The 68,121-nt window shown below is 43.0% G+C and overlaps 2 protein-coding genes across 3 annotated transcripts; one reads left to right on the forward strand and one right to left on the reverse strand.

Moving 5' to 3' along the window:
- The first annotated feature begins 13,161 nt into the window (after window positions 1-13,161).
- LOC139417294 (transmembrane protein 240-like) lies at window positions 13,162-29,394 on the forward strand. The gene is made up of 4 exons (XM_071166556.1): window positions 13,162-14,540; window positions 14,898-15,004; window positions 24,185-24,393; window positions 28,254-29,394. The coding sequence occupies exons 1-4, from the start codon at window positions 14,484-14,486 to the stop codon at window positions 28,406-28,408; spliced, it is 528 nt and encodes a 175-aa protein (XP_071022657.1). The 5' UTR covers window positions 13,162-14,483; the 3' UTR covers window positions 28,409-29,394.
- Window positions 29,395-31,038: 1,644 nt separating this feature from the next.
- LOC139417295 (ATPase family AAA domain-containing protein 3-like) lies at window positions 31,039-45,098 on the reverse strand. Of its 2 annotated transcripts, none has more exons than XM_071166558.1 (16): window positions 44,774-45,098; window positions 43,845-43,921; window positions 43,269-43,370; window positions 43,001-43,060; window positions 42,781-42,850; window positions 42,204-42,369; window positions 41,826-41,895; window positions 41,534-41,689; window positions 38,813-38,869; window positions 38,511-38,636; window positions 38,159-38,283; window positions 33,152-33,203; window positions 32,993-33,063; window positions 32,668-32,835; window positions 32,385-32,493; window positions 31,039-32,303 (listed from the first exon to the last, which is right to left on the reverse strand). In XM_071166558.1, the coding sequence occupies exons 1-16, from the start codon at window positions 44,958-44,960 to the stop codon at window positions 31,203-31,205; spliced, it is 2,697 nt and encodes an 898-aa protein (XP_071022659.1). In that variant the 5' UTR covers window positions 44,961-45,098; the 3' UTR covers window positions 31,039-31,202. The 2 variants fall into 2 exon arrangements, with proteins under 2 accessions (XP_071022659.1, XP_071022660.1); XM_071166559.1 differs by lacking the exon at window positions 44,774-45,098 and adding an exon at window positions 44,408-44,463 and having other exon boundaries at window positions 31,047-32,303.
- Window positions 45,099-68,121: the final 23,023 nt, after the last annotated feature.

Below are 68,121 nucleotides of genomic sequence, written 5' to 3' on the forward strand. Positions count from 1 at the left end.
GGATAGGAAACACTGTCACCACTGATAAATCTACGATAATCGATCATTTCAATAAGCATTTTTCTACGGCTGGCCATACTTTCCAGCTGGCTACCCCTACCCTGGCCAACATCTCAGCACCCCCTGCAGCAACTTGCCCAAGCCCCCCCGCTTCTCCTTCACCCAAATCCAGACAGCTGATGTTCTGAAAGAGCTGCAAAATCTTGATCCCTACAAATCAGCTGGGCTAGACAATCTGGACCCTCTCTTTCTAAAATGATCTGCCGAAAATGTTGCAACCCCTATTACTAGCCTATTCAACCTCTCTTTCGTATTGTCTGAGATTCCCAAAGATTGGAAAGCTGCCGCGTTCATCCACCTCTTCAAAGAGGGAGACACTCTAGACGCAAACTGTTATAGACCTATATCCATCCTGCCCTGCCTTTCTAAAATCTTCGAAAGCCAAGTTAACAATCAGATCACCGTACCTTCTATGCAATCTGGATTCCGAGCTGGTCATGGGTGCACCTCAGCCACGCTCAAGGTCCTAAACGATATCATAACCGCCATCGACAAAAGACAGTACTGTGCAGCCGTCTTCATCGACCTGGCCAAGGCTTTCGACTCTGTCAATCACAGTACTGTGCAGCCGTCTTCATCGACCTGGCCAAGGCTTTTGACTCTGTCAAACCAGGCATCCTGTCAATCGCCGCATTCTAATCGACAGACTCAATAGCCTTGGCTTCTCAAATGACTGCCTCGCCTGGTTCACCAACTATTTCTCAGATAGAGTTCAGTGTGTCAAATCGGAGGGCCTGTTGCCCGGACCTCTGGCAGTCTATGGGGGTGCCACAGGGTTCAAATCTCGGGCCGACTCTTTTCTCTGTATATAGCAATGATGTCGCTCTTGCTGCTGGTGATTCTCTGATCCACCTCTACGCATACGACACCAAACCTCCAAATGAGCTTCAACGTCATACAACACTCCTTCTGTGGCCTCCAACTGCTTTTAAATGCTAGTAAAACTAAGTGCAAGCTCTTCAGCCGATTGCTGCCTGCACCTTCCCGCCCAACTAGCATCACTACTCTGGACGGTTCTGACCTAGAGTATGTGGACAACTACAAATACCTAGGTGCCTGTTTAGACTGTAAACTCTCCTTCCAGACTCACATTAAGCATCTCCAATCCAAAATTAAATCTAGAATTGGCTTCCTATTTCGCAACAAAGCCTTCTTCACTCTTGCTGTCTAACATACCCTCCTAAAACTGACTATCCTACCGATCTTTGACTTCGGCGATGTAATTTACAAAATACCCCCAACACTCTACTCAGCAAACTGGATGTAGTCTATCACAGTGCCATCCGTTTTGTCACGAAAGCCCCATATACTACCCACCGCTGCGACCTGTATGCTCTCGTTGGCTGGCCCTCACTACATATCCGGGGCCCTGAACAGGCAGTTAACCCACTGTTCCTAGGCCGTCATTGAAAATAAGAATTTGTTCTTAACTGACTTGCCTAGTAAAATAAAGGTAAAAAAATAAATAAATAAATAAAAAATCCGTCGCCAAACCCACTGACTCCAGGTCATCTATAAGTCTTTGCTAGGTAAAGCCCTGCCTTATCTCAGGTCACTGGTCACCATAGCAACACTCACCCGTAGCAGGTGCTCCAGCAGGTATATTGCACTGGTCATCCCCAAACCCAACACTACCTTTCCTTCCAGTTCTCTGCTGCCAATGACTGGAATGAATTGCAATAATCACTGAAGCTGGAGTCTTATATCTCCCTCTCTAACTTTAAGCATCAGCTGTCTGAGCAGCTTGCCGATCTCTGTACCAGTACACAGCCATCTGTAAATAGCACACCCGACTACCTCATCCCCATATTATTATTTATCCTCTTGCTCTTTGGCACCCTGGTATCTCTACTTGCACATCATCATCTGCACATCTATTACCCCAGTATTAATGCTAAATTGTAATTATTTTGCCTCTATGGCCTATTTATTGTCTACCTCGACTACTCTTCTACATTTGCACACACTGTACATACTTTTTATTTTCTATTGTGTTATTGACTGTAACTCTGTGTTGTTGTTTTTGTCGCACTGCTTTGCTTTATCTTGGCCAGGTCACAGTTGTAAATGAGAACTTGTTCTCAACTGGCCTACCTGGTTAAATTAAGGTGAAATAATATTTTTTTTAAATGGTTCATTTAAAACCCTCATCTCAGCAAATAGTGTACATTACTGAAGAAGACACAAGTACAAGCATTAGTTAAGTCAACTTAAGTCAAGTCACAATTTATTTAAAGTCCATTTCATAAAGTCTCAATACACTTTGCAGAGAGTCCATTGAAGCAGGCAGGCGGTTAGGAGGGTGGGTCTGACATTGGATCCTGGACCGTGTGAAGGAGGCTCACAGGCTCCTAGCAGAGGATAGTGCGAAAAGCAGGGAGTTAGGGAAGCAGGGAGTTGGTTGAATGAATAGGGGATGAACAGATACATATCATTGAGGAAAAGTGTTAGATTGTGTTGTTCTTCTTAAGTACATAGGCCACTATTTATTATTGTGGCCTAGAGGAACAGCAAAGTCAATCTACACATTTTCGAACAGGAAAGTTGGTCCAACACAAAAAGCAAAGAGAGAAAGAGGGAGAAATCCGTTGGATGTGGTGCTTTCCGTGGTGCTTTCCATGGTACTGAACTAGTTAACCTCTGCGGGATTGGTGTCCCTAAACCGGGACAGCTGTTGCTCAATATGTGATAATGTGACAAGAATGAAGTAAACATCAGCCAACTTTCCGGGACATAGTGTCACGCACTGGCCATAGAGAGGCTTTTATTCTCTATTTTGGTTAGGCCAGGGTGTGACTAGGGTGGGCATTCTAGTTTCTTTATTTCTGTGTTTTCTATTTCTTTGTGTTTGGCGGGGTGTGGTTCTCAATCAGAGGCAGCTGTCTTATCGTTGTCTCTGATTGAGAATCATACTTAGGCAGCTTTTTCCCACCTGTGTTTTGTGGGTAGTTATTTTCTGTTTTGTGTTTCTGCACCTGACAGAACTGTTTGTTGTCGTTTTGCTCTTTGTTATTTTGTTCAAGTGTTTGGAAAATAAATCTTGAACACTTACCGCGCGTTGGTCCACTCCTTCTTCATCAGACAAGCGTTACACATAGACATATTTTATATGTGCAGAAAGCTTAAATTCTTGTTAATCTAACTGCATTGTCCAATTTACAGTAGCTATTACAGTAGCTAAAAAATATTATTTGCTTGAGGCTAGTGCACAATGACAAAACACATTTATCACAGCAACTGGTTTGATACAAAGGTTCTACAGCTGCAATATCGAAAACACATTGGAATTGGTAACATATCATATGTTTTGCAAATTTGTAAGATATTATACGAATTGTATTTCGTAACATATCATACAAAATGGATGAAGGACATCCACAAATTAATGTATACCATGCGAAATATAACATATCATACAAATTGTTATGTTTGGTTAGGTCAGGTTGTGACTCGGGTGGGAAAATCTGTTTTCTATTTCTTTGTGTTTTTGGCTGAGTATGGTTCCCAATCAGAGGCAGCTGTCTTTTGTTGTCTCTGATTGGGGATCATATATAGTTTGTCATTTTCCTTTTGGGTTTTGTGGGATCTTGTTTTCTGTATAGTTTATTTTGCCTTACAGAACTGTGCTTTTGTTTTTGTCGTTGTTATTTTGCTTTTGGTGTCATCAATAAAAAGAACGATGTACGCCTACCACCTTGGTCCGGTCATTCCACAAACGAGAGCCGTAACAATATTACCTCAATTACCTCGACTAACCGGTAGACTTTGCACTTGTACACCCTGTATATAGTCTCTCTATTGTTATTTTACTGCTGCTCTTTAATTATTTGTTTTGAGTTGATTTTTATCCCGGATTTACATTTACTATGTTACGCTTACCCCTGAGTCCAGGTTGTTCATTCAGACCCAACTGGTTGTGCAACACAACCCAAAGACAAATCTCACAAGATGTAAACTAGATCACAAATGTATTTAGCCCTACTTGGCAGGCTGCTTCTATAGTCTAAACATCAAAATTAAAATAGGCTACGCATTAGTCCAGAGGACATCCCCTGTTAGGCTACCTATTAGTAGATAAACTGTAATGTAATTACACTCTACTTTGTTACCTTCAATATTCCTGGCTGTATGTTATTTAACTAGTTAGCTAGTAGCCCAACACAGAGAAAGAGGGAGAAATCCATTGGCAGTGGTGCTCTCCATGATCCGGAACTGATAGCAAGCAGCCTAACAGCCCAACACAAAGGGAGAGTGGCAGGCTGCTTTCCATGGTCTGGAATTAGTAGATTAGCCTCGTGGCTTATTTTGATTGAACCTCTTTTTTTTCAATTTCCGCCTAAAATGACATACCCAAATGTAACTGCCTGAAGCTCAGAACCTGAAGCAAGGATAAGCATATTCTTGATACCATTTGAAAGGAAACACGTTGAAGTTTGTGGAAATGGGAAATTAATGTAGGAGAATATTACACATTAGATTTGGTAAAAGATAATACAACAACAAAAAACATGAGTTTTCTATTTTTCAAAAAATCATCTTTGAAATGCAAGAGAAAGACCATACATTTAGATAGAATTATAGGTGTAATTTTGATGTTGTCCACAAGATGGCAGCAGTGCGTGTGCAAAGTTTCAGACCAATTCAGTGAAGAATTACATCATGACACAATATTATGCATATTAAAGTTTGCCAGGAGTTTGCTCAAATGTGCCAAATTGGTCAATTTATACATGTTCGAGTACATAACTATAGAGAACATACAAAAATGCTATAGTAATAACAGTGCACCCAATGCAGATAGTCCGGGTAACCATTTGGTTACCTGTTCAGGAGTCTTATGGCTTGGGGGTAAAAACTGTTGAGAAGCCTTTTTGTCCTAGACTTGGCACTCCGGTACCGCTTGCCATGCGGTAGTAGCGAGAACAGTCTATGACGGGGGTGGCTGGGGTCTTCGACAATTTTCAGAGCCTTCCTCTGGCACCGCCTGGTGTAGAGGTCCTGGATGGCAGGCAGCTTTGTCCCAGTGATGTACTGTGCCCTACGCACTACCCTCTGAAGTGCCTTGCGGTCGGAGGCCGAGCAATTGCTGTACCAGTCAGTGATGCAACCGGTACGTTAGCTAAGTGGCTAGGTGGCTAATGCCAATGCTAACTAGGTGGCTAATGTTAGCATTTGCCACACAAATTACAACAAATTACCCTTCACTACAGGTTGTTCATAAGGCTAGGCTAGGGGTTAGTGCTTAGGTATACGTTAGGGTTAGTTTAAAGGGTTAATGTTAGGGTTAGGGGAAGGGTTAGCCAACAAGCTAAGTAGTTGCAAAGTTCTAATTAGCTAAACTGCTAAAGTTGTCTGTAGCTAGGTTTTCATGTGAATATTTTAAAATCCACACAAAGAAAATATACGCATTTTCCCACGCAATAGACTTCAGTGCGTGATGACGTAATGCACACAAAATGTATTTTTTGCTTAAGTTTTCATGTACTGAATAAAAATAATAATAATAAAAAACTGTTGTGTTGAATAGCAACAGACATACTCTGGTCTTGGCACATGCGTTCTAGCCAACAGCTTGCAGATACAGTGCAGGTAAACTGTGCTGGTAGGCTAGGCTAGTCTACATTATGAGATTATTATGGATAAGTGCAAGAATATTTATTTGTCAAACGGCAGTCAAGCATCGATCATCATGTCACCAGAATAAGACCCTCAATATTTACTGAAAAGGAGCATCAAGATTACAGTGCACTTTCACCACCCTGTAGCCTAATAAACTGCATGGTTTCCCGATTCATGGTGGGAGGACCACAGACCATATCATTGTGTGACTCCAAGTTTACTTCAATATTTATTTTTTATTTATTTAACATTTATTTACAAGGCAAGTCAGTTAAGAACAAATTCTTATTTACAATGACGGCCCACCAAAAGGCCTACTGTGGGGACAGTGGCTTGGGATTAAAATAAATAAATAAATACAATATAAATATAGGACAAAACACACATCACAACAACAGAGACAACACAACACTACATAAAGAGAGACCTAAGACAGCAACATAGCAAGGCAGCAACACATGACAACACAGCATGGTAGCAACACAACATAACAACAACATGGTAGCAACACAACATGGTAGCAGCACAAAACATGGTACAAACATTATTGGGCACAGACAACAGCACAAAGGGCAAGAAGGTAGACAACAATACATCACACAAAGCAACCACAACTGTCAATAAGAGTGTCCATGATTGAGTCTTTGAATGAAGAGATTGAGATAAAACTGTCCAGTTTGAGTGTTTGTTGCAACTCGTTCCAGTCGCTAGCTGCAGCGAACAGAAAAGAGGAGGGACCCAGGGATGTGTGTGCTTTGGGGACCTTGAACAGAATGTGACAGGCAGAACGGGCTAAAGTAAGCGTTGGCTTTGGGGATGACCAGTGCAATCAAATCAAATTAAATTTTATTTGTTACATACACATGGTTAGCAGATGTTAATGCGAGTGTAGCGAAATGCTTGTGCTTCTAGTTCCGACAATGCAGTAATAACCAACGAGTAATCCAAACTAACAATTCCACAACTACTACCTTATACACACAAGTGTAAAGGGATAAAGAATATGTACATAAAGATATATGAATGAGTGATGGTACAGAACGGCATAGGCAAGATGCAGTAGATGGTATAGAGTACAGTATATACATATGAGATGAGTAATGTAGGGTATATAAACATAAAGTGGCAAAGTTTAAAGTGGCTAGTGATACATGTATTACATAAAGATGGCAAGATGCAGTAGATGATATAGAGTACAGTATATACATATACATATGAGATGAGTAATGTAGGGTATGTAAACATTATATTAAGTGGTATTGTTTAAAGTGCCTAGTGATACATTTTTTACATCAATTTCCATTATTAAAGTGGCTGGAGTTGAGTCAGTATGTTGGCAGCAGCCACTCAATGTTAGTGGTGGCTGTTTAACAGTCTGATGGCCTTAAGATGGAATCTGTTTTTCAGTCTCTCGGTCCCTGCTTTGATGCACCTGTACTGACCTCGCCTTCTGGATGATAGCGGGGTGAACAGGCAGTGGCTCGGGTTGTTGTCCTTGATGATCTTTATGGCTTTCCTGTGACATTGGGTGGTGTAGGTCTCCTGGAGGGCAGATAGTTTGCCCCCGGTGATGCGTTGTGCAGACCTCACTACCCTCTGGAGAGCCTTACGGTTGTGGGCGGAGCAGTTGCCGTACCAGGCGGTGATACAGCCCGACAGGATGCTCTCGATCGTGCATCTGTAGAAGTTTGTGAGTGCTTTTGGTGACAAGCCGAATTTCTTCAGCCACCTGAGGTTGAAGAGGCGCTGCTGCGCCTTCTTCACAATGCTGTCTGTGTGGGTGGACCAATTCAGTTTGTCCGTGATGTGTACGCCGAGGAACTTAAAACTTACTACCCTCTCCACTACTGTCCCGTCGATGTGGATAGGGGGGTGCTCCCTCTGCTGTTTCCTGAAGTCCACAATCATCTCCTTTGTTTGTTGACGTTGAGTGTGAGGTTATTTTCCTGACACCACACTCCAAGGGCCCTCATCTCCTCCCTGTAGGCCATCTCGTCGTTGTTGGTAATCAAGCCTACCACTGTAGTGTCGTCCGCAAACTTGATGATTGAGTTGGAGGCGTGCATGGCCACGCTGTCGTGGGTGAACATGGAGTACAGGAGAGGGTTCAGAACGCACCCTTGTGGGGCCCCAGTGTTGAGGATCAGCGGGGTGGAGATGTTGTTACCTTCCCTCACCACCTGGGGGCGGCCCGTCAGGAAGTCCAGTACCCAGTTGCACAGGGCGGGGTCGAGACCCAGGGTACTATGGAGGGTACAATGGTGTTATGCTGAGCTGTAGTCGATGAACAGCATTCTCACATAGGTATTCCTCTTGTCCAGATGGGTTAGGGCAGTGTGGTTGCGATTGCGTCGTCTGTGGACCTGTTGGGGCGGTAAGCAAATTGGAGTGGGTCTAGGGTGTCAGGTAGGGTGGAGGTGATATGGTCCTTCACTAGTCTCTCAAAGCACTTCATGATGACGTAAGTGAGTGCTACGGTAGTCATTTAGCTCAGTTACCTTAGCTTTCTTGGGAACAGGAACAATGGTGGCCCTCTTGAAGCATGTGGGAACATCAGACTGGGATAAGGATTGATTGAATATGTCCGTAAACACACCAGCCAGCTGGTCTGCGCATGTTCTGAGGACGCGGCTGGGGATGCCATCTGGGCCTGCAGCCTTGCGAGGGTTAACACGTTTAAATGTTTTACTCACGTCAGCTGCAGTGAAGGAGAGTCCGCAGGTTTTGGTAGCGGCCATGTTAGTGGCACTGTATTGTCCTCAAAGCGGGCAAAAAAGTTATTTAGTCTGTCTGGGAGCAAGACATCCTGGTCCGCGACAGGGCTGGTTTTCTTCATGTAATCCGTGATTGACTGTAGACCCTGCCACATACCTCGTGTCTGGGCCATTGAATTGTGACTCTACTTTGTCTCTATACTGACACTTAGCTTGTTTGATTGCCTTGCGTTAGGAATAGCTACACTGTTTGTATTCGGTCATGTTTCCGGTCACCTTGCCCTGGTTAAAAGCAGTGGTTCATGCTTTCAGTTTTGTGCGAATGCTGCCATCAATCCACGGTTTCTGGTTTGGGAATGTTTTAATCGTTGCTATGGGTACGACATCGTCAATGCACTTTCTATTGAACTCGCTCATCGAATCAGCGTATTCGTCAATGTTGTTGTTGGACGCAATGCGGAATATATCCCAATCCACGTGATCGAAGCAGTTTTGAAGCGTGGAATCAGATTGGTCGGACCAGCGTTGAACAGAACTGAGCATGGGAGCTTCTTGTTTTAGTCTCTGTCTGTCGGCTGGAAGCAACAAAATGGAGTCGTGGTCAGCTTTTCCGAAAGGAGGGTGGGGGAGGGTCTTATATGCGTCGCGGAAGTTAGAATAACAATGATCCAGGGTTTTACCAGCCCTGGTTGTGCAATCGATATGCTGATAGAATTTAGGGAGTCTTGTTTTCAGATTAGCCTTGTTCAAATCCCCAGCTACAATGAATGCAGCCTCAGGATATGTGGTTTCCAGTTTACATAGAGTCAAATAAAGTTTGTTCAGGGCCATCGCTGTGTCTGCTTGGGCGGGAATATATACGGCTGTGATTATAATCGAAGAGAATTCCCTTGGTAGATAATGCGGTCGACATTTGATTTTGAGGAATTCTAAGTCAGGTGAACAAAAGGACTTGAGTTCCTGTATGTTGTTATGATCACACCACGTCTCAGCTGCACCGACTCTCGAGTGAGCCATGTTTCCGTGAAACAAAGAACGTTACAGTCTCTGATGTCTCTCTCCAATGCTACCCTTGCTCGGATTTCATCAACCTTGTTGTCAAGAGACTGGACATTGGCGAGTAATATGCTAGGGAGTGGTGCGCGATGTGCCTGTCTCCGGAGCCTGACCAGAAGACCACCTCGTTTGCCCCTTTTACAGCGTTGTTGTTTAGGGACGCCGGCTGGGATCCGATCCAATGTCCTGGGTGGAAGGCAAAACACAGGATCCGCTTCGGGAGAGTCATATTCCTGGTCGTAATGATGGTGAGTTGACGTTGCTCTTATATTCAGTAGTTCCTCCCGACTGTATGTAATGAAACCTAAGATTACCTGGGGTACCAATGTAAGAAATAACAGGTAAAAAAACTAAATACTGCATAGTTTCCTAGGAACGCAAAGCTGGAGCGCGTGCTATGGGTGGGTGTTGCTATGGTGACCAGTGAGCTGAGATAAGGCGGGGCTTTACCTAGCAAAGACTTATAGATGACCTGGAGCCAGTGGGTTTGGCAACGGATATGTTGTGTGGGCCAGCCAACGAGAGCATACAATTCGCAGTGGTGGGTAGTATATGGGGCTTTGGTGACAAAACGGATGGCACTGTGATAGTTTGCTTGTAAATGACATAGTCGAAGTCAAAGATCAGTAGGACAGTCAGTTTTACGAGGGTATGTTTGGTGGCATGAGTGAAGGAGGCTTTGTTGCGAAATAGGAAGCCAATTCTAGATTTAATTTTGGATTGGAGATGCTTTTTTATTTTGTTTATTTATTTTTTACCAGAGCGCATCCAACCCGGAAGCCAGCCGCACCAATGTGCCGGAGGAAACACCGTGTACCTGGCAACCAATCGTGAGTCGCCCCATGGACCTCCCGGTCGCGGCCGGTTACAACAGAGCCTGGGCGCGAACCCAGAGTCTCTGATGGCACAGCTGCAGTACAGCGCCCTTAACCACTGCGCCACCCGGGAGGCAGATTGGAGATGCTTAATGTGAGTCTGGAAGGAGAGTTTACAGTCTAACCAGACACCTAGGTATTTTTAGTTGTCCACATATTTTAGGTCAGAACTGTCCAGAGTAGTGATGCTAGTTGGGCGGGAGGGTGCGGGCAAAAATCGGTTGAAGAGAATGCACTTAGTTTTACTAGCATTTAAAAGTAGTTGGAGGCCACGGAAGGAGTGTTGTAAGGCGTTGAAGCTCGTTTGGAGGTTTGTTAGCACAGTGTCCAAAGAAGGGCCAGATGTACACATAATGGTGTCGTCTGCTTAGAGGTGGATCAAAGAATCATCAGCAGCAAGAGCGACATCATTGATGTATACAGAGAAAAGAGTCGGCCCGAGATTTGAACCCTGTGGCACCCCCATAGAGACTGCCAGAGGGCCAGACAACCAGGTGAGGCAGTCATTTGCGAAGACAAGGCTATTGAGTTCTGCCGATAACAATGCAGTGATTGACAGAGTCGAAAGCCTTGGCCAGGTCAATGAAGAAGGCTGCACAGTACTGTCTTTTATCGATGGCGGTTATGATATCCTTTAGGACCTTGAGCGTGGATGAAGTGCACCCATGACCAGCTCTGAATCCAGATTGCATAGTGGAGAAGGTACGGTGGGATTCGAAATGGTCAGTGATCTGTTTGTTAACTTGGCTTTCGAAGATTTTAGAAAGGCAGGGCAGGATGGATATAGGTCTATAACAGTTTGGGTCTAGAGGTGCTCCCCCTCTTCAGTGTCCCAAAACTGTTTGGAATTAGAGCTCCTGGAAGCAAATTTCTGTTTGAAAAGGCTAGCCTCAGCTTTCCTAACTGACTGAGTATATTGGTTCTTGACTTCCATGAAAAGTTGCATATTGCGGGGGCTATTCGATGCTAATGCAGAATGCCACAGGATGTTTTTCTGCTTGTCAAGGGCAGTCAAGTCTGGGGTGAAGCAAGGGCTATATCTGTTTTTAATTCTACATTTTTTTGAATGGGGCATGCTTATTTAAGATGGAGAGGAAAGCACTTTTGAAGAGCAACCAGGCATCCTCTACTGACGGGATGAGGTCAATATCCTTCCAGGATACCCGGGCCAGGTCAATTAGAAAGGCCTGCTCGCTGAAGTGTTTTAGCGAGCGTTTGACAGTGATGAGGGGTGGTGGTTTGAACGCGGACCCAGTACGCACGCAGGCACTGATCGCTGAGATCCTGGTTGAAGACAGCAGAAGTGTATTTAGAGGGCAGGTTGATCAGGATGATATCTAAGAGGGTTACGGATTTAGGGTTGTACCTGGTAGGTTCCTTGATGACTTGTGTGAGATTGAGGGCATCTAGCTTAGATTGTAGGACGGCCAGGGTGTTAAGCATTTCCCAGTTTAGGTCACCTAACAGTACGAACTCTGAAGGTAGATGGGGAGCGATCAATTCACATATGTGTCCAGGGCACAACTGGGGGCCGAGGGGGGTCTATAACAAGCGGCAACAGTGAGAGACTTGTTTTTGGAAAGGTGGATTTTTAAAAGCAGAAGCTCGAATTGTTTGGGCACAGACCTGGATAGTATAACAGAATTCTGCAGGCTATATCCGCTGTTAAGGGTTGAGGGTAGAGAAAGCTTGTTGGTTAAGGTTAAGGGTAGAGAAAGCTTGTTGGACACTAAGAAAGCTTGTAGAGCATTTAACACAAAATCCGAGGAGGGGCCAGCTGAATATAAGACTGTATCATCTGCATATAAATGGATGAGAGAGCTTCCTACTGCCTGAGCTATGTTGTTGATGTAAATTGAGAAGAGCGTGGGGCCTAGAATTGAGCCTTGGGGTACACCCTTGGTGACAGGCAGTGGCCGAGACAGCAAATTTTCGGACTTTATCCACTGCACTCTTTGAGAGAGGTAGTTAGCAAACTTGGCCAAAGTTTGCTAACTACTAAGACACTAATACTCGCCGGCCCACAAGAATGAAATGGTCTACCGTATCAAAAGCTTTGGTCAAGTCAATAATAATAGCAGCACAATATTGCTTAGAATCAAGGGCAATGGTGACATCATTGAGAACCTTTAAGGTTGCAGTGACACATCCATAACCTGAGCGGAAACCAGATTGCATACCTGAGACAATACTATAGACATCAAGAAAGCCAGTCAGTTGATTATTGACAAGTTTTTCCAAGACTTTTGATGGTTATATCAGTGTTTATGCATAAAGGTGTTTCCACCACCATTTGTTGTATAATTAATTTTACCAACACACATAGATCCCACCATGTCAAAAGAACAAATTATAAATCGGCATTTACAGTATGACTTCACTCACATCAAAACTGTCGATGGAAACATGGTTTGAGATGAGATTCGAACTTGCAATTTTTGTGTTGCTAGAAGTTCGCGTTTTTGCCTTGAAGATCCACAGAACATGCTGATTGACACGTGTTTTTAGTGTTTTTATGTTGCTCATTAGAAAAACGAGATTCAAGTCTTGGAGGTGTGTATCTTGACCAATTCCGGGTTTGGTTAATGATGTTTGTCCCCCGTGAGAAGTTGAAGCCTATTTCATTTCCTCAAAATCTCAGAAATGAATCAAAGATAATTTAAGAAATCTGTAATTAATTTCGACTTTTTTGCCAAGTATGTTTTAGTTGTTCCGTTTCACATCTAACTAAGGTGTTTGGTGCCGTATTTATCAAGTAAAAAAATGTGCGACGTGTTGTCTTATGTAAACAGTTGGAGCTACTGGGTAGGTCTGTCTCACTGTCTGTGATATTGGATAGAGAGCAATGACCGCAGTCGTTCACCCCCTTAGTGGGCAAATGGACATCACCAATCAAAACCCAACCTTCATTTATTTACCCGTTGTAATGCGGGTAAATTTTAAAAAAGCAGTCGTTTTTTAAAGGCTGGTTCAAAAAGCGCATAAGGTGCAATCTTGTATCACATAGTGCCAGCCAATGAGAAGTTGGCCGCAATCAGGAATTCAGCGAAGCGAAATGGCACAGAATCCGAAAATGAACTGCAACGTCGAGGGGGGAGAGACTATAGAGCGAGAGACCGGTATGACGAAGGGGAGGGGGTGATCAGTAAAGCGGGTGAAATATATATGTTAAACCATAGCGCATATTCTTGGAATTATTTGCTTGAATGTCTGGGTGTTTCACAGAGAAATGCAATCCGGACACAGAACCCCCCCCCCCCCCCCCCTCTCTCTCTCTCTCTCTCTCTCTCTCTCTCTCTCTCTCTCTCTCTCTCTCTCTCTCTCTCTCTCTCTCTCTCTCACACACACACACACACACACACACACACACACACACGAAAAGGGATGGTGGATGCTCCTGACTCGATGGCTAAGACGAGGTGGGATAATCATGCGTGTCTGGCCCCGGGCGTTGATGCAGCTGCGGTTGCCTGATCTTTACTGGGCTGAGGGTAGGGTTGTTCCGGTTCCGACTGGATCTTCATCTCGATTCGGCTTGACATCGATGTTATCAAGCTATTACATGTAAGAAGACAACGACTGATGTAGCCTAAAAAGCGCAACCGCAATTATTGAACAAATCTGAATGGAGTAATTAAATGCTACCATCGATGGAGGAGGATCTTATTTATAATAACTAATGAAGTGCTGTCTTGGAGGAAGGGAAATAACCAGGGACATCCCCGTGAGACGACCGGCTCACCCGTTCTCCTGTTTGCTGCGATTTTTAAAAAATGAGATCGGTACGTAGGCTGCCGTGAAAATAACATAATTGCATTAGTAATCAGGCTAGGACACCCTCTCCACCAGCACCCTATTTTCGCCGTTCCAGGGGCAGCAAACGCGGCACCGAACGCAAACCCGTCCACGACCCGGTCCGCGCCATCAAATCGACGCATTACTGGATGGGGAGTAGCATAGACTGTGAAGACCGTGAGTGCGTGTGTCAAAAGGGGGTCAGAGGGAGACCGAGACTCAACCCCCTGCACCGGTTAATTGCGCTCTAATCTGGCAAGTTTGGAGGGACGGAGAGTCCGGTGCAGTAAGGGCGCCTCAATGACCGTCTCATCCCGGGACAGGTAGAGAAGGCTAGAGAACGGCGGCGTGTTTGGAAGTTTTGATGCATATGATCACAACCACCATGATTTTTATGATTCTTGGCGCTTCAGTTGTAATGGTAAGATATTTGCTTTTTATTGTGCCCCCTATCGTGTGTATTAAACGCCTACAACATGTTTTTTTACGTATGTAGTCTATAGACTAATAATGTAGCTATAGCTATTACAAATAGCATACAGATCACATTTGATATCACTGAAAATAATGATGACTTGAGACAGTAGCCTACATACATACCTTGGCTATCATAAATAAACAATCTAAAGAACATTTTAGAACGAGGGTTGTAAAGTGGGTTTCCAAATGTATTTTTCGATTTCTCTTATATGGACTGTAGCCTAATGCCAGGTCATATAACGGTGCTGTGTTGGAAATGGTGCTTGTCATGTGAGTTGACTCGAATGGTTATTTGCAGGCGATTGCCTGTTTAATGGACATGAACGCACTACTGGATCGCTTTCACAACTACATCTTACCGCATCTACGAGGGGAAGACCGCGTCTGTCATTGCAACTGTGGAAGGTAAAAAAAAAATAGCATACAGCGATTCGTTTGGATGTATACAAACATCTGAAATGAAAGCGTAGCCTATAGATAGCTGCTATGTTACCCGTCTAATCATAGGCTCATACTCGATCAATAGGCCTCTCGAATGATTTCTCCTGCTGAACTGTTCGTTTTAATAAGCCTCTAAACATGCTCCATGCATAGGCCTAATCTCTTGAAAATGTACCTAATGGATGTCGACTATGGTTTCATTCGAGTATGCGTGTGTCTAACCGAAGGATAGCCTTATTTTTGCGATGCCTAGCTTGTGACGGTGTTTTTAAGCTTTATTCAGTTATTTGGCTTTTACTGCATACGTGAGCCATAAATATGTTATGAATTATGAGGAATGGGCTAAGGAATCATTTTAAATATTTAGATATGAGGAAATGTTGTTGGAGAGAGGACATTAGGGCTAGCCTATACCTATATTGAACCAGTTGTGAGAATGTGCCTATATATACATTGATCTATTACTTATAACCCGTATTATGAAGGCTGAAAATTGAATGAAACATAAAACAACTAGGCCTAGTTTAATGATAATTAGGCCAGGTTTTCTATTACTGTTGTGATTAGGCCTATACAAGTTATATGTAGCCTCATATTTTGTCGATTGGTGGTCTAGGCTCCTTACTACTTCAATTAGTGTGTTTTAAAACATTAAATAATGGCAATGAGATTGGTACAGGTTTTACATAACTGACTCACATACAGGAACTGTAAACCAAAATTGGGCCCTTGGTCTTGGAAGTTTTATTTTATTTTATTTCTGTTAAGTGCTGTAGCTTGCCCAAGGGTATGGCAACAGTGTTGTGCCAGGTTTTAAAATAAGAGCCCTCTGATCCAATAGATACACACCTATCGACTTCATTAGGATATTACGCCCTGGATAAAGGCAAGTTGAGGCCTGAGTCTGAACACATACATATTGCAACATTTTGTAAGTGCTGGGTTATTCTTGGTCAGTGCAGAATCTTAGTCAAATTAATTCCTAACTTGCTTGGATCTAATATATTCACTGAGAACAGGAAAATCTGTTCTGAGTTGCCCCGCTGATGTGATATCACTGCATAGTCACATTGTAGCAGGTTTTGGCCCTGTATGAATACTGTTCTTTTGACTGCCTACAGTTCAACAACCTGAAATATGGGTCATGAAGTGTCACTAAGATCAGGATTGTCATCATAAAATAATATTGGCCAAAATTTGGAGAAGGGCCTCTCTCACCCCCTCTAATTTCAAGAAATTCTCATAGTAATGCTACATTAGGCCTATATATGCCTTTAGAAGAATTGTAGAGACACATTTGTAAAAAATATATGCCAATTATGTCTAGTGACATAATTTATGCCGTTTATCATTGCAATATTTTTTGTGTGGTTTATTTGAAGTCATTTTTAAATATTGATACATCCTCTGCTACTCAATATTCAATGTGCAATGCATATAATATTCTTAGCTTTAAATTAATTATATATTTTCATACTTGTGCTTGTTACCTTTCTGTACCCGGGGACATACAGTACATCTAGTCCTAAACTAGACCCCAACAATTGCACTTTTGTTTCCAACACACTTCTGCTTGTCATTGTCTTTAATTAAGCCAGAGGCGTCATGCCCATAGGGGGAACAGGGGTACTTGACCCCTAAGATTTGTCCTATACATTTTTTTACAGTATCAGTCAAAAGTTTGACACACCTACTCATTCAAGGGTTTTTCTTTATTTTTACTATTTTTTACATTGTAGAATAATAGTGAAGACAGCAAAACTATGAAATAATGCATATGGAATCATGTAGTAACCAAAAATGTGTTAAACAAATCCAAATATATTTTATATTTGAGATTCTTCAAAGGAGCCACCCTTTGCCTTGATGACAGCTTTGCACACTCTTGGCATTCTCTCAACCAGCTTCATGAGGTAGTCACCTGGAATGCGTTTCAGTTAACAGGTGTGCCTTGGTAAAAGTTAATTTGTGGAATTTCTTTCCGTCTTCATGTGTTTGAGCCAGTCAGTTGTGTTGTGACAAGGTAGGGGTGGTATACAGAAGATATCCCTATTTGTCCATATAATGGCAAGAACAGCTCAAATAAGCAGTGAAACAACAGTCCATCATTACTTGAAGACATGAGTAACAGTGTCACGTCCTGACCATAGAAAGCTTTTATTTTCTATGGTAGAATAGGTCAGGGCATGACTGGGGGGTTGTTCTAGTTTATATTTTCTATGTGGGGTTCTAGGTTTATTTTCTATGTTGGTGATTTGTATGATTCCCAATTAGAGGCAGCTAGCTATCGTTGTCTCTAATTGGGGATCATACTTAAGTAGCATTTTTTCCACCTGTGGGTTATGGGATATTGTTTATGTTTAGTTGCCTGTTTGCACTGCATTGTCGTCACGTTTAGTTTATTCTTTATTGTTTTGTTTTTTCTAAGTTTCACTGTCTAATAAATATGTGGAACTCTACGTACCTTGGTCCATCTAATTCATTAGATGAACGTGACAAACAGACATATCTCAACATCAACTGTTCAGAGGAGACTGTGAATCAGACCTTCATGGTCAAATTGCTGCACAGAATCCACTGCTAAAGGACGCCAATAATAAGAAGAGACTTGCTTGGGCCAAGGAACATGAGCAATGGACATTAGACTGGTGGATATCTGTCCTTTGGTCTGATGAGTCCAAATGTGAGATTTTTGGTTCCAACCTCTGTGTCTTTGTGAGACGCAGAGTAGGTGAACTGATGATCTCTGCATGTGTGGTTCCCACTGTGATGCACGGAGGAGGAGGTGTGATGGTGTGGGGGTGCTTTGCTGGTGACACTGTCAGTGATTCATTTAGAATTCAAGGCACACTTAACCATCATGGCTACCACAGCATTCTGCAACAATACACCATTCCATTTGCATTTAGTGGGACTATCATTTGTAATTCAACAGGATGACCCAACACACCTCCAGGCTGTGTAAGGGCTATTTGACCAAGAAGGAGAGTGATCAAGTGCTGCATCAGATGACCTGGACTCCACATTCACCTGACTTCAACCCAATTGAGATAGTTGGACCGAAGAGTGAAGGAAAAGCAGCCAACAAGTGCTCAGCATGTGTGGGAACTCCAGGTGAAGCTGGTTGAGAGAATGCCAAGTGTGCAAAGCTGTCATCAAGGCAAAGGGTGGCTACTTTGAAGAATCTCAAATATAAATATATTTTGATTTGTTTAACCCTTTTTTGGTTATTACTGTACATGATTCCATATGTGTTATTTCGTAGTTTTGATGTCTTCACTATTATTCTACAATGTAGAAAATAGTAAAAATAAAGACAAACCCTTGAGTGAGTAGGTGTCAAGTTCAAATCAAATCAAGTTGATTTGTCACGTGCGCCGAATACAACAGGTATTCCTTGCAGTGAAATGCTTACTTACAGGCTCTAACCAATAGTGTGGAGAAAGTAAAGAAATAAAACAACAGTAAAAATACATTTGAAAATAAGAGTAGCAAGGCTTTATACAGACACAGGTTAGTCAGGCTTATTGAGGTAGAATGTACATGTAGGTATGGTTAAAGTGACTATGCATATATGATGAACAGAGAGAGTAGCAGTAGCGTAAAAATAGGGGTTGGAAGGTGGTGGGACACAATGCAGATAGCCTGGTTAGCCAATGTGCGGGAGCACTAGTTGGTCGGGCCAATTGAGGTAGTATGTACATGAATGTATAGTTAAAGTGATTATGCATATTAGATAAACAGAGAGTAGCAGCAGCGTAAAAGAGGGGTTGGGGGGGTGCACACAATGCAAATAGTCCAGATAACCATTTGGTTACCTGTTCAGGAGTCTTATGGCTTGGGGGTAAAAACTGTTTGAGAAGGCTTTTTGTTCTAGACTTGGCACTCCGGTACCGCTTGCCATGCGGTAGTAGCGAGAACAGTCTATGACTGGGGTGGCTGGGGTCTTTGACAATTTTCAGGGCCTTCCTCTGACACCGCCTGGTGTAGAGGTCCTGGATGGCAGGCAGCTTTGCCCCAGTAATGTACTGGGCCGTACGCACTTCCCTCTGAAGTGCCTTGCGGTCGGAGACCGAGCAATTGCCGTACCAGGCAGTGATGTAACCGATCAGGATGCTCTCGATGTTGCAGCTGTAGAACCTTTTGAGGATCTCAGGACCCATTCCAAATCTTTTTAGTTTCCTGAGGGGGAATAGGCTTTGTCGTGCCCTCTTCATGACTGTCTTGGTGTGTTTGGATCATTTGAAGCTCTCAACCTGCTCCACTACAGCCCCGTCGATGAGAATGGGGATGTGCTCGGTGCTCCTTTTCCTGTAGTCCACAATTATCTCCTTGGTCTTGGTTACGTTGAGGGATAGGTTGTTATTCTGGCACCACCCAGCCAGGTCTCTGACCTCCTCCCAATAGGCTGTCTCGTTGTTGTCGGTGATCAGGCCTACCACTGTTGTGTCGTCAGCAAACTTAATGATGGAGTTGGAGTCGTGCCTGGCCATGCAGTCGTGGGTGAACAGGGAGTACAGGGGGGGACTGAAAACGCACCCCTGGGGAAGTGTTGAGGATCAGCGTGGCAGATGTGTTGCTACCTACCCTCACCACCTGGGGGCGGCCCGTCAGGAAGTCCAGGATCCATTTGCAGAGGGAGGTGTTAAGTCCCAGGTTCCTTAGCTTAGTGATGAGCTTTGAGGGTACTATGGTGTTGAACGCTGAGCTGTAGTCAATGAATAGCATTCTCACATAGGTGTTCCTTTTGTCCAGGAGGGAAAGGGCAGTGTGGAGTGCAATAGAGATTGCATCATCTCTGGATCTGTTTGGGCGGTATGCAAATTGGAGTGGGTCTAGGGTTTCTGGGATAATGGTGTTGATGCAAACTTTTGACTGGTACTGTATATGCTGAACAAAAAATATAAATGCAACATGTAAAGTGTTGGTCCCATGTTTCATGAGCTGAAATATAAGATCCCATAAATGTTCAATATGCACAAAAAGCTTATTTCTTTCCTATTTTGTGCACAAATTTGTTTACATTCCTGTTAGTGAGCATTTCTCCTTTGCCTGTCATTTAGCAGACGCTCTTATCCAGAGTGACTTATAGTAGTGAGTGCATACATTTTCATTCATACTGGTCCCCTGTGGGAATCAAACCCACAACCCTGGCATTTCAAGTGCCATGCCTACTGAGCCGCACGGGACCATCCACCTGCCAGGGGGCATATCAAGAAGCTGATTTAAACGGCATGATTATTACACAGGTGCACCTTGTGCTGGGGACAATAAAAGGCCACACTAAAATGTGCAGTTTTGTCACACAACACAATGCCACAGATGTCTCAACTTTTGAGGGAGTGTGCAATTGGCATGCTGACTGTAGGAATGTCCACCAGAGCTGTTGCTAGATACAATTATGTTAATTTCTCTACTATAAGCCACCTCCAACTTCATTTTAGAGAATTTGTCAGTTCTTCCAACCGGCCTCACAACCGCAGATCACATGTAACCACACCAGCCCAGGACCTCCACATCCGGCTTCTTCACCTGGGGCATCGTCTGAGACCAGCCATCCAGACAGCTGATGAAACTGAGGAGTATTTCTGTCTGTAATAAAGCAATTTTGTAGGGAAAAACTCATTCTGATTGGCTCCCCAGTGGATGGGCCTATTGCTGCACCACTGCCCAGTCATGTGAAATCCATAGATTCTGGCATAATGAATTTATTTAATTTGACTGATTTACTTATATGAACTATAACTCATTAAAATCGTTGAAATTGTTGCATGTTGCGTTTATATTTTTGTTCAGTGTATATACTATATATATATATATATATATATATATATATATATATATATATATATATATATATATATATATAATATATCACAGTGCATTTAGAAAGTATTCAGACCCCTTGATCTTAATTAAAAATAAAAACTGAAATGACACATTTACATGACTATTCAGACCCTTTACGCAGTATGTTGTTGAAGCACTTTTGTGATCAATTAAAGGGTTGTTGGGTATGAAGCTACAAGCTTGGCACAACTGTATTTTTGTGGAGTTTCCCCCATTCTTCTCTGCAGATCCTCTCAAACTCTGGTTGGATGTGGAGCATTGCTGCAGAACTATTTTCAGGTCTCTCCAGAGATGTTTGATCAGGTTAAATTCCGAGCTCTGGCTGGGCCACTCAAGGACATTCAGAGACTTGTCCCGAAGCCACTCCCGTGTTGTCTTTGCTGTGTGCTTAGGGTCATTGTCCTGTTGGAAGGTGAACCTTTTCCCCAGTCTGAGGTCCTGAGCGCTCTGGAGCAGGTTTTCATCAAGGATCTCTCTGTACTTTACTCTGTTCTTTGCCTCAATCCTGACTAGTCTCCCAGTCCCTGCCGCTCAAAAACATCCCCACAACATGATGCTGCCACCACCATGCTTCACCATAGGGATGGTGCCAGGTTTCCTCCAGTCGTGACACTTGGCTTTCAGGCCAAAGAGTTTGATCTTGGTTTCATCAGGTCAGAGAATCTTCTTTCTCATGGTCAGAGTCCTTTAGGTGCCTTTTGACAAACTCCAAGCGAGCTGTCATGTGCCTTTTACTGAGGAGTGGCTTCCGTCTGGCCACTCTACCATAAAGGCCTGATTGGTGGAGTGTTGCAGAGATGGTAATGTCTCTGACCAAGGCACTTCTCACACGATTGCTAAGCTTGGACAGGCGGACATCTCTAGGAAGAGTGTAGGTGGTTCCAAACTTCTTCCATTTAAGAATGATGGAGGCCACTGTGTTCTTGGGGCCCTTTAATGATGCAGATTTTTTTTGGTACCCTTCTCCACATCTGCGCCTCGACACAATCATGTCTTGGAGCTGTACGGACATTCCTTCGACATCATGGCTTGGTTTTTGCTCTGACATGCACTGTCAACAATAGGATCTTATATTTTTGCAAAAAAATCTAAAAACCTGTTTTCGCTTTGTGATTATGGGGTATTGTGTGTCGATTAATGAGGGAAAAAATGTATTTAATCTATTTTAGGATAAGGCTGTAACAAAAGTATCAAAATGTGGAGAAGTCAAGGGGTCTGAATACTTTCAGAATGCACCGTATAATCTTTTTTGTCGTTGTTTCTCTGTAATACTACTAGCCACAATTTTATTTCAGTCAGGCGGATACAGACAGCCCAAGAGATATGCTTAGATATGCAAAAAAATAGACATGTTTTTTTGACATAGAATTAAGCATAATGATTATGGCTCTAGATTGCAGGAAAAAACTACAGTATTTCAGGTCTTTTAAAAATCCAATATTCTCCAACTACAGGACGGGAGGCCTCTCTCCGGATCTACCCCCAGACATCCTCAATTACTTTGTGGCCTGTCAGATTTTGGGGGTGCATGACTCCCCTGAATTAAGCCAATGGAAAGTGAGTGACACAGTGACTGCATTCAGGCTCTGGTGAAAAGTAGTGCACTATGTAGGGAAAAGGTGCCATTTGACACGCAGCCCACGTTGTCTTTTACTGTCTTTTAAATAAGAGCTACTAATTTTACGTAAAATGTTTATCCTCTCAGCATAAACATTTAATGGAACAGATAGACAGATGAGGCCACCTGAGCTTGAATGCTGCCCGAGCCTACCTTAAGTAATCAAACTAAATGAAATCTATTTGTGTTTGTCACATTCACCGAATACAACAGGTGTAGTAGACCTTACCGTGAAATGCTTACTTATAAGCCCGTAACCAACAATGCAGTTATAAGAAAATAAAGTTAAGAAAATATTTACTAAATAGACTAAAGTAAAAAAATATATATATATATTTTTAATAACAATAACGAGGCTATATACAGGGGATACAATGTGCAGGGGTACAGGTTAGTCAAGATAATTTGTACATATAGGTAGGGGTCAAGTGACGATGCAAATGGTCCAGGTGGCCATTTGATTAATTGTTCAGCAGTGTTATGGCTTGGGGTAGAGGAGCCTTTTGGACCTAGACTTAGGCGCTCTGGTACCACTTGCCTTGCGGTAGCAGAGAGAACAGTCTATGACTTGGGTGACTGGAGTCTTTGACATTTTTTTGAGCCTTCCTCTGAAACTGCCTAGTATATACTGTAGGTCCTGGATGGCAGGAAACTTGTCCTCAGTGATGTATTGGCCGTACGCACTACCCTTTGTAGAATCTTACGGTCAGATGCCGAGCAGTTGCCATACAAAGCTGTGATGCAACTGGTCAGGATGCTCTCGATGGTGTAGCTGTAGAACTTTTTGAGGATCTGGGAACCCATGCCAAATCTTTTCCCTCTCCTGAGGGGGAAAAGGCGTTGTCGTGCCCTCTTCACAACTGTCTTTGTGTTTTTGGACCATGATAGTTTGTTGATGATGTGGACACCAAGGAACTTGAAACTCTCGACCCACTCCACTACAGCCCCGTCGATGTGAATGAGGGCCTGTTCGGCCCTCCTTTTCCTGTAGTCCACGATCAGTTCCTTTGTCTTGCTCACGTTGAGGGAGAGGTTGTTGTCCTGGCACCACACTTACAGGTCTCTGACCTCCTCCATATAGGCTGTCTCATCGTTGTCAGTGATCAGGCCTACCACTGCTGTGTCGTCAGCAGTCTTAATGATGGTGTTGGAGTCATGTTTGGCCACGCAGTCGTGGGTGAACAGGAGTACAGGAGGGGACTAACCACGCACCCCTGAGGGGCCCCTGTGTTGAGGATCAGGCCTGAGGCCACATCCACAGTAATTTCATTTGGCACCAGCAATTGCTAGCTTGTCAGATCACTGCTTGTGAACCACAGGTTCTCATTGTATGAGATGCAGGCTACCTTTGAGAGCAACGTTAGGTATGCTGTTATGTAAGGCTTTGATAATACTCTGGTGTTTATTTGGAATTGGAAATGGGAATGATCAATTTATATTCATATCGCAGCTGTTTCCACTGATGTTCAAGTATGTTTCTAGATATTAATTATTCTCTATTCACCAGCATGCCTTTCTATTCTCCAATTTATACCAAATTAGTAATGAGAATTCCTGCTATTTATCCAATTTCATCACCCACCCCCCTAATTTCACCTCCCTTGCCCCATCTCATCTTGTCCTTGTCCTTCCCTCCATCACTAACACCTTCTAACCTCCAGCTTGGTCTCTTCCAGGCATCATGTCCACTATGTGATCCCGTACGATGGGGACCATTCTCTGGTGGACTCGTCGGAGAACTACTTTGTCAGTGACAGCGTAACCAAGCAGGAGATGGACCTGATGCTGGGGCTGCTGCTGGGCTTCTGTATCAGCTGGCTCCTACTGTGGCTGGATGGAGTGCTGCACTGTGCTGTCAGGGCATGGAGGGCCAGCCGCTACTATGGTGAGTCAACAAGAGGCTGGGTCCAGTTGACTGGGAAAAGTTTGACATGACCTGACAAATGTGCCTCAGAATGAACAGAAATGTTTTCAATAATCTGATGAGAGAAGTATTGTTTTGTTGATTCCCACCTCCGTGAAAAGAGAGATGGTGAGTGAAGTGGTATTGGCGTTAATATTTTGACTGCTACATTATATGAGGTTGATCAGTGTTACTCCTACATATTTTCGTGGGGATGTGACATGGGTGTGCAAATGGCCAGAATTGACATACAGGCTGCTGTTGACCACCGTACCATTCATTGAAACCAGGCTTCCTTGGGTGGGTGGATAGCCCAACCCACCTGGCTATAAGTGATGGTTATGGGAAACGTTACAGAACTTGAGGACATAAGGGCTCAGTTGTTTTTTCAAAGTTGTTTTTTAATTTAATAGGGGAAAAATGGAAAAGTGTGTTCCAGGCTAAATTAATTGTCTCACAAGATATATAATGTACAGTACTGTATGCAGTGTGTTGTGGTCATGGATCGGAATTAAGACGTTATGCAGGTAATTAGTGGGTGAAGGAAATTGGAAAAAGCTTACTTTGTTTCCATTGAGGGGGAATAATTATGTGTGTAAAGTACAGGCATAGTGAAACTAATATGAATATTGCTGTGGAAATATTGCTGCCCTCAGATGTCATGTGTTTAGCACATGCTGATTGACTGAGACAAAGATTCCCTACCCGTAATACAGAGGGCACACCACAAAGATATACAATGTCTCAAGTCTTGCCAATGTTAGATTAGCAAGCCAGACCTCACTGGGGGCGAGGCTATGCCAATGTGAACATATTAGAGGACTTCTTGTCCATACTCCTACTCCTGATTCAATCATTTATCCAGTGTTCTTATATAAGTGTTGGAATATTCCAATTATGTCAGCTAAGCTTAATCTTGTGCAGCTCTCAATGTCAGAACAGGCCTATTTTTGTAGCTGGCATGGATCCTTTAGATATAAGACAATGCTAATGTAGGTGATGTGACCTGGATGACTGCTTTCACGGTCAGAAAATAGAGGTGTAAAATGTCTAGTGAGTGTAAATGAAAGAGATGGCCAATTCATTACCTTTGATTAATATGAAACCAGTACACAAAGATGGAGTACTAAACAACAGTATTACATTATTTTTTTGTCCTGAAAATACTCAATTAAAAGTAGTAATGCCATATTTTTTTGATGCATGTCATATTTGTCTTGATGATAAAAGAGAATTTGGTAGTTTGAAGCATACATATATTGCCAGTCTTAGATTGTGATTCTAGTAGTATTAGGCAAGAAACAACTGGTTTAGCTTTGCAGCACAGAATCAACCCATTTGATATTCTGTGCATAACATCAACATAAAAAATATACCCAGATTATACATACAAATGATTCCCTCGCGGTATAGAAGGGTGGCTCTAGGCTTTACTTTGTGCTGGAATCCTTGTGCATGGAAGGAATGCCCCTTCACCGGTGTTTGGCTGTGACGTTGATGGCGGGTCAGACTCGTTTAGCCTCCCTGAGAAAGGGAGTGAAGGTAAGGCTGATGGAGCGGGAAGGAAGGAGGGGGGGTGCAGATACTGTCACATCCCCACCCCCACATACACTCTCTCTCGCACGCACGCACGCACGCACACACACACACACACACACACACACACACCCTCTCTTCTCGGGAGCTATTAATAGAGTGAAAGAGAGCAGCTGGAATAGCGGGCGAGGTAGAAACATGCACACCATACACACACACAAACACACACACTACATTGAGGTGCACATTGATTCCTTTTGCTTTTTCTAATTCCATCTATATACCCTATATGCTCTCCATTCAGTTATTGAATCCCCCTTTTCTATCCATTTTCTTTATACAGCATCCTTTTGGAAAGGGATGATTCCTTTCTTATTGTCTATTTCTCATGAATAACTGATTCATATTCTTTGGCACCAGTGACGTCGGTGGAAAGACATTTGATTTAGCAAAATAGGGTAACAAAATATGATAACAAAAGAGGAAAATTATGACTTGGCAAAACCATCACCCCCTTCCCTCCCTCCGTAGAAAGACCTTAACATTTCTGCCCTCACCCCACTTTCCGCATTACATTACCATTTACATTTTCTCCTGACTCCATCTCCATCTCTCCATCCTTTTATTGAAATGAGAAGGACCTGTCTCGTTCTGACGTTTCCTTTGGATACCCTTCAGAACAGTCCTTGTGGATTTCATACCCATTCACAGTTATAAATAACTCCCCCCTCCCTCCCTTCTTCCAGCTACTCCCCTTCCCCCCCAACCTTTTGCAGGGATATTTGCTAGTGCTGTCTGGGGCTCTCCCTCCTGTTTCTCTCCCATCTCAGCGGGCCTCACCATCTAAGCCTGACAGGGACAAATCCCTCCACAAATTTTACCTCACACTCATATGCTTGGGAAAGAAATCCAAAAATATTTTTTTCAAGTCGCTATTATTAATGTATAACAGGATATATAAATTGAAACGTACATATACTACATGAGAAAAAGTATGTGGACACCAGCTCGTCGAACATCTCATTCCAAAATCATGGGCATTAATATGGAGTTGGTCCCACCTTTGCTGCTATAACAGCCTCCACTCTTCTGGGAAGGCTTTCCACTAGATGTTGGAACATTGCTGCGGGAATTGGTTCCATTCATCCACAAGAGCATTACTAAGGTCGGGCACTGATGTTGGGCGATTAGGCCTGGCTCACAGTCGGCATTCCAATTCATCCCAAAGGTGTTTGATGGATTGAGGTCAGGACTCTGTGCAGGTCACTCAAGTTCTTCTACACCGATCTCGACAAACCATTTCTGTATGAACCTCTTTTCACACGGGTGCATTGTCATGCGGAAACAGGAAAGGACCTTCCCTAAACTGTTGCCAAAAGGTTGGAAAAGCAGAATCGTCTAGAATGTCATTGTATGCTGTAGCATTGACATTTCCTATCACTGAAACTGAGGGGCCTAGTCCGAACCGCAGAAATTTGATGAACTGACTTGTCGGAAAGGTGGCATCCCACTGTATGACAGTGCCACGTTGAAAGTCACTGAGCTCTTCATTGAGGCCATTCTTGTCACGCCCTGACCTTAGATATCTCTATTTTCTATATATTTTGGTTAGGTCAGGGTGTGACTAGGGTGGGTACTCTAGGGTTTTTTGTATATCTATGTTGGCCTGATATGGTTCCCAATCAGAGACAGCTGTTTATCGTTGTCTCTGATTGGGGGATCATATTTAGGCAGGCCTTTTTCCCACTTTCTGGTGTGGGATCTTGACAATGTGTAGTTGCCTGTCAGCACTATATTGTATAGCGTCACGTTTCATTTGTTATTTTTGTTGGTTTGTTCGGTGTTCATTCTTTTAAATAAGAGAATGTACGTATATCACGCTGCGCCTTGGTCCGATCCTTTCAACGAACGTAACAATTCTACTGCCAATGTTTGTCTATGGAGATTGCATGGCGGTGTGCTCGATTTTATACATCTGCCAGCAGGTGTGGCTGAAGTAGCCGAATACACTAATTTGAAAGGGTGTCCACATACTTTTATATATATAGTGTACCACGTACAGTATGGGTAAAATTCTATGTTTGGCAGATGAATGTGTGGGCAACAAATGTGTTTCTGTAATTGGACTATTGTACTACCAAGGATTAGGTTGATGGGAGCATCAAGGACATTTTGGGCATCTAATAAACCTAACCAAATGCACTTCCATTCTCTTATTACCCCACGATACATGTTCTAATCGTTTATTTCACTTCTCTAGTTACTTCACTCCTCTAACAACCTCCCTCTCTCCTCTTGTCCCCCAGACACCCCTTCCTGGTCATGGCTCCCCTCATTCTGTAACCTTCGAGATCTGCGTCGACGCGCCCAGCTCAGACAGCTGGAGGACTCCACTGGCAACATGGTCCATATCAAGCAGAAGCTCTACCACAACGGCCACCCCAGCCCACGCCACCTCTGACTCTGAAACAAGAATCCCCCCTCCAGCCCCTCAAACTGCCCCAAGGCCAACTGCTGCCTCAGAGACACTGGAAAACTGCCCTTTGACTGTTCATAACACACCTGGCCCGAAACTTTCTTACGATGACCCTGACACAAGTCAGCACCCACCAATCCAAACTCGAGCAGAAGATAGTCGTCACTGAAATCTTGTCTATGTCCATGTCCACCATTGAGGTAGGAAGGAAAAACAAGCATTTTTAAGGGTGCTTTCTGTATAGAAAAATGTTCTGTGTTCATTGTTGAAACTTGGCATGATCTTTTAGAACAGGGTACGATGATGGGGGGCACAGTGTTTATTAAAAAAAATCTCTATGGGGAGGGTATTTCTCTAAAGTGGGAGGGAGGTAAATGGATAGGGGTGGGTTTCAAGATTTTATGATGGGAAGTTTAGATTGCTGCTTCTGTAAATACTTCTAAATATGGGGAAGTTGGAACACAGGGTAGGTTTGTTCGTGAGTGTGGTGAGTCAAGTGTTACGAGTAGAGCTGATGGACTGTATGGAAGGATAAACGGAGCGTAGGAAAGAGGAGGATGACAGCCGTCTGGAAGTGAACAGTGTGATGTCTGCTAAAAACAGATTAATTTGTTTTGTTACCTAGTGAATTAAATGAATGTATTAATTTTACCTGTAAATATAAGAGGGGGAGGGGAGCATACGTTTGTGGTTAGGGTTCTCTGCACTGTTATTATTTATGAGGAGGTAGAAAATGAATGCCAGTCAAGATAAGACGGAGACAGTTCAGTGCTTCCCTCGTCTTCCCAATATTGTGTCCAATAGCACTTCCCACTTTGCTACATCCAATTCCTTCATACTTACTCAAAAGCAACCAGCCTAGAAGCAGTGGGAACCCTCACCCAGTCCCTCTCTCCCTCTCTGTCCAGACATTGCTGTTGTGAAGATAAAATGTCTGTTTTATTAAAAGTGCCATTGAAGCACAACAGTGACCCCTGACGTTTGAATGTGTCATTGCCTCAACATTGGTAACCATACAATTGAACAGTGTATGTATGGATAAAAAAAAAAATCCTAGAGGTTGTACTTGTGAGCGGTTATGTTTTTAAACAGGAAATATGGAATGTAAATCAACTGTTCAGTTCAATTGAATATTTTAGTATATGCCATCCACATGCAGTAAACCTAATTGTGGTTTAATTAATCAAGAAATAGAAATGTGATTTCATGAACACCAATTAACCTCAGAGAGGCTACTTCTGGTATGTCTGGGACTTTTAAAAATAAGATTAAAGGGATAGTGTGACATTTGTCCATTTCGCTAAATGATCAACACCACTTTCCCATAAGCATTCTTAATATCTAGGTATTTAAACGTTGTGCTTACATAGGCAGGTACAGTAATTACAGTGTAGTTACACATTGTTACAGACTTTAACTGTTACACACGTTTGTGGTTTGTATAATTACGCATTGAAATTTGTATATGAATTACATTTGAAATCAGTCAGTGGTCAATCCTCTCATCCTATATTTTATATGCAGATATTCGGGACACCGTGATCTACAAAATCAGTTCGATGTTGATGAATTTAAAAACCTTGCAAGTAGAGGTTCAATCTGTAGTTTTTATTTCCTCTGTGGTTCAACCTGGTCTCGGAGCATTTTGTATTATTCTGTATGTAAATCCAAGACACTCCATTTAGTATGATGTTATGTTTCACATGGTATGTATTCATTTGTGGATATCCATCACTCATTTTGTATGATATGTTCCCGAATTACAATTCGTATTACATTTACATACGTATTACATACAGAATTTGCTAAATGTACAATATGCTACACATTTTCAAAACGTATATGTTGCTAACGTTAGCTAGGCTATGGGTTAAGGTTAGGAGTTAGGTTAAACTAAAAGGGTTAAGGTTAGCTAATATGCTAAGCAGTTGCAAAGTAGCTAATAAGTAGTAAGTAGTTGAAAAGTTGCAAAAATGCTAAAGTTGTCCGTGATGAGATTCCAATGCGCTAGACATTCACATTATACACCCACACATTCACACCGACCAACCAGCCTATTTTAGTTTTTGCCTTAAGTAACCATACCAAATGTAACATATCATACTAATCTGAGTGTCCCAGATTTACTATGTTACATCTAGTCTATGAGACCATGCTGTGTGGTTATATATTATTACCTTACCTGTTCCTTTTCTTTTTTGATTTTGCCCTTGCAAATACTAAAATACCTGGATGTTGCTTTGTGAGCCTTTGCGCCTCACATGGAAAATAATGTAAGGGAAAGATATTTTCTCAGACATGTTAAGAGGGATTGATGTAACATGGTGCTCAACCAACCTAGTTAATTTGCTAATGAGATGTATACAGGCCTAAAGTCTTATCTGTTGCCATTTTCTTATTGTTTCCAATCTTCCAGACAACCGGTCACCCCTGTAACCATTACATTTCCCATATACTTAAGAACTTGCAAATCCAACTTAAACTGAAAGTATAATTTATGAAACTTTTATACCGCTTTTCATTACAATTTCAAAGTGCTTTAATTGAAAAATAAAGGCATGCAATTTTGAAAAACAAATAGTTCAATAGATAAGTGTAATAAGACACCATTGAGATAGAATGATCAATAGCCGTTTAATCACGACAAAATACCCATTATTCAGTACAGTACATATTTTTGCTTCAAAATATTTAACCTACTTGCTCGCTACCAAAGTGTTTCAGTAGCATCACCATTTATTCACATTTTTTAGGAGGGTCTTCTGGTTTGGTTAAGTCGTCAACCTTCCTGGTCCTTTGCGTGAGGTGTTTTAACTTTACTAGCATCCGCCTCGGGGGTGACAGGGATTTCAGGGTCCACTGCTTCCTTGGCAACTGTAGTTTCAGTCGCCTCAGATTCCTTGGCCACAACTGTTGCAGGGACCTCAGCTGCAGTTTCTGTGTCAACCTTTGCTGTAGTGGCCTCTGTGTTCTGGGCTACAGGGGTTACTGTGGCCTCTGTCTCCTTGGTTACAGGGGTCTCAGTTTCCTGGGCAACAGAGGTTTCTGTGGTCTTTGATTCTGAAACTGAGGCCTCCGCGACAACGGGGGTGGCCGCAGCCCCCGCGACAACGGGGGTGGCCGCGGCCTCTGTCTCCTGGGCAACAGGAACTGCTGTGGCCTCCGACTCTACTGCAATGGCTTCTGAATACTTGACTGCTTCTGCAGCATCCAACTCTTGGGTGGTTTTAGTTGGAGCTGGTTCTTCTTTAATGATAGGGGCTGTGTCTACAAGTACCTCTGCTTCTGTGTCCTTGGGTACAGACACCTCTGCTGTCATATAGACCTCTACCTTAGGCACTGCTACAGTCTCTGGAACAAGAGATGCTGTAGCCTTTTCGGGCACATCCTTGATTATTTCTACCTCCTGCACCAATGGTATAGCAGTAGCAGTTTCCACAGGATCCTCCACCACTTCTGCCTCTTTGAGTGCTGGAAATGCTGCAACAGTCTCAGTGACAATGGGGGTAACACCCTCTGCCTCGTTAACTAGGGTAACTGCCTCCTCAATAATGGCAGCTGCCTCGTTAACCTTCACTGGCTCAGCTTCCGCTGCGGCCTGAGCGTTCGAGATGATGGCCTCCATGACAGGGAGCACCACTTGGATGGTGGGGACTGAATCCAGGGCCTGTGGTACAGCCTCTTGCACCACTGTTAATTCTATTACACTCTCTGCTGCCGTCTCCTTTGGCACCACCACCCCGTGCTTACCCGCACTTTCCGCGCCACTTTCCATGTGGAGCCAGTCCATTTTTTGCGCATGCTGATGGACAGCGTCGTCAACACGTGCATCGATCATAGCTTCTGTCAAGACGCCGTCTTCTGAGGAGTATGCAGCAGCCTGATGAGAAAACAGGGATTGAATGTTATCCTGTGTCCCGTTATCTAAAGACAACTAACTGGACAGGTCACATGTACTAACCTGCCAGGCCACACCCAGTTTAGAGATCTCACGGCCCGACATGCCCTCTGCACGAATTGCAATGTTCGAACACTTCTGGCCATAGTCAAACTGGGCCAACTTCATTCTCCTGCAGGGGGATATATGTTAGTGAAATAAACCTTCAACTCAACACACTATTGTTTCGTCAGAGCAGTCATTAGATGAAAAATACATCTAATGAATATTGATTGTAGAGATTACCCAAATCATTATGCCACATAGATAGTGGCATTGTAGTACAAGTGGAGAATAGTGTACTCACTGTCTCCCTACTGTGGCAGGCTCCAGTACAAATCTGTCAAAGTACAGGCGCACCAGTCTCTCCCTCTCCTCCAGCCCAGGCAAGGCAAAGTTTACAATCTCATCAATACGGTCGTTGATGGCCCAGTCAAACTGCTCAGGCTGGTTACTGGCCAACACTAGCATAAACCTGGGGAGAGAGACCATGATCTTTTTAGTCAAGTCAACCTTTTCATGCACTTCCTCAAAACTAAAATAATATACATAGGGAAAAAAATCACTATGGTAACTAGCCAGTGTAAAATCACTTAAAATGAACATAGTTTTTTATTTAGGTTGGTACCAACTTGTTGCTCTGCTCTCCAGTACGATAAAGGAATGCGTTAAGGGTGGATCTGAGGTCCTCACTGATTGTCTCCTGCAACAAAGTCATTGATGTGATCAAAATAGCCGACATGTTGACTCTTGAAAACAGAACATGCGCTTAGTTCTGTTACTGGACTCACTGTGGATCTCTTGCGTAGGAATGCATCTGCTTCATCTACAAAAAGCAGGAGTCTACAGAAGTTGAGGCAAATGAAGAGAAAGAGATTAGCAAATCTAATGGCTTTATTAGAAAACTGCTATTTTTTATTTTTTACTATTGACCCACAATGGTTATTTGAATCTGACACACACATAGATACTGTTGAAGTCGGAAGTTTACAAACACTTAAGTTGGAGTCATTAAAACTTGTTTTTCAACCACTCCACAAATTTCTTGTTAACAAACTATAGTTTTGGCAAGTCGGTTAGGACATCTACTTTGTGCATGACACAAGTCATTTATCCATTAACTGTTTACAGACAGATTATTTCACTTATTATTCACTGTATCACAATTCCAGTGGGTCAGAAGTTTACATACACTAAGTTGACTGTGCCTTTAAACAGCTTGGAATATTTCAGGAAATTATGTCATGGCTTTAGAAGCTTCTGATAAATTATGTCAATTAGCCTTTGCCATTTGGAGGTGTACCTGTGGATGTATTTCAAGGCCTACCTTCAAACTCAGGGCCTCTTTGCTTGACATCATGGGAAAAATCAAAAGAAATCAGCCAAGACCTCAGATATTGTAGACCACAAGTCTGGTTCATCCTTGGGAGCAATTTCCATACGCCTGAAGGTACCACGTTCATCTGTACAAACAATAGTCCGCAAGTATAAACACCATGGGACCACGCAGCCGTCATACCGCTCAGGAAGGAGACACGTTCTGTCTTCTAGAGATAAACATACTTTGGTGCGAAAAGTGCAAATCAATCCCAGAACAACAGTAAAGGACCTTGTGAAGATGCTGGAGGAAACAGGTACAAAAGTGTCTATATCCACAGTAAAACAAGTCCTATATCAACATAACCTGAAAGGCCGCTCAGCAAGTAAGAAGCCACTGCTCCAAAACCGCCATAAAAAAGCCAGACTATGGTTTGCAACTGCACATGGGGACAAAGATCGTATTTATTTTTTTACATTTAATTTTTAATTTTTAGAAATGTCCTCTAGTCTGATGAAACAAAAATAGAACTGTTTGGCCATTATGACCATCGATATGTTTGGAGGAAAAAGGGGAAGGCTTGCAAGCTGAAGAACACCATCCCAACCGTGAAGCACGGGGGTGGCAGCACCATGTTGTGGGGGTGCTTTGCTGCAGGAGGTACTGGTGCACTTCACAAAATAGATGGCATCATGAGGGATGAAAATGATGTGGATATATTGAAGCAACATCTCAAGACATCAGTCAGGAAGTTAAAGCTTGGTTGCAAATGGGTCTCCCAAATGGACATTGACCCCAAGCATACTTCCAAAGTTGTGGCAAAATGGCTTAAGGACAACAAAGTCAAGGTACTGGCGTGGCCATAACAAAGCCCTGCCATCAATCCTATAGAAAATGTGTGGGCAGAACTGAAAAAGCATGTGCGAGCAAGGAGGCCTAAAAACCTGACTCGGTTACACCATCTCTGTTAGGAGGAATGGGTCAAAATTCACCCAACTTATTGTGGGACGCTTGTGGAAGGCTACCTGAAGCGTTTGACCCAAGTTCAACAATTTAAAGGCAATGCTACCAAATACTAATTGAGTGTATGTAAACTTCTGACCCACTGGGAATGTGATGAAATAAAGAAAAGCTGAAATTAATCATTCTCTCTACTGTTATTCTGATATTTCACATTCTTAGAATAATGTGGTGATCCTTACTGACCTAAGACAGAGAATTTTAACTAGGATTAAATGTCAGGAATTGTGAAAAACTGAGTTTAAATGTATTTGGCTAAGGTGTATGTAAACTTCCGACTCCAACTGCAGATGATCTTTATATACACACTACCGGTTTTAGAACACCTACTCATTCAAGGGTTTTTATTTATTTATACATTCTAGAATAATAGTGAAGACAACAAAACTATGGACTCATAGAATAATTTGTAACAATAAAAGTGTTAAACAAATCCAAATATATTTTATATTTGAGATTCTTCAAACAGCCATCCTTTGCTTTCATAACAGCTTTGCACACTCTTGGCATTCTCCCAACCAGCTTCATGAGGAGGTCACCTGGAATGCATTTCAATTAACAGGTGTGCCTTCTTAAAAGTTAATTTGTGGAATTTCTTTCCTTCTTAATGCGTTTGAGCCAATCAGTTGTGTTGTGACAAGGTAGGGGGGTATACAGAAGATAGCCCTATTTGGTAAAAGACCAAGACCATACTATGGCAAGAACAGCTCAAATAGGCAAAGAGAAATTACAGCCCATCATTACTTTAAGACATGAAAGTCAGTCAATACGGAAAATTTCAAAAACTGAACGTTTTTTCAAGCGCAGTTGCAAAGCCATCAAGCCCTATGATGAATCTGGCCCTCATGAGGACTGCCACAGGAATGGAAGACCCAGAGTTACCCCTGTTGGAGAGGATACGTTCCTAGTCACCAGCCTCAGAAATTACAGCCCAAATAAATGCTTCACAAAGTTCAAGTAACAGACACATCTCAACATCAGCTGTTCAGATGAGACTGCGTGAATCAGGCCTTCATGGACGAATTGCTGCAAAGAAACCACTACTAAAGGACACCAATAAGAAGAGACTTGCTTGGGCCAAGAAACACAAGCAATGATAATTAGACCGGTGGAAATGTGTCCTTTGGTCTGGAGCGCGAATTGGAGATTGGCGGTTGGAACCAAAAATCTCCAATTGTGAGATGCTGTGGGTGAACGGATGATCTCTGCATGTATTTCCCACAGTAAAGCATGGAGGAGGTGTTATGATGTGGAGGTGCTTTGCTGGTGACAAGGTCTGTGATTTACTTAGAATTCAAGGCACACCATCAGCATAGCTACCACAGCATTCTGCAGCGATACGCCATCCCATCTGGTTTGGGCTTAGTGGGATGATCATTTGTTTTTCAACAGGACAATGACCAAACACAGCTCCAGGCTGTGTAAGAGTTATTTGACCAAGAAGGAGAGTGATGGAGTGCTGCATCAGATGACCTGGCCTCCACAATCACCCGACCTCAACCATATTGAGATGGTTTGGGATGAGTTGGACCGCAAATTGAAGAAAAAGCAGCCAACAAGTGCTCAGCATATGTGGGAACTCCTTCAAGACTGTTGGAAAAGCATTCCAGGTGAAGCTGGTTGAGAGAATGCCAAGAGTGTGCAAAGCTGTCATCAAGGAAAAGGGTGGCAATTTGAAGAATCTAAAATATATTTCAATTTGTTTAACACTTTTTTGGTTACTACATGATTCCATACAGTGGCAAGAAAAAGTATGTGAACCCTTTGGAATTACCTGGATTTCTGCATAAATTGGCCATAACATTTTACATGATCTTCATCTAAGTCACAACAATACACAAACAGTGTGCTTAAACTAATAACAAACAAATTATTGTATTTTTTGTCTATACTGAATACATCATTTAAACATTCACAGTGTATTTTGGAAAAAGCATATGAAGCCCTAGGCTAATGACTTCTCCAAAAGATAATTGGAGTCAGGAGTCAGCTAACCTGAAGTCCAATCAATGAGACGAGACTGGAGATGTTGGTTAGAGCTGCCCTGCCCTATCAAAAACACTCACAAAATATGAGCTTGCTATTCACAAGAAGCATCGCTTGATGTGAACCATGCCTCAAACAAAAAAAGAGAATTCTTGACTTGCATAAAGCTGAAAAGGGTTACAAAAGTATCCCTACATGACTTAATGTCGATCAGTCTATAAATGGAGAAAGTTCAGTACTGTCGCTACTCTATCTAGGAGTGGCCGTACTGTAAAGATGACTGCAAGAGCACAGCGCAGAATGCTCATTGAGGTTATCTAAAGACTTACAGAAATCTCTGGAACATGCTAGCATCTCTGTTGACAAGTCTACGATATGTAAAACACTAAACAAGAATGGTGTTCATGGGAGGACACCACGGAAGAAGCCACCTCTGTCCTAAAAAAGCATTGCTGCACGTCTGAAGTTCACAAAGGAGCACCTGGATATTCCACAGCGCTACTGGAAAAATATTCTGAGGACAGATGAAACTACAGTTGAGTTGTTTGGAAGGAACACACAACACTGTGTGGAGTAAAAAAAGACAGCACACCAACATCAAAACCTCATCCCAACTGTAAAGCATGGTGGAGGGAGCATCAGGGCCTGGACAGCTTGCTATCAGTCTGATTTCCCAAGTTTATCAAGACATTTTGCAGGAGAATGTAAGGCCATTTGAAGCTCAACAGGACATCACCTAGAAGTTTGGTGATGCAACAAGACAATGACCCAAAACACAGAAGTAAATCAACAACAGAAGGCTCCCACAGAAGAAAATACGCCTTTTGAAGTGGCCCTTTTGAAGTGGTCCTGACCTCAACCCGAATGAGATGCTGTTGCATGACCTCAAGAGAGCAGTTCACACCAGACATTCCAAGAATATTGCTGAAGTGAAAAAGTTTTGTAAAGAGGAATGGTCCAAAATTCCTTCCGACCGTTGTGCAGGTTTGATCCACAACTACAGAAAACGCCAAAAGGAGGGTCAACCAGTTATTAAATCCAAGGGTTCACATAATTTTCCCACCCTGCACTGTGAATGTTTACACGGTGTGTTCAATTAATACATAAAAACGTATAATTGTTTGTGTTATTAGTTTAAGCAGACTGTGTTTGTCTATTGTTATGACTTAGATGTTTTAACTTTGACAAATTGTATGACCAATTTATGCAGAAATCCAGGTAACTCCAAAGGGTTCACATACTTTTGCTTGCCACTATATTTGTTTGTTTATAGTTTTGATGTCTTCACTACTATTATACAATGTAGAAAATAGTAAAATGAAAGAAAAACCCTTGAATGAGTAGGTGCTCTAAAAACTTTTGACAGGTAGTGTATGGCTCTGATTTTACATAAACACCCATAAGATTTGTGCCAAAGAGGATCTGTACATTTAATTTTGGACATTTAAGACAACACAGTGAATGAATGTCCTACCCGCGCTGGCTTGTACTGGCCCAGTCAAAGACCTTGTGCATGGCCGTCACGCCGTCACGGCCCATAGGGGCTACATCTCCACCTGTCATGATGGCGTAATCCATCCCAGAATGGAGGGCCAGTTTCTGCAGGGCAACGTAACAGACCATCATTCAGTAAAATAGTGGATGCAGCAACTATTGGCTAAGTGTGACCCTGTTGACAATGGACAGCTTGTGACGACTGTACTATACACATCGGTGTAAAGTTAATAGCAAAACATTATTTTCCAGTTATGCCACCCTGCACCTAACCAATACAATTTTGAAAAATGTTGATATGTTTTCCTTATTCTAGTAATGCCATGTAATACCTTGGCAAAGAGGGTCTTGCCAGTCCCAGGGGGTCCATACATAAGGATGTTTCTATAGAGCCCCTTATTCTGTCGAGTGTTACGAGTCGCAATGGCAATGTCCCGCACACGCTCCTCCAGGGATGGCTACACAACAGAGAGAGAGGAGGGAAGAGAGAGAGGGCAGGAGAAATGTCAACTTAAGGGAGGTCAACTAACTTTAGCAGTGACATCAGTGTTTAGGGATATCTGCTTTTATTGTAATGTAAAGAATTCTTCCATGCTGTGTATGGAACAATACTGAATGTACACTGTGTACTTACACTAAGAACTACTCCCTCCAGAGCATCCTGTGGTCTACTTCTCAGACGCTTCGTTGTCTGAAGGTAGAGAAGAGTTCAGAGTTCACATACATACAGTTAAACACTTCATACATGTATTATAATACAGTTAATATGATATTCAACCTAAAGTGCATTCTGTAGGTTAAATTCCCAAGTCGGAGTTCCTGAGCGCTCTGGAGCAGGTTTTCATCAAAGATCTCTCTGTGCTTTGCTCCGTTGATCATTCCCTCGATCCTGACCATCTTCCCAGTCCCTGCCTCTGAAAAATGTCCCGACAGCATGATGCTGCCACCACCATGCTTCACCGTAGGGGGTGCCAGGTTTCCTCCAGACAGGACGCTTGGCTTTCAGGCCAAAGAGTTTGATCTTGGTTTCATCAGACCAGAGAATCTTGTTTCTCATGGTCAGAGTCCTTTAGGTGCCTTTTGGCAATCTCCAAGTGGGCTGTCATGTGCCTTTTACTGAGGAGTGGCTTCAATTTGGCCACTCTACCATAAAGGCCGGATTGGTGGAGTGCTGCAGAGATGGTTGTCCTTCTGGAACGTTCTCCCATCTCCACAGATAAACTCTGGAGCTCTGTCAGAGTGACCATTGGGTTCTCCCCTAATTGCTCAGTTTGGCCGGGCGGCCAACTCTATGAAGATTCTTGCTGGTTCCAAACTTTTTCCATTTCAGAATGATGGAGGCCACCGTGTTCTTGGGGACCTTCAATGCTGCAGAAATGTTTTGGTACACTTCCCCAGATCTGTGCCGAGACACAATCCAGTCTATGAGCTCTACGGACAATTCCTTCGACCTCATGGCTTGGTTTTTGCTCCGACATGCACTGTCAACTGTGGGACCTTATATAGACAGGTGTGTGTCTTTCCAAGTCATGTCCAATCACTTGACTTTACAACAAGTGGACACAAATCAAATTGTAGAAACATCTCAAGGATGATCAATGGAAACAGGATGCAACTGAGCCCAATTTTGAGTCTCATAGCGAAGGGGTTGAATACTTATGTAAATATGGTGTTTCTGTTTTACTTTTAATACATTTTGCCCAAAATTCTAAAAACCTGTATTCGCTTTGTCCTTATGGTGTATCATGTGTAGATTGACGAGGGAAAAAAGTAATTTAATCCATTTTAGAATAAGGCTGTAACCTAACAAAATGTAGAAAAAGTCAAGGGGTCTGAATATTTTCCGAATTCACTGTATAATGGGCATCATTTTAACTACACTGAACAGAAATATAAACGCAACATGTAAAGTGTTGGTCTCATGAGCTCCATATACACAAAAAGCTTATTCTCTTAAATTTTGAGCACATTTGTTTACATCCCTGTTAGTGAGCATTTGTCCTTTGCCAAGATAATCCATCCACCTGACAGTTGTGGCATATCAAGAAGCTGATTAAACAGCATGATCATTACACAGGTGCACCTTGTGCTGGGGACAATAAAAGGCCACTCTAAAATGTGCAGTTCTCTCACACAACACAATGCCACAAATGTCTCAACCAGAGCTGTTGCCAGATTATTTTATTTTATCTATCATAAACCGCCTCCAACTTAATTTTAGAGAATTTGTCAGTAGGTCCGACCGGCTTAAAAACCGCAGACCACGTGTAACCACGCCAGCCCAGGACCTCCACATCCGGATTTTTCACCCGAGGGATCGTCTGAGACAAGCCACCTGGACAGCTGATGAAACTGTGGGTTTTCACAACAGAAGAATCTCTGCACAAACTATCAGAAACCGTCTCAGGGAAACTCATCTGCGTCCCCATTGTCCTCAACAGGGTCTTGACCAGACTACAGTTCGGCGTCATAACCGACTTCTGTGGCAAAATGCTCACCTTCGATGGCCACTGACACACTGAAGAAGTGTGCTCTTTATGGATGAATCCTGGCTTCAAATGTACCGGACAGATGGCAGACGTGTATAGCATTGTGTATGCGAGCGGTTTGCTGATGTCAACGTTGTGAACAGAGTGCCCCCCATGGTGGCAGTGGGGTTATGGTATGGGCAGGCATAAGCTACGGACAACGAACACAATTGCATTTTATTGATGGCAATTTGAATGCACAGAGATAATGTGACAAGATCCTGAAGCCCATTGTCGTGCCATTCATTCGTCGCCATCACCTCATGTTTTAGGAAGATCATGCACAGCCCCATGTCACAATGATCTGTACACAATTCCTGGAAGCTGAAAATGTCCCAGTTCTTCCATGGCCTGCATACTCACCAGACATGTCACCCATTGACCATGTTTGGTATGCTCTGGATCAACGTGTACAACAGCATGTTCCAGTTCCCGCCAATATCCCACAACTTAAAAGAGTGGGACAACATTGCACAGCCCACAGTCAACAGCCTGATCAACTCTATGTGAAGGAGATGTGTCGTGCTACATGAGGCAAATGGTGGTCACACCAGATATGGACTGGTTCTCTGATCCACGCTCCTACCTTTTTAGTTAAGGTACGTGACCAACAGAAGCATATCTGTATTCCCAGTCATGTGAAATCCAAAGATCAGGGTCAATTGACTGATGTCCTTATATGAACTGTAACTCTGTAAAATCCTTGAAATTGTTGCATGTTGTGTTTATATTTTTGTTCAGTGTACTTCAAAGAGCAGGGACAACAAATATCCCATATCAATTTGTTATGTCCTGAAAGGGAACTATTTTATCTCTTCTTTAGTTACCTTAACAGGGTGTTTGATGGCCTCGCCAACAGTGATTCTGGAGGTCTCTCGAACCAGCGAAGGCTTTCCCAGACGAGCCTCTATGTAGCGCCCAATCACCCCGGTGGCGTTCCGCGCTGAATACACCCCTACTGCCAGCAGTGTGAACCCAGCCACCTGCAGGGCATTCACCAAACAATGTGTGTCAATGACTCAGATATGGTAAGCAACCACAATGTGAAATTCAAGCTATATCGCAGCTTGTAGGGTGAAAGTGTGATAGAAGATTGGTAGTAAGGGGGAGACTTTTTACCGTGGCAGTGAGTTTATCCCAGTCGGACACAAAGGCATGGAACCCTTCCCCAAAGACTGCTCCTGCAGTCCTGAGAGAAACAAAAACATAATTATTACAGTGACTGCTCCCATTATGACTACCAAACATTCACAGCATTCCTGGGTTCTTATCCAAACATAACAGAATACTGGCTGATCAAATTAAATGTATTACATAATATGAGATGTGATAAGAATTGGAATGTATAAAGCTCTTTACAACTGATTGTCTTCCACAGCCCAGTCTCAAGCTGTGACCCTCTAAAAAGTAACTGCAAGTGCAACCCGCCATTGGGCCCGACCCAATAATGGGACACTGCTGTAGAGTGTAGAACCATTTTGACCCTTCCCATCTCACCTGATGGACTCCAGGACCGTCTGCCTGTGTTCGGCTGCTTTAAGGCGGATCTGTTCACGGATGAGGTCCGCATTCTCCCGCTCTACCTTGGCACGAGCTGCAGACTCTGCCTCTACACGAAGCAATTCGTTCTTGTGCCGCAAAGCCATTTCATGTTCAATAGTGGCTAGGTAAGAGAGTGGAACTAAAGTAAGTTCAAATATGTCTTTGACTGAGTCTGCTATTAGTAAACATACTGTGGGACTGATTTACAAAGCATTTGGACCCGTTTCTGTCAGAAGAGAACTACAGATATACTCTAAACCAGGTGTAGACAACCGCAGGCACTTCATGTTTTTGATTTACTGACCCGGAAGGCCAGCTTGGTCAGGTGTGATGCCTAGACGGAACAAAATCTGGCAGTACCTGCGGCACTCCAGGAACAGAGTTGCCTACCCCTGCTGTAAACAATGACAAAAACATGAAACGGTCTCAGTTCACTATTCTTCATGTTTCATTTTCCTAGATGAAGAACAGGTGCAAATGCTTAGTAAACCTTCTCCTGTGTGTCATAATGACATGGGTAATTTTCCTGCACCTTTTCGCATAGCCTCCTGCTTTGTTACTGATTCCTCTTGCTTGCGCAAGTTCTCCTCATTGAGGGCTTGCTGCAAATACAAAACACATGCTGAACATACACTTAGCCATATTTCTCATTCTTGTCCTTTTTCTATCAGCATGGGTCCCAATCGGGTTTCTTTTTGTGTTTCTCTATAGCTATGGCTGAGATTCAACAGAAATCAGAACAGAGAGCTTACCTGCTGCCTGACTTGATCATCATATCTCTGTCTGGCAAGTTTGTCTTGATACTGTGCCCTCTAGAGGAAATAAGACAGAAAACACCGTTGCACCATTTGAAGCATGAGCCAACATTAAGGATGCAATACAATAAAGACAAATAATGTACATTATCCCCATAACAACATACTTAGCGCAACACTAGATTAATTCACACTTGACTGGTAAATTACATCAGCGGAATGTAGTCAAGGACTACTTGTCAGCAACTCTCAACCACTCCCATACCGCTTGATTTTGCTTGGTCTCCTCTGTCAGTGTTTTCCGCCTTTCCTCGGCCTGGAGACGGATCTGTTCCCCCTTCAGCTGCTCCAAGGCTGCTTCATATTCCTGTTAGTGAATGGGATTAAAGCATGTTTTCAGAGAGGAATAGGTAGTAAGTTTGAAGGACAGAGAACTGTTATACTTAAACCCTAATCTCATTATTCCGAGCATCATAGATGCCAAGTATATGGACCCAAAGAGAAAAGTCAAGGGAGTGGATGAATATATAGAAATGAGAACCCATGTGTTCCTGTTTTGAAATGTAGGTGACAGTACCGGAATGTCTAGGACAGGGAAGATCATAAGGCAATAGTGGATAACACTTGATTTATTCTACAAAAACAAATGCTGCAGCTAAATAGAAGAAGGCTGACACTTGAAAACTAAAAGTAAAAAGCATGAGCTAATGCACACCCATAAATGTTTGTAGCAGTAGACTAGGTAAACTGTATTTTTTTTTTATCAGAAAATTGCACACTTTTTATGCTCCCAACATTTCAATGGGTAAACCTAATAACTAGACATTTGAAAGTGTCCCACCTTCACTTTACTCTGATGCTCCAGCTGCACCGATTGCTCCTGCATGCGAGACAGATCAAGCGCCTCTTTCGCATGGCCTATAGAGTTGAGGTGGAAACAAAATTACGACACTTCAATGTCAATTGGTCACTTCATACTATGAGTTTAGATGTTCATTTGGGGAACAGGATAAATTATTTAAAATGAATTGCCATTAATTCACAAATAATACCACTTTCACTGTCATGGCATACATTGGCATGCGCCAAACTGACGTTCATGGTTAATTATAAACTGGGTGGTTCGATCCCTGAATGCTGATTGGCTGACAGACGTGGTAGATCAGACCATATACCACAGGTATAACAAAACATGTATTTTTACTTATCTAATTACGTTGGTAACCAGTTTATAATAGCAACAAGGCACCTTGGGGGTTTGTGGTATATGGCCAACATACCACGGCTAAGGGCTGTGCCCAGGCAAAAAACAGCCCGTTGCCGTGGTATATTGGCCATATACTACACCCCCTCGTGCCTTACTGCTTAAATTTATAGCCCCATATATGCAACAGCAGGTCATACGTCTATGCAGGCCACATGCTCTCTTGCAAACATCGGGAATGTTATATTGAACAAGTGGCAGGTCAGAAAACATCCCCATGAAGAACACTTTGTTCTTTCGATCACTGTCACGTCCACCAAAGCCTGTTGCAGACAGTCTTTGTTGATACTGTCGAGTCCAGTTCATTACATACTTTCTATAGTTGATTCATGTTCAATTGATACTTTGTTGCAGTTGTCAGAACGGTTAATTGCTCATATTCTGCAACGATATCGTACAGTTAGTTGCATGCGATACTGAACTCACACAAAACAAAAAAGGTAACTTCCGACAAGAACAAGAAGCTTTAACAAATGACATGACAATGTGATAACTATTGTACGAACGTGATCTGTCAAGTTCCCTCGCAGATTTTGCGGCTCGTTCAAGCCCGGTCGGGTCGAAGTTACTCCATTTGTCCTTGGGCTTCTCTCCGAACGATTTATCAGAAGATCCCCCTTCTCCTTCAGGGGTCTCTGCTTCATCTGTCGGGGGTTTAGTGGACCCCCTTCCCCAGCCGAAGAGCCACGACATAATTACTCAAATGGATTCGTCTTCTAACTCCCCGTGCTGCAGTGGACTGAAGGGTCCAGTTTCTTCTACCACCACTATTATACACAGGACCCTAAACACCACTATAGCTCCATGTGTGTCGGGTAGACTCTTCCACGCAAGCGCGACGTGTGGTGGGCAGGACTATATATAAAATACTGCATCCTTATTGGTTACTACACTGACGAGGTTCTCTCCTGCTCGACAGCATCGGATGCTGCGGTTAGCTATATTCCAAATGACCTGGACTGCCTGAGTGTCCATTGCGCACATCACATTTTGAATAGATTAGGGACAACTTCAAAATTATGCCCCAAAAAATCAGGAAGCATAATAGAACACACTACCTATGTTAACCAACATTGCATTACATAAAAACATCAAGTACCATTGAAAGAAAAATAGAAATGGTACACGACACCATACAAGGACATTGCCAGGTGCATGAAAGCCACCCATTCCTCAAATTTCTAGACTAATTTCTAAATTTTTATCAGAGAAATTAAGCCTTGCATACACTTTCCAGTGTGTGAGCTAGATAGTAGGCAATTGGCATAACAGTCAAAAACGTATTATGCATTGGATAGATGTACATTTTATCATCCACCTTGCAAAACAGTCACTTGTGCTCCAGCCAAGCAGTAACACTCCTGATTCTACAAATCCAACCCAAGACCCCAACAAAAATCTGTTTTTCATTGATCTGACTTTCATCGATCTGCATGTCCAGCCCTTAGATTTTGACTCGCAATGAAGTGTTTTACCATTTTATTTTCAGGACAAACAGGGCAAACAGAACACAAAACACTTTGACATAAACAGTTGCCTTCATACATTTTATTGACAAATGTCAATACAATTAATAAGGTCCACCAAAGCAAAAACCTGGTGAAAATGAATTTATATGAATGTTGTAAGTACAAAACACTTTTACTCACTGGGAAACAAATATCCAACTAGTCAGTGACAACTTTGTGGAGTTTGCGACAGCAACTATGTGAGCTTATTACAGCATTATATACACAATGTCCTGGGATTTCCTATGATATTCTATAACCCCTTTACCTTCCAGTGAGTCTTGTGTAACTTGTGAGCGTCATAGAGCAAAACATTTTATATGTGCGGGTTCACGAGAGTCTCAGCTTTTCATAGATAGGTTTGTTGCTCAAACCATTCAGACACTGCTGAGGTTTCTGTCAAAAGACCCAGCCCCGGGCCCTTCGGTATCGGCCCTTGTCTTACAAACACCGTTCTAACTCAGCCCCCTTTAATCACACAGATTAATGGTTGTATCTATGGATGCACACAATGTTTAACCCATAACAATCTAACCCTGTCTAATTCTACAAAGCTATATGAAATAGTTTTAAGAAGGTCCTACCTAGGTTAATTTTATTATTTGATTTTGAATTTTAAGACCCTTTGAAGTATCAATATATTAAATATTAAACCATTATTTTTGGCCTTACTGCTATTGGCCCATATGAACGCATTGAATAACAGATTCATTACATGGAACAGGAAGTTTGTTCTGAAGTGTTTGTCCTATATCTGAAAGATTAGGAAACTTATTTTTTTATATATATTTTTTTACATGTATTTAACCCCTTATTTTGGCCCTGAACAGTCTCCATATATACTTCCATTCATTTTTTAAACTGGTACCAAAGGATCTTCAGACGAATCTTGTGAGGCCTGTGGGCATCCTAGAGCAACACAACCGACATGTACGTGTTGTGGGATTGGTAGAGCAAAACGGAGAACACCATCTTGTGTGTGGTTCGGGCTACTTTTTATTTTTATTTATTTAACCTTTATTTAACTAGGGAAGTCAGTTAAAACTTCTCAGGGCTGCAATCTCGTTAACGGGATCGATATGACAACAGCCGTGAAAGTGCAGGGCACCAAATTCAAAACAACAGAAATCTCATAATTAAAATTCCTCAAACATACATGTATTTTATACTGTTTTAAAGGTAATCTTGTTGTTAATCCCACCACAGTGTATGATTTCAAATAGGCCTTACAGCGAAAGCGCCACAAACGATTATGTTAGGTCACCACCAACTCACAGAAAAATTCTGCCATTTTTCCAGCCAAAGAGAGGAGTCACAAAAAGCACAAATAGAGATAAAATTAATCACTAACCTTTGATGATCTTCACACTCATAGGACTTCATGTTACACAATACATGTATGTTTTGTTTGAATAAAGTTCATATTTATATAAAAAAATCTCAGTATACATTGGGCGTGTTACATTCACTAGTTCCAAAAACATCCGGTGATATTGCAGAGCCACATCATTTTACAGAAATACTCATTATAAATATCGATATATACAATTGTTAGACATGGAAATATAGATATACCTCTCCTTAATGCAACCGCTGTGTCAGATTTCAAAAACACTTTACGGAAAAAGCAAACCATGCAATAATCTGAGACGGCGCTCAGAAAATAAATACAATTATCCGCCATGTTGGAGTCAAAAGAAATCAGAAATCACATTATAAATATTCCCTTACCTTTGACGATCTTCGTCAGAATGCACTCCCAGGAATCCTAGTTCCACAATAAATGCTTGATTTGTTCGATAATGTCCATTATTTATGTCCAAGTAGCTACTTTTGTTAGCGCGTTTAGTACACAAATCCAAACGCTCGTGCAGGTCCATCTGAACATCGGACGAAAACTTCAAAAAGTTATATTACAGGTCGAAGAACCTTGTCAAACTAAGTATAGAATCAATCTTTAGGATATTGTTATCATAAATCTTCAATAAAGTTCCAACCGGAGAATTCCTGTCTGTAGAGAAGCCATGGAACGCAGGTCGCTATCATGTGAAATGCGCGTGACCAGGACCTGGCTCTCTGCTAGACCACTGACTCAAAGAGCTCCCATCCGGCTCCACAACACAATAGAAGCTGTGTTTCTAAAGACAGTTGACATCTAGTGGAAGCCCTAGGAAGTGAAACTTTATCCATATCCTACTGTGTATTCAATAGGGACTGGGTTGAAAATCGACCAACCTCAGATTTCCCACTTCCTGTTTGGATTTCTTCTCAGGTTTTTGCATGCCATATGAGTTCTGTTATACTCACAGACATCATTCAAACAGTTTTAGAAACTTCAGAGTGTTTTCTATCCAATACTAATAATAATATGCATATATTAGCAACTGGGACTGAGGAGCAGGCCGTTTACTCTGGGCACCTTTCATCCAAGCTACTCAATACTGCCCCTGAAGCCATAAGAAGTTTTAGGAACAAATTCTTATTTACAATGACAGCCTACCAAACCTCTCCAGACCAGCCAGAGTGTAATGAGTATCCTTTAAGTAATCTTTATTGACAAATGGTAAGACATGGGGTGGGCACAGAATACCCATGCAGGGAGATGGTCAGATGGTTTTAATTCAACAGTAGCAACTGTATTACACCATTGTAATACAACTACATTTATTCTGCTGTAGGCCCGAGGGGATGTGGTATATGGCCAATATACCATGGCTAAGGGCTGTTCTTATGCACGAACAAACGTGTTCTTTCTGGATTCCATTAGAATGACGATCACAGAGAAAAGGACGGGGCAACAAGTCTTACAATTCCAACTATTGAATCCTTCAAGATTCTGTTCTTAAGTATACAACTACCTTTTTTTGTCACAGCAGCAAAGCTTACTTTTTTTTGTTTTGCCTGTGCTTCAGACGTCTATATCGGTCCGCTAATACAGGACAAGTAAAGGCCCAGTGCACTACTTTTGTGAAGAAATATATTCTTTTTAATTCTGATTATTCAGGGGATGCTGCAGCACACTCAGCACCCCAACTTCCTATGGCTATCCTACTAACTATGCTAATGTCCTTCTATAACCGAACCCTGTATAAGCAATTAGGCTCTGACATAATACATAGCTTTCAGTAGGCTCCTGCTGATTTTGACATAATCTGAGGTCATGCCTGAGGTGTACAGCAAAAAGTTATATAGGTTGGAACCCGGCATCGTGCTGTATTCGTGATTTGCACCTGTATGGGCTGCAATATCGTGGCATTACTGAACACTTGGCCAATGGTGGCAAGTTAGGGAGAGTGTTTTTTTTAAAGAAGAAGAACATTAAGAAAAAAGGGAATGAAAAAGGGCCTATGAATGGGTATACCCCCTGCATGCCTGGCCATGCAATGTGTTTTTACTAGTTGTCAATAGGTGTATGAATGTATGTATGGTTTATGGCATGGATTCAAATAGTAATCATATTTGGCTTATTAGACAGTTCATCTAAGGGGAAAAAAACACACAAACCATTTGCGAGCACAGACTGGAATATGTTCCGGGATTCATCCAATGGCATTGAGGAGTACATCACCTCAGTCATCGGCTTCATCAATAAGCGCATCGACGACATCGTTCCCACAGTGACTGTACATACATATCCCAACCAGAAGCCATGGACTACAGACACCATCCGCATCGAGCTAAAGGCTAGAGCTGCCACTTTCAAGGAGCGGGAGACTAATCCGGACGCTTATAAGAAATCCCGCTATGCCCTCAGACGAACCATCAAACAAGCAAAGCGTCAATACATGATTAAGATTGAATCCTACTACACCGTCTCTGATGCTCGTCGGATGTGGCAGGGCTTGAAAACTATTACAGACTACAAAGGGAAAACCAGACGCGAGCTGCCCAGTGACACGAGCCGACCAGACGAGCTAAATGCCTTTTATGCTCGCTTCGAGGCAAGCAACACTGAAGCATGCACGAGAGCACAAGCTGTTCTGGATGACTGTGTGATAACGCTCTCGCTAGTCGATGTGAACAAAACCTTTAAACAGTTCAACATTCACAAAGCCGCTGGGCCAGACGGATTACCAGGACGTGTACTCAAAGCATGTGCGGACCAGTGTCTTCACAGACTTTTTCAACCTCTCCCTGACCGAGTCTGTAATACTTACATGTTTCAAGCAGACCAACATAGTCCCTGTGCCCAAGGAAGTGAAGGTAACCTGCCTAAATGATTACCGACCCGTGGCACTCACATTGGTAGCCATGAAGTGTTTTGAAAGACTGGTCATGGCTCACATCAACAGCATCCTCCCGGACACCCTAGACCCACTCCAATTTGCATACCGCCCCAACAGATCCACAGATCTGACGCAATCTCAATCGCACTCCACACTGCCCTTTCGCACCTGGACAAAAGGAACACCTATGTGAGAATGCTGTTAATTGACTACAGTTCAGCGTTCAACACCACAGTGCCCAGGAAGCTCATCACCAAGCTAAGGACTCTGGTACTAAACACCTCCCTTTGCAACTGGATTCTGAACTTCCTGACGGGCCGCCCCCAGGTGGTAAAAGTAGGCAACAACACGTCTGCCACACTGATCCTCAACACAGGGGCCCCTCAGGGGTGTGTACTTAGTATAAATCAAATCAAATCAAATCAAATTTTATTTGTCACATACACATGGTTAGCAGATGTTAATGCGAGTGTAGCGAAATGCTTGTGCTTCTAGTTCCGACAATGCAGTAATAACAAGTAATCTAACTAACAATTCCAAAACTACTGTCTTGTACACAGTGTAAGGGGATAAAGAATATGTACATAAGGATATATGAATGAGTGATGGTACAGAGCAGCATAGGCAAGATACAGTAGATGGTATCGGGTACAGTATGTACAAATGAGATGAGTATGTAAACAAAGTGGCATAGTATAGTATAAAGTGGCTAGTGATACATGTATTACATAAGGATACCGTCGATGATATAGAGTACAGTATATACGTATGCGTATGAGATGAATAATGTAGGGTAAGTAACATTTATATAAGGTAGCATTGTTTAAAGTGGCTAGTGATATATTTACATAATTTCCCATCAATTCCCATTATTAAAGTGGCTGGAGTTGAGTCAGTGTCAGTGTGTTGGCAGCAGCCACTCAGTGTTAGTGGTGGCTGTTTAACAGTCTGATGGCCTTGAGATAGAAGCTGTTTTTCAGTCTCTCGGTCCCAGCTTTGATGCACCTGTACTGACCTCGCCTTCTGGATGATAGCGGGGTGAACAGGCAGTGGCTCGGGTGGTTGATGTCCTTGATGATCTTTATGGCCTTCCTGTGACATCGGGTGGTGTAGGTCTCCTGGAGGGCAGGTAGTTTGCCCCCGGTGATGCGTTGTGCAGACCTCACTACCCTCTGGAGAGCCTTACGGTTGAGGGCGGTGCAGTTGCCATACCAGGCGGTGATACAGCCCGCCAGGATGCTCTTGATTGTGCATCTGTAGAAGTTTGTGAGTGCTTTTGGTGACAAGCCAAATTTCTTCAGCCTCCTGAGGTTGAAGAGGCGCTGCTGCGCCTTCTTCACGATGCTGTCTGTGTGAGTGGACCAATTCAGTTTGTCTGTGATGTGTATGCCGAGGAACTTAAAACTTGCTACCCTCTCCACTACTGTTCCATCGATGTGGATAGGGGGGTGTTCCCACTGCTGTTTCCTGAAGTCCACAATCATCTCCTTAGTTTTGTTGACGTTGAGTGTGAGGTTGTTTTCCTGACACCACACTCCGAGGGCCCTCACCTCCTCCCTGTAGGCCGTCTCATCGTTGTTGGTAATCAAGCCTACCACTGTTGTGTCATCCGCAAACTTGATGATTGAGTTGGAGGCGTGCGTGGCCACGCAGTCGTGGGTGAACAGGGAGTACAGGAGAGGGCTCAGAACGCAACCTTGTGGGGCCCCAGTGTTGAGGATCAGCGGGGAGGAGATGTTGTTGCCTACCCTCACCACCTGGGGGCGGCCCGTCAGGAAGTCCAGTACCCAGTTGCACAGGGCGGGGTCGAGACCCAGGGTCTCGAGCTTGATGACGAGCTTGGAGGGTACTATGGTGTTGAATGCCGAGCTGTAGTCGATGAACAGCATTCTCACATAGGTATTCCTCTTGTCCAGATGGGTTAGGGCAGTGTGCAGTGTGGTTGAGATTGCATCGTCTGTGGACCTATTTGGGCGGTAAGCAAATTGGAGTGGGTCTAGGGTGTCAGGTAGGGTGGAGGTGATATGGTCCTTGACTAGTCTCTCAAAGCACTTCATGATGACGGATGTGAGTGCTACGGGGCGGTAGTCATTTAGCTCAGTTACCTTAGCTTTCTTGGGAACAGGAACAATGGTGGCCCTCTTGAAGCATGTGGGAACAGCAGACTGGTATAGGGATTGATTGAATATGTCCGTAAACACACCGGCCAGCTGGTCTGCGCATGCTCTGAGGGCGCGGCTGGGGATGCCATCTGGGCCTGCAGCCTTGCGAGGGTTAACACGTTTAAATGTCTTACTCACCTCGGCTGCAGTGAAGGAGAGACCGCATGTTTTCGTTGCAGGCCGTGTCAGTGGCACTGTATTGTCCTCAAAGCGGGCAAAAAAGTTATTTAGTCTGCCTGGGAGCAAGACATCCTGGTCCGTGACTGGGCTGGGTTTCTTCCTGTAGTCCGTGATTGACTGTAGACCCTGCCACATGCCTCTTGTGTCTGAGCCGTTGAATTGAGATTCTACTTTGTCTCTGTACTGGCGCTTAGCTTGTTTGATAGCCTTGCGGAGGGAATAGCTGCACTGTTTGTATTCGGTCATGTTACCAGACACCTTGCCCTGATTAAAAGCAGTGGTTCGCGCTTTCAGTTTCACACGAATGCTGCCATCAATCCACGGTTTCTGGTTAGGGAATGTTTTAATCGTTGCTATGGGAACGACATCTTCAACGCACGTTCTAATGAACTCGCACACCGAATCAGTGTATTCGTCAATGTTGTTATCTGACGCAATACGAAACATCTCCCAGTCCACGTGATGGAAGCAGTCTTGGAGTGTGGAGTCAGCTTGGTCGGACCAGCGTTGGACAGACCTCAGCGTGGGAGCCTCTTGTTTTAGTTTCTGTCTGTAGGCAGGGATCAACAAAATGGAGTCGTGGTCAGCTTTTCCGAAAGGGGGGCGGGGCAGGGCCTTATATGCGTCGCGGAAGTTAGAGTAACAATGGTCCAAGGTAGTACCCTCCAGTATTCCCTGTTCACCCACGACTGCTTGGCCAAACACGACTCCGTGGCCAAACACGACTCCAACACCCTCACTAATTTTGCTGACGCCACAACAGTGGTAGGCCTGATCACCCCAACAATGATGAGACGGCCTATAGGGAGGAGGTCAGAGAACTGGCAGTGTGGTGCCAGGACAACAACCTCTCCCTCAATGTGAGCTGATCGTGGACTACAGGAAAAGGAGGGCCGAACAGGCCCCCATAACCATTGACGGGGCTGTAGTGGAGCGGGTCGAGCGTTTCAAGTTCCTTGGTGTTCACATCACCAACAAACTATCATGGTCCAAACATACCAAGACAGCCATGAAGAGGGCACAACAAAACCTTTTCCCCCTCAGGAGACTGAAAAGATTTGGCATGGGTCACCAAATCCTCAAAAGGTTCTACCATCGAGAGCATGGTTGCATCACCGCCTGTTATGGCAACTGCTCGGCATCTGACCATAAGGCACTGCAGAACGGCCCAGTACATCACTGGGGCCAAGCTCCCTATCATCCAGGACCTATACAATAGGCGGTGTCAGATGAAAGCCCATAAAATTGTCAGAGACTCCAATCACCCAAGTTGTAGACTGTTATCTCTGCTACCGTACAGCAAGCGGTACTGGAGCGCAAAGTCTAAGACCAAAAGGCTCCTCAACAGCTTCTACCTCCAAGCCATAAGACTGTTGAACAACAAAACAATCGCCACCGGACAATTTACATTGACACCCCCTTTTGTACACTGCTGCTACTCACTGTTTATTATCTATGCATAGTCACATCACCCCCAACTACATGTACAAATTACCTCAACTAACCTGCACACTGACTCGGTACCGGTGCCCCCCTATTTTAGTCTACTTGGTGTGGCAGACCAGGGGGTTGGGTCAGAACATTTACACAGATCAGACAGAGTAGGATTAGCTCAGTTTCAAAGGTGTTTATCAAAATAATAGTTCAAAAGAAAATAATAGGTCTCCCTATTCGCTGGCGGTCCGGAACCTCCAACGATAATCGGCGGTCCAGAGCCTCCAGCGACGGTCGGCGGTCCGGAGCCACCAGCGACGGTTTGCGGTCCGGAGCCTCCAGCGGGGGTTCTCAGTCCGGAGCCTCCTGCGAGGGTTCCCAGTCCGGAGTCCCCGGCGACGATCTACAGTCCGGAGTCCCCGGCGACGGTCCACGGTTCGGAGCATCCGGCGATGATTCACGGTCCGGTTCCTCTGGCGATAACCCACGGTCCGGTTCTTCCGGCGACGAGCCACGGTCTGGTACCTCCAATGACGTGTCCACGAGCGGAGTGGGTACTTCGCCCCGCACCGGAGCCGCCCCCGACGGTAGATGCCCACCCGGACCCTCCCCTATTGAGTCAGGTTTTGCGGCCAGACTCGCACCTTTGGGGGGGGGGGGGGGGGTACTGTCACGCCCTGACCATAAAGAGCTTTTATTCTCTATGTTGGTTAGGTCAGGGTGTGATTTAAGGGTGGGTTATCTAGGTGAATTATATTTCTGTTGGCCTAGTATGGTTCCCAATCAGAGGCAGCTGTTTATCGTTGTCTCTGATTGGGGATCATATTTAGGTAGCCATTTCCCATTGTGCTTTGTGGATCTTTGTGGATCACGTTTCATTTGTTTGTTTTGTTCTTTAAAGTTTTCTATTCCAAAATAAAGGATGGTATACATACCATGCTGCATCTTGGTCCACTCCTTATAACGATCGTAACAATCAGAAAGGGCCCAAGCACAATTTTTTGGGGATCAAGTGGCCTAGTCAGAACCAATTACTTTGCTACATTAAGACCTTGTATCACCCTTGTGAAGGATGTATATTTTTTTAATACATGTGAACCACACTTTGCCATAGCTTTCTGGAGTTTCAACTTACACTATAAAGTTCTTTCAAATATACAAAGTGGTAAGACCACAAGGACTCTGATCTCTAATGATCCTCCTCTCCCAGGTTGGTCTGAGTGCATTCTCTGTGCCTGCCGTAGCACCAGCTGCCCTAGCTACTGGTGGAATGGATATAAATATCTGGGCCCTGCTTTCCTCATGCAGGTGTGTATTTGGTTGTAAGTGAATATGCAATTCTTATTTTTGCTTTTTTGACAAGGAGAAGCAATGTCTTAAAACAAAGTAAAGGTGATGTGTGGATGCTTTTTCAACAGGCATATAATTGGACAATTGACTCAGGTAATGAGTTTGTCTGAAAGTCTCATCCCAGAGACAAGCATTTTGTGATCTTGGTGTATGAAGGAAATCTAATGAATGTGTTTCCCTCCTCAACAGGCCTATTGTTGGATGATTGAGTCAGGCAATGAGGACAGACTGTTGAAGGACCCCTTCTCTCTCTACCGCTGTTGCCAAAAATGTCCTACCTTAGTTTTCAAAACCTCCCATAACCATGTCAAGTCCACTTAACTACTGAGAGTCCATTTCTTGCTCAAAGCCATGAGCGAGCTTGTGGCTGTGATGTTTATCCTCATTTCAAGGCTGTTCAGAAGACTGTCTGTCGTGTCTATTTTTAATTGTTAACTATAACCTGGGTGTCCTCTCTAGCCTTGTCTACAAGGCTTACTGGCACCAAATGCGCCTTGGTTCGGGCATGTACAAAACACTTTTTTTGAAGGGCTCTTTGTTTGTTTACGTCTGAGGCATAGGATGTTAATTTACTGTACATCCCACCTACTCTTTGGCTAGTTTAATCCATCCAGTCGTTACCCCCCCAAAGGCCATACCTTTTTGCATGTTGTCCAGCCCAATTTTTAATTCTGCATGAAAAGCCATGGGTTATATGTTTGCTTGTCCTTGAACTGCAAATCCACCACTTTGTCGGTAGATGCACTGCTCCCAGTCTCCCTCCCACTGAGTCTGACTCGCTAGTGGAGGTGCCGGTGGTGATGCTGAACTGGTGGGATTAGCAGCGCTGCTACGACGGCATCGCCATCAGGAACAGTTTGCCCCTCACTCCTCTCCTCCGGCACTGACAGTTATCTGGCTCGTTCTGGGTTGGATTCAGTCTTTCTCTGAATTTGTGGACTTGAAAAATGTAATCAAACTCGACTGCCTCTTCTTATCCTTTTTTATTTGTCTTTCCCACAATTCAAATTCATTAGGGAGACGACAAGCCTAGGCTACGTAACGTGATTAGGTAAGGACCTCTTCACCAGCTGACCACCACTACCAAGACCTGTGTCAAGATCAGTTACTTACCCCACCGGCCCTCCCCATAACCTCTATGTACAAATAAGAAAGCAGGTCTGGAATCAGTGTGGCAGGATAGGATGATTACACAGAAGGATCACTGTGCTTTTATATGATTGTCTTTCTGGGGGGTGGGAGAAATAACGAGGAGGCAACTTGATTTAACGCTGATCTCTTTTATTAGAATGTCTACAGTGCGAACAGTGAAACAATTAATAAATCATGCCGGTGAGAGGTACCGGTGCGGGCAAATAGGTGCCGGAACAAACCAAGTCAAATCTGAGATGTGCCGGATCTGGTTCAAATTAAGCACTGGATGTCGTACCATGATCTGGATTAAGACCTGGCCCAAGGTACACTCACAATCTGAATACACTGCATCTGTAATAAAACAGTAATTAGGCTAGTGTAGAGTTCAGCACAGTGGATTTTATACAACTCCTGCAGCTCAGAAGTAGTCATCACCAATCCCTCTCTGTTATGTTTCTAATTTGGTGCGCATCAGGCTACTTTTATTTACCTCTTATTTTATTTTCATTTCACAGGGACTCAACCCAGGATAGGCAATCACTGAGATCAAGAAAATTATGGCACCATACAAACAAGAGGTCATTAACCCCATGAACATTGTGAAAAACCACCTGCCTTGAATTCAACTAGTAATAACTCTAAATGATTGAAGTTTGAGTTTATTTGAGTTTATTTTATTTTTTACAGGGTTTTACAACATTTCAGTAAAAGTGCCGGTTTTAGCCAGCCAGCTAATTTTCAACCTCAGTCCCTGGGCAGGTTATTAAAAACAATTACCATATAGACAATCATTGAGCAGTGAGCACATGCAGAGCAACATAGGACAAGCAAGACATAGCATACAGACAGAGCAACATAGAACAAAAAGCAGCAAGACAAAATTCATAAAAGCAACAAAGTGTTTCCACACCTCACAAGCTACAGACAACATGGAAAGCGGCAATACACAGCTTGGGGTTATGTTCACAAATCTGATTGACCTTTAGCCATGTCTTCATGCATTTTGTGAAAGTGTGATATGTGGGGCAGTTATGTGTGTCTGATGGCAGTGTATTCCAGACATGGGAAGCTCTCACAGAGAAAGCGGATTTACTAAAGGTGCTTTTCCTTAACTATACAGTCACCTCTCAAGACCTTGTGGATCTGCTGCCATATGTTTGGGTTTTCTGTTTAACAAAAATACTGAGTGGAGGGGGAGCCAGGCCATTTAGGATCTTGAATACAAGACATGCGTTGATGTATTGCACAAGATTTTCCCAACTCAGGAGCTCATGCTTTCTGAGGATGTAACAGTGATGATGGCTATTGGGATTCCTACCAAGCACTTTGAGAGCCTGAAGACAGACTGAATAGGTTTTAATGTTGTACAGCAAGCTTGGGCCCAACTAGTCAAGCAGTGTGTTAAGTGGGGGAGTATCATAGATTTTAAGTAGTTTTGCTACCTCTGTAGTCAAACAATTTCGTATAAATCGGAAATTAGCTAGGTTGAATTTGGTTATTTGAATGACCTTTTTCACATGCTTTTTAAAAGAGAGGTTGGAATCGAGTATGATGCCAAGGCACTTAAAATCAGATACAACCTGGAGCTTCTCCCCTGACACATTGACATCTGGCTCAGTAGCATCTGTTGCCCTCTTTGTGAAGAACATGCAAACAGTTTTTTTCACATTGAGATGCAAACACGAGTCACTGAGCCACTTTGTAACCTGGACCATTACAGTAATGAGTTCTTGTGCAGCTTGTTGTTTGCTCTTTGCATACACATATATCACTGTATCATCTGCATACATTTGAACTTCACACCCAGTACATACAGAAGGCAGATCTTTAATGTACAGGCTGAACAGGAGGGGCCCCAGTATTGACCCTTGTGGCACGCCCACATCATAGCTAAGAGTGGGCGACAGCTCATTGCTCACTCTGACACACTGAGTTCTACCTTCAAGGTATGATTTCATCCATCTCAAGGCATCGGGGGAAAAGTTGAACTTGGTCAATTTTGTGATGAGAATCTCATGGTTAAGAGTATCAAAAGCCCATCTTAGGTCCAGAAACACAGCCCCAACAACGCCCCCTTTGTCCATCTTGGACTTCACATTTTCCAGAAGAAAGCAGTTGGCCGTTTCTGTGGAGTGTTTTGCTCTGAAGCCAAACTGCATGGAGTGTAATGTGAAGGGGCTGTTTTTGAGGTGGGAAATCAGTTGTTCTGCTACACACTTTTCAACAACCTTTGACACCACAGGTAGTATACTAATGGGCCTGTAGTTACTCACGTCAGTAGGGTCGCACGATTTAAAGATGACCGTTATTATAGCCGTGTCATGTATTGTCATATTATGTCTTGTTCCTGTTCTTTCTCTTCACTCCGTCTCCCTCTGCTGGTCGTATTAGGTTACCTTCTCTTCCTCTCCTTCCCCCAGCTGTTCCTCATCTTCTCTAACTACCTCGTTCACCCTTTTCCCACCTGTTCCCTTTTTCCCTCTGATTAGGTCTCTATTTCTCTCTCTGTTCCTGCTTCTGTCTTTGTCAGATTCTCGTTTGAGTTTCTCATGCCAGAACCAAACTATTGTCTCGTTTGCTTCACCCTTGATTCCTGTCGGAATCTGCCTGTTCATCTGATGCTACGTGTGATCAGGTACCTCTGTCCTCTACGACCCGCGCCTACCCAGAGAGACCAGCAGTCTGTCGCCGCTAACCCAGCTATTCTCCTCTGCTGCTAAGAAGGGGACTCTAACCCAGCTATTCTCCTCTGCTGCTAAGAAGGGGGACTCTTCTGTGAATATCAGAAGGACTTTATGATTCATTTGTCGCCCTCTCTGTGGGTTGTCTATTTTGCCATTATATACATCTGAAGAGGATCTATGTCTTCCCTGTGTTTTGACATTAAAGGACTCTGTTTTTGTTAAACCGCTTTTGGGTCCTCACTCACGTGCATAACAAGCCGACTTCCATACCCTTGGAAACACCCCCAGACCAATAGATGTGTTGGTGACCTTAGTAATGGGGCCAATGAGTGACTCTTTGTAGTTTTTAAGAAAGGTAGAGTCCAGCCCAAACACATATTTGGCTTTAGAGTTCTTTAGTGAGTTAATCACCTTGTTTACCTTTGACTCAGTAACCTCCCTTATGATGAAGACAGGTTGAGCGTCATTCACAAGCACTAAGCCCAAGAAACCAGTGGAGGGGTTCTGTGTCAGTACCCTGACAGTCAATAAAGTAGGAATAGAAGGCTATTGCTATTTTAACTGCATCCTGTGTTAGATTGTTATTCACCATGAGTTCTAGTGTTTTTGCAGTGTTACTACATCTGTCATGCTCTAATTTGGATCTTAGGGCTATTTTTAGAGCATAATCTCGTTCTTTCATACATTTCCAGATTTCTCCATTTAGCCAAGGAAGAGTGCTCTTTTGGCCAGGTTTGGATTTGATTTTCTTTAGGAAACCATTTATTGTAGTATGGATTGTGGATAGAAAAACCTGACTATCAGCTTCCACGTCTGTATAGGACAAGAGATCATTCTAGTTAATTCCCTTAATTGCATTTTCAAAATAGTTTAATTCACTCTTATGTATTCTTAGTTGATCCGGCTTTCTAACAGTAGAGAGGTTAAACCTGCTCTTAGACAGCTTTCTGGCTATAAGTGTCAGATTATGATCAGATAGCCCAGTTACCATATTAAATGATTTAGTCACTCTCTCTGGTTTATTACTGAACACCAAATCAATCTGTGTTTTAGAGCAACAAGTCACCCTGGTTGGCCCTTTAACTAGCTGTGTAAGGTCAAAGGTATTAGTGATCCGTTTGAGGGTTTTCCTACAAGACTTGTCTTGCCCCAAATCAAATTCCCTAAGCATGTTATTAAACTGATCAAAAAACACACTTTTGGTGGAAGGTGGCCTATACATTCCAATAAGGGTAAAAGACATTTGGGGAGACAGTGTAACGTTCAGGTCAATACATTCTAGTTCATTATCACATGACCACTCAATTTGTTTACATCGGATATGTTCTTTAATGTAAATCATCACACCCCCTCCTGTCTCTCCTGAAAACATTGTAGCCAGGCACAATCAAAGCAGCATATGGAGAGTTTTTATGGAGCCATGTCTCTGAGAGGCAGACGGAGTCAAGGTTGGAGTCTGTGAGTAGATGTTGAATTTGATCACTTTTTGGAATGACACTACGAATGTTCAAGTGCCCCCCTAGTAGTCCCTTGGGCTTAGCTCGTGGGTCCCAGATGACTCGAGAGTGATTGACACATTGAAAGAAATTACATTTTCTGTGTTTTCTGACGGCTGGGTTTAGGCCGTTTTGTTTAGTTTTGATTAGGGGCAGTTCGGTAGCACAATTAACAATCCCTCCCGCCTGCACTGGATGAGGGGAACTAATTAAAACAGCTTGCGTACCAGAAACAGAGTCAGGGATCGCATATAGCGACTTGGGTATGTTTGAAGAGTCAAAGTCCATCCTGGAGCCGGGTGAGTCGAGAGAAACTATGGGACCATAGCACTCACCCACTTCCACAGCGGCAACGATGAGTGGACGAGGCCATCCACTACTTTCCACTCCGGTGAGTATAGATGGCTCGGTGATGTTAGGCCCAGGATTGAGTTGCACATCCCCAGAGAGCAGGAGGGTAGTGAACAGGTAGTTTAACAGTTTCCGATAAATGTTGGACTTGTGTTTGTTACGCCTAAACGGTTCAGTGGTATAGGGAGCGAGGTAGACGGCCAATTTTCAGAACATTATGGTATGCTGTGTAATGTCCGCTCCGGTGGAACGGTGAACCAATGTGTTTGGTGTTGGTATTCTCCGGCAGTAGATTTATTGTGTCATCCCAGCAAGGACACACTGAAATTATCAGTAGAGCAGCTACATAACTGACAATCATGGCAAAGTACTGGAGATAAAACACATAATTGCGCTTTAACTCTTTGCATGAGTTACTTAGCTGGGGTCGGCGTACACCTGATGTTTTAGATAAAATAACAGGATTGGTATGAGAAGCGGCACCTGCCGCACCACCCTGTCTTCCGCCCGCCATTATCCAGGTAGCTAACTGGAGGAGGGAGCAAAAGGCACGGGGCGAAAAAAGTAATGACTCAATGCTGAATTTTCCATCACACATCTTTTCAACAAAATAAAAGTAAATCATGTCCCTTTCATTAGACTTCACACATGGGAGAAAAAAAAGACAGTCTAGAAGATTCCAGTGCTTTTTATGTGCCGCCAGAGATTTTGGGGCACCACGAAAAGATAGCACATTGGGCCCCACCACCACAGGCCACACCAACCCTGTGCAATTGCTGTAACCACACACCTCCAGAACCCAATCGACCCATTCAAAGCTTTAAATAACTCTACCTTTGCAGGCTTGGAACTCTCTTGTAGTCCAATATTTACTGTACGGTATTTACTGACAGTGAGCTGTGAAAATATAACACTGTGCAGACATGCATGCAACATTCTGCATACAGTCAAATTCACTATTTGATTCAAGACTGATACCCTCTATAAGAAATGTGCTAAAGGCCATCTTTTACAGTCTAAATGTAATTAATGGTAAAATTCTTGAATGGAAAATTCTATTAACATTAATGAATAACTTAAAATAAATAATTTAAATATACATTAACCTCTTCAATGAAAATAAATGAACTATAGAATGATATAATAAAATTTAGACCTAGAAAATAAGCAGCTGTAAAAATGGAAATGAAAAGGTCAAGTGGTCACCAAATCAATAGGTTTCTTCCACTTGGTCTTGATTTTGCACAATACATTTTTTATGGCAATCCAGCCATTACTTTCAGGTCTCTTATTTTCAGTCTTGTTCTCAGCCTGTTTGTGTAGTGATCCAAGAGCCATGCCATTTAACAGTTGTCACTGGCCCTTGCTCAGCCTTACTCACCAAGAGCCCAGGGCCGAGCCTTCTTGCTAGCAAAGTCACTGATCATGTCTTTGAAATCCAGCTTTCTAGCTAACAGCATGGCAAGACTGCAAATCCTGTCCTGGGACATAGTGGATCTCAACTATTTTAATATTTTTTAAATCAGTTTTAGCTTACTGAAAGCTCTCTCACCACCAGTCACAGGCAGTGTGCAAAATATACATAAAGCAATGCACACCTCTCCAAAAATGCTTTGCAGCTGCATCTTACAAATTGCATTCAGGAGACCAAGAGGGGACACGTTAGGGGGGAAAGTGGCAGCATATATAGTGTTCAGGTGTCTTACTTCATTTTGAAACTCAGGTGTAAGATCTCTGGAATATTTCATGATCAGTGGTTGGCACACAGAAGGGACTTTATCCTCACTAATCAGCCCAACTTTCAGAAAAGCAGAACATTTTTCTACAATTTGCAGTGGTGTGGAACCTAGTATCGAAGTCACTTATGTTGTCCATAGCAGTAAAAAACACTGTGTTCTGAAACACCGTTGCTGCACTGTCCTGAGCTGTCTCATCATGGATTCTCTTCCCTTTCCTTTGACGGCTGTGTTCCTTGCTAAATTGAGGTGCAACATCCATTTGCGTAACAATCAGTGGCGCCTCAAACAGGAGAGACTCATCCATCTCTAAGAGCCTGCATCTCTTCCTTTAAGGCTCTGTGTCAAATTAGATTTTTCCTGACTGGAGAATCACATTCCTGTCCTCAATTCATTGCAGTACCTGCAATTATGCCAACTGACATGTCATTCAACACAATGCTGCTCACCTTCTTCAGTTGGGAGTAGGGATGATTCAGGGGTATGGTGATGGGGAGACAGGGCTGCCAAGCCTGATACTGCTTCTGTTGGGCCTGGCACCAGACAGGGGCAAGGACAACCGATTTAGTATGAATAGCTTGCTAAAAGTTTGCCTGAATTGATTAAATGTCGGGTTAGAGGAGCGAAATGTAAACACAGAATGTTCTGTCAAGACATTAACTAACGTTAATGTTAGGGGAGCAAAAGTAGCCCATTTCACTATGGACTAAGCTAAAATGTTAATTCCATCACTCACGGAGTATACTTTGTCAAAAATTGGGTGACATACTATGGCCCTTTTCTCTCTCCTGTGTCCTTTTCGTTTTTGGAAGCCAGATCTTTCTTTGGGAAGCTGAGACATGATGCTCCACCGGCACTCCTCACTCGCAATTCATTGCTAGCAAGTACAGTTCGCGCCTGGTTTGGGGGCAGGACCGAACCATTTGATGTAAATATGAGGGGGTTTGGGCAATACAGAAGCTCTCTGGCCAATAGAGGCTCTCTGGATGTTTCCTTTTTGCCAAAAACAAGACAAATAAACCGTTAGTTTTATTAGTACATTGTAAATCAAATATAATGATAGGTACATTTTTTTATATAAATATAAAAATTATTAACCAAAGGTCCTAATAATTTTTTAGGGCCCCTGTCAGTCACAGACCCGTAGAATCGTCCTAACGTTTCTCCCCATACAGTGTGTAAGAGTGAATGCGTGCTTAAAGCTAGGAGAGAAAAGAAGAAGAAATGGAATCACTGCTCCCTTTAGAGAGAAAAATACAGAAAGGGGATGACGTGATAATGTGAGTTTATTACTAGATGAGCATTAGGCAAGGACAGATTGCACAGTTCTGGACCACCATTTGATGTTTGTGTATTCATTGGATATACTGTATATAAATAATACCATGAGGAAAACCAGTTAAATGTTATTTAACATGTAAATATGATTTAAATGCTTCTTAATAAAGGAAGTAGAAGTCAAACAGGCTTGGGGATGTTTTAATACCATTGTATTAAAATACTGCCTTCCTGTTTCTCTAGTTCTGTTTCCTAGTTTTTGCCGATTCTGACCATTCTGCCTGCATGACCCCGAGCACCTTTGGCAGCGATTAGAGCCTCAAGTTTTCTTGTGTATGACGCTACAAGCTTCGCACACCTGTATTTGGGGAGTTTGTCACATTCTTTGCAGATCCTCTCAAGCTCTGTCAGGTTGGATGGGGAATGTCGCTGTACAGCTATTTTCAGGGCTATCCAGAGATGTTCGATCGGGTTCAAGTCTGGGCTCTGGCTGGGCCACTCAAGGACGCTCAGAGACTTGTCCCGAAGCCACTCCTGCGTTGTCTTGGCTGGGTGCTTAGAGTTGTTGTCCTGTTGGAAGGTGAGTCTTAACCCCAGTCTGAGGTCCTGAGTGCTCTGTAGAAGGTTTTCATCAAGGATCTCTCTGTACTTTGCTCGGTAAATCTTTCCCTCAATCCTGACCTGTCTCCCTGCTGCTGAAAAACATCCCCACAGCATGATGATGATGCTGCCACCACCATGCTTCACCGTAGGGATGGTGCCAGGTTTCCTCCAAATATGAAGCTTGGCATTCAGGCAGGAAAAGAGTTCAATCTTGGTTTCATCAGACCAGATAATCTTGTTTTTCATGGTCTGAGAGTCCTTTAGGTGCCTTTTGGCAAACTCCAAAGGGGGCTGTCATGTGCCTTTTACTGAGGAGTGGCTTTCGTCTGGCCACTTTACCATAAAGGCCTGATTGGTAGTGCTGAAGAGTCTTGGTGGTTCCAAACTTCTTCCATTTAAGAATGATGGAGGCCACTGTGTTCTTGGGGACCTTCAATGCTGCAGACATGTTTTGGCACCCTTCACCAGATCTGTGCCTCAACACAATCCTGTCTTGGAACTCTACGGACAATTCCTTTGACCTAATTGCTTGGTTTTTGCTCTGACATCTACTGTCAACTGTGGAACCTTATATAGACAGGTGTGTGCCTTGCCAAATCATGTCCAATCAATTGAATTTACCACAGGTGGGCTCCAATGAAGTTGTAGAAACATCTCATGGATAATCAATGGAAACAGGATGCAGCTGAGATTAATTTCGAGTCTCATAGCATAGGGTTGGAATACTTATGTAAATAAAGTATTTCTGTTTTTATTTTTATAAATGTGCAAAAATTTCTAAAAACCTGTTTTCACTTTGTTATTATGGAGTATTGTGAGTATTTTGAAAAGTAATTTAATCCATTTTAGAATAAGGCTGTAACGTAACAAAAATGGAAAAAGTGAAGGGGTCTGAACATTTTCCGAAAGCACTGTATGTTTTAAATACAATGATTTATCAGTGTCCCATGGGGATGGGAACAGTATCACTTAGAAATTTGATCTCATGATTATGTTGGATTTGCATTTCACTTGTGTGAACAGGCTGAGCCGCCGAGGCTATATAAGCATAGTAAGCTCAGTCACGCATGATGCAGCCGCCTAATTTATTTATTTTTGTCTCTGTTTATGGAATGTCCTAGGTATCATGTGTAGGGATAGTCTCATGCAATCTGGCATATAGTGGTCATTTTTAGATTATAAACAGTAGGCCTATAATGATTTTAAAAACCACACAAAAAAACATTACATTTAACCCTTATTTATTTCAAAACTTTTGTTGTTGAACAAACTCTTATTCAAAAGCAGGCTATATAGCCCATACTGTATGGGCTTCCGTAGAAATGTGCTTAGATGTCACAGGCAAAATAGAAGATAAAGGTAAGCTAGCGCTCTCTCTAGTATGGGGTACTTGTTTTGCTCGTCAGACCTCAGTTTGCGAGTCGTATAGATAGTGACAAGGATTTCTTTGTTCTTGGGTTCCTCTCAGAATTATTAATTCATAGCATCTCTGCTATGTTTATGTCATTGGAACCCCTTTACTCAAATCAGTATTTCCCAGACTCGGTCATGGGGACCCCAAGGAAGGCACGTTTTGTTCTTTTGCCCTAGCACAACACAGCTGATTCAAATAATCAAAGCTTGATGATGAGTTGATTATTTGAATCAGCTGTGTAGTGCTAGGGCAAAACCCAAAATATGAACCCCTTGGGGTGCCCAAAATTGAGTTGGGAAATGCCGATCTGGGCAGAGATGCTATAAATTATGAATTAATAATTCTGAGAGGAACCCAAGAACAAAAAAATCCTTGTCACTATCTATACGACTGGCAAGCATATTTCTACGGAAGCCCATACAGTATGGACTATATAGCCTGCATTTGAATAAGAGTTTGTTCAACAACAAAAGTTAAGAAATAAATAAGGGTTAAGGCTGTTGTCATAAACTGACTTCCAGTTGTCATGCCTGTTTATGACATCTTTATAACACTGTTATGATGGATTCATGGGAAGTTTAACCATGTTTTTCTTCTGTCATGTTCTATCAATCCATTCATGAGGCTATGGTCCTCTCACGCATCCAGCAGATGAGTGTGGTGACGGTGGCCCCCGGGGGACAGCCATCCCTCGCCTTTATCAAAGAGGGCCCGAGATGATGGCCAGGCTCTGCCTGAAAGAAAGCAGTATGGGAGAAAGACAAAGAGAGAGGAGAGATAAAGAGAGCCATGAAGTTATAGATATTTTACAGAAAGAATAAGTTGCGATAAGATTAGCATTAACACTTGTTCAAATGAATTTTGTGAGGTGTTTTAAGCTCGTCTTCTTTGATTATTGTTTAGCTCTATTGTCTTTCTTTTAAACCATGTCTTGCTGTGCCTACACAATTCTCAAACACCCTGCATACTTTTGCAAGTGAAGGCTTCAGGGTGCTACCTCTCAGCTACAAACCTCTGGATGGGCAGACTGACTTGAGCACCTTTGAACAACGTTTCACCATTGAACCACATTTTATGTTCTTTATGTCCCTCCTAGCTACTACCCACGTCCTCCATGACCTCTTCTAAACCTCTACCTGTAGCGCCGATTGTGAACTATCACATTTACTAGGTGTTGATGGAGATGTGTTTGTGTCCACAGGGGGGAGTTAGAGATAGACATGCAGTCCCTGCGGTCTGCTGTTAATGAACAATCTGGTCAAGCCGGTGAGTGCTGAGGTCATAACTACCCTCATATTGGCACATCTTCATACCATCATGGTCACTGGTATCAAGCCGGTGAGTGCTGAGGTCATAACTACCCTCATATTGGCACATCTTCATACCATCATGGTCACTGGTATGAATAGCATCTCTCTGTCTTTGTAGCCCAAACATGGTCTGTTCTACTGTTAATAAACTGTGCTCTGGATCAGATGGCATTCACAAATACTTGAAATAGCTTATCTATTGACTACTGTGAAGTTGGTCCAATTAAATGAAAGACAGGAAGAATGGTATCCTAACTTGTTGCGGGTCTATAGGATACCTCGTGAGTATAAAACCATCACAGAAAAGGTGAGGAATTTATTCTGCAATGATTCTAATATAACCTAGGAAAAGGATGCCTATTTCTAATTATTCTAGAATGCAAAGAAACAAAATTGCTGTTCTCTCTTCTCACTAACGGCAAACAATTTCATCTTATCAATTTGTTATGAACAAACGTGTCCATCTTATCCCCCATTTGCACAAAATACTAGGCTACTTGCCTGCTTGCAATACTTCAAGCACTAGAAACTGTGGATACGCATGGTCTAAAGTTTGCGAGATGGTGAGCACATTCTAACCTCAAATTGAGTTTTTATAAAGGCAAATTTTGTGTGAAAACTGGCACACGCATGTTTTAGGGTATGTTTTGTATGTACGCATGGTTTATAAATTAGGCCCCAGAGGAGGAGATGGGACTAGAATGACATTGATTGAAAGTATGGAAAAGGAGAAAGACAAAGGAACTCTGTAGCGAATGGAGGTACATGAAAGGACAGACGCAGGGCAGATTCTTTCATTGATTGGCTCAGTTCACTTTGGCACAGCTCAGTAGTGTGAAAAGGGTACAGGCCTAAGGTCTCACCCACTCCCCATCTCCCTCCCTGTGTAGCTACAGTGTGGGCATATGGGGAGACGGGCTCAATGACTGCGGAGCCTTGAGGGCCGCAGATGTAAGTGTGTCTGTCTGAGGATGATGCTTCTGTGGAC

Source organism: Oncorhynchus clarkii, chromosome 9, assembly GCF_045791955.1.
Source record: "Oncorhynchus clarkii lewisi isolate Uvic-CL-2024 chromosome 9, UVic_Ocla_1.0, whole genome shotgun sequence".
Classification (NCBI taxonomy): Eukaryota; Metazoa; Chordata; class Actinopteri; order Salmoniformes; family Salmonidae; genus Oncorhynchus; species Oncorhynchus clarkii.

What these genes read in the sequence shown, in the direction of transcription:
- LOC139417295 (XM_071166558.1), bottom strand. Translation starts at nt 44,960, where the DNA reads ATGTCGTGGCTCTTCGGCTGGGGAAGGGGGTCCACTAAACCCCCGACA. An exon ending in GCAAGACCCTCTTTGCCAAG is followed by an intron (nt 38,284 to 38,510) that starts GTATTACATGGC and finishes GTTGCCCTGCAG; the next exon opens with AAACTGGCCCTCCATTCTGG. An exon ending in GCCAGTACAAGCCAGCGCGG is followed by an intron (nt 33,204 to 38,158) that starts GTAGGACATTCA and finishes CAACTTCTGTAG; the next exon opens with ACTCCTGCTTTTTGTAGATG.
- LOC139417294 (XM_071166556.1), top strand. Translation starts at nt 14,484, where the DNA reads ATGCATATGATCACAACCACCATGATTTTTATGATTCTTGGCGCTTCA. An exon ending in TGTCATTGCAACTGTGGAAG is followed by an intron (nt 15,005 to 24,184) that starts GTAAAAAAAAAA and finishes GGTCTCTTCCAG; the next exon opens with GCATCATGTCCACTATGTGA. An exon ending in GAGGGCCAGCCGCTACTATG is followed by an intron (nt 24,394 to 28,253) that starts GTGAGTCAACAA and finishes CTTGTCCCCCAG; the next exon opens with ACACCCCTTCCTGGTCATGG.